General features: G+C 35.7%; 7 protein-coding genes and 1 non-coding gene across 14 annotated transcripts in view; 5 read left to right on the top strand and 3 right to left on the bottom strand.

Annotated features, from left to right (window-relative positions):
* The first annotated feature begins 4,379 nt into the window (after positions 1-4,379).
* On the top strand, positions 4,380-11,111 carry LOC113707440 (omega-amidase, chloroplastic-like). Its single transcript, XM_027229776.2, has 10 exons — positions 4,380-4,762; positions 4,882-4,998; positions 6,055-6,279; positions 6,903-6,996; positions 7,551-7,625; positions 8,260-8,338; positions 9,091-9,106; positions 10,344-10,424; positions 10,625-10,707; positions 10,924-11,111. The coding sequence occupies exons 1-10, from the start codon at positions 4,436-4,438 to the stop codon at positions 11,000-11,002; spliced, it is 1,176 nt and encodes a 391-aa protein (XP_027085577.1). The 5' UTR covers positions 4,380-4,435; the 3' UTR covers positions 11,003-11,111.
* Positions 11,112-22,246: 11,135 nt separating this feature from the next.
* LOC113706617 (protein BIG GRAIN 1-like A) lies at positions 22,247-23,922 on the top strand. Its single transcript, XM_027228543.2, has one exon. The coding sequence runs from the start codon at positions 22,555-22,557 to the stop codon at positions 23,818-23,820; it is 1,266 nt and encodes a 421-aa protein (XP_027084344.1). The 5' UTR covers positions 22,247-22,554; the 3' UTR covers positions 23,821-23,922.
* Positions 23,923-29,623: 5,701 nt separating this feature from the next.
* On the top strand, positions 29,624-33,027 carry LOC113707049 (serine/threonine-protein kinase STY17-like). The gene is made up of 5 exons (XM_027229204.2): positions 29,624-29,930; positions 31,257-31,571; positions 31,644-32,157; positions 32,323-32,465; positions 32,664-33,027. The coding sequence occupies exons 1-5, from the start codon at positions 29,772-29,774 to the stop codon at positions 32,847-32,849; spliced, it is 1,317 nt and encodes a 438-aa protein (XP_027085005.2). The 5' UTR covers positions 29,624-29,771; the 3' UTR covers positions 32,850-33,027.
* On the bottom strand, positions 30,913-31,032 carry LOC113707541 (U5 spliceosomal RNA). Its single transcript, XR_003452265.1, has one exon. It is a non-coding gene; the product is annotated as a U5 spliceosomal RNA (small nuclear RNA).
* A 2,979-nt stretch (positions 33,028-36,006) lies between the features above and the next one.
* On the top strand, positions 36,007-42,173 carry LOC113706786 (mechanosensitive ion channel protein 10). 5 transcript variants are annotated; one of them, XR_011820446.1, is made up of 8 exons: positions 36,007-36,391; positions 36,868-38,353; positions 38,466-38,586; positions 39,120-39,413; positions 39,492-39,694; positions 41,066-41,395; positions 41,483-41,562; positions 41,788-42,173. XR_011820446.1 is itself a non-coding variant. In XM_027228793.2 (6 exons), the coding sequence occupies exons 2-6, from the start codon at positions 36,876-36,878 to the stop codon at positions 41,328-41,330; spliced, it is 2,361 nt and encodes a 786-aa protein (XP_027084594.1). In that variant the 5' UTR covers positions 36,007-36,391; positions 36,868-36,875; the 3' UTR covers positions 41,331-42,173. The 5 variants fall into 5 exon arrangements, 2 of the variants coding, with proteins under 2 accessions (XP_027084594.1, XP_027084595.1); XR_011820444.1 differs by having other exon boundaries at positions 41,483-42,173; XR_011820445.1 differs by having other exon boundaries at positions 41,066-41,562.
* On the top strand, positions 41,929-43,219 carry LOC113706787 (uncharacterized). Its single transcript, XM_027228795.2, has 2 exons — positions 41,929-42,065; positions 42,230-43,219. Exon 2 carries the CDS (start codon positions 42,613-42,615, stop codon positions 42,979-42,981), a length of 369 nt encoding a protein of 122 aa, XP_027084596.1. The 5' UTR covers positions 41,929-42,065; positions 42,230-42,612; the 3' UTR covers positions 42,982-43,219.
* A 595-nt stretch (positions 43,220-43,814) lies between these two features.
* Positions 43,815-48,315, bottom strand: LOC113707047 (thermospermine synthase ACAULIS5). Its single transcript, XM_072063014.1, has 10 exons — positions 47,956-48,315; positions 47,234-47,300; positions 46,999-47,093; positions 46,327-46,429; positions 45,593-45,681; positions 44,876-45,032; positions 44,688-44,763; positions 44,527-44,585; positions 44,291-44,427; positions 43,815-44,174 (listed from the first exon to the last, which is right to left on the bottom strand). The coding sequence occupies exons 1-10, from the start codon at positions 48,126-48,128 to the stop codon at positions 44,096-44,098; spliced, it is 1,035 nt and encodes a 344-aa protein (XP_071919115.1). The 5' UTR covers positions 48,129-48,315; the 3' UTR covers positions 43,815-44,095.
* Positions 48,316-60,765: 12,450 nt separating this feature from the next.
* LOC113705526 (peroxisome biogenesis factor 10-like) overlaps positions 60,766-62,134 on the bottom strand; it is a 5,622-nt gene continuing 4,253 nt past the window's right edge. For all 3 annotated transcript variants that reach the window (XM_072063374.1, XM_072063375.1, XM_072063373.1), the window contains exons 10-12: positions 62,118-62,134; positions 61,334-61,422; positions 60,766-61,224 (exon numbers count right to left, since the gene is read on the bottom strand). The exon at positions 62,118-62,134 is cut by the window's right edge and continues 78 nt beyond it. In XM_072063374.1, the coding sequence (XP_071919475.1) occupies positions 61,122-61,224; positions 61,334-61,422; positions 62,118-62,134 (209 nt within the window). In that variant the 3' untranslated portion in view covers positions 60,766-61,121. The remainder of the gene's footprint in view (positions 61,225-61,333; positions 61,423-62,117) is intronic.

The following is a 62,134-nucleotide window of genomic DNA, read 5'->3' as shown; positions in this document are numbered from 1 at the left end:
CCTTCTTGATGTTCTTCATCCTTTCGGACGTCCGATAGCGTCCGACATGAGTGCCCTGTTTTTGCTTCTTCTTTTATGCCACAAGAATCTATTCTAACAAATTACTCACATAAAAACATTAGCCCAAATCTACATTTTGGTTTGTTAATCATCAAAACCAAGGATTGATCGACCAAGGTCAACAATCTCCCCCTTTTTGATGATGACAAACAAAATGAAGATTTCTTTTATCAAATAAGTTCAAATAAAGCTCCCCCTTAGAAAGTGCCAACATACAAAGAAATTTCAATAAATCCTACTCCCCCTTTTGGCATCAATCAAAAAGCAAACTCCCCCTTTATTTTTCAAGTCAAGACCATAATAGGGTCCTTGGGAGTTATTACAACATGATCTAACAATCCACATGGATTTCATACCTTTTCTCATATTTTTCTTTACATAGCAATCATTTTGCATGTGTCCAAATTGGCAACAAAAGTGACACATGATAGAAGTATTTTGCACATAAGTGGATTTAATGCAACTAATTTTCTTAGCAAACTTATTTGTGCCTTGAAAAGATTTGCTTTCTTTTGTTTGAGAAAACTTTTGTTTTTCATTTTGGAGAAACTCGTTCAAGTCATTAATTCTTTTCTTTAACAAATTTTGTTCCTCCAACATTTTTTCATAAAACTTTGTTTTCTCTTCCAACTTCCTTTTCAAATTATTTTTGCAATCAAAAACACCTTTTTGATTTTTTAAATCATCATTTTCCATTCTCAAACATTTGTTTTCTTGAAAAAGTTTGGAGTTTTCTTCCAACAAATCATTTATTTTTGTTTTCAAATCTTTATTTTTAACATAAGATTTTTTCAAACTTTTATGCATTTTAATCATAAGAGTTTTCACATCATCATCTTCATTATCTTCATCACAAGAAGAGTGATAAGAACTTACCTCATCTTCTCCAACAGCCATTAGTGCCATTTGGGCCAACTCTTCTTTTTCTCTTTTTGAATTGCATTCATCCCATGTAATTTTGCAATCTCCTCTTGAACATCTCTTGTTGAAGATCTTCTTGAAACTTTTGATGTGAGGAGTTATATCATTGTCCACTTCCATGATTTCATTACCCATGAAGGATGGGTTATCCCCCACTTGAGATGCTTTAAAAGCTATGCCTATCTTATACATTCTTGCATTTTCTTCCTCTTGCACTTTGAATTCCAGCTTTAATTCATAAGAGGTTAGGGTATCCACAAGAGATTCAATGGACATAGAATTTAAATCCTTTGCCTCTTCTATAGCATTTATTTTGTTTTCCCATTCTTTTGGCAAGGCATTCAAAATCTTTCTATTTTTCTCACCCAAAGAATATTCTTTTCCAAGCAATTTAAGATCTTCAATAATGTCACAAAATCTACTACACATCTTATCAACATTTTCAAGAGGATGCATTTTGAAAAATTCATATTGAGAAACAAGTAAAGATTTCTTTTGTTCTTTAATATCTTGATTACCTTCATGAAATACACACAATTTATCCCAAATATCTTTAGCTGATTTACAACCTTTAATCCTACTAAATTCATTTACATCTAATGCATTGTACAATATACACATGGCCTTGGCATTCAAAGAAAGGTATCTCTTGTCTTTTTCATTCAATTCTTGTCTAGTCTTTAATCTACTCAAATTGGTGGTGGAGTCAACTATTCTAGCTTCATAAGGACCATCTTCTACCACATACCATAATTCAATATAAACGGATTGTAAGAAAATCATCATTCTTTGTTTCCACATGCTAAAATGAGAACCATTAAACATATGTGGTCTATCAATAGATTGCCCTTCTAAAAAAGAAACTTTTATGGTTGCCATAATCTTTACTCTAAGCGGTTAAGCTTGATCAAAAGAGACCAAACTCTGATACCAATTGTAATTGCCCGGTGCAACCCAATGAGTACAAACAATTTCACAATGATGCACAAAGATATATCAAATATAAGCACAATAAAGAAAACTTAATTAAAGAGAAAAGATAAGAAATGCAAACCAAATATCAATCCAATAGCCTCTTCAATTGATGGCGATGCTAACCAAGATGTACAAGTGAAGGTTCACTCCTTCCTCACCCCAAACACACTTTGGTTGAGCCAAGGAGTTTTACAACTATTCTAGTTAACCCTCAACAACCTACACTTGAAAGATCACTCACCCAATTAAGAACTATTTTACACAAATGAGGCAACCTTCACCAAGGTTTTACCACTTCAAGTGATAGGTTCACCTTCACCAAGGTTTTACTCCTCTTAGAGAATAACCTTCACTTGAGCAACCTCACAACCCAACTTTCCCAACCCCTTATACAACCAACAAAGAATCTTTCTACTCAAAAATCTCACTTGTAAGCTTGCATTTTGTGTTGGCAAAAGTCTCTAGTCTTCTTGTGCTTTGGGGTTTTTATAGAAGGTGAGAAATGGCTCCAAAAGACTCTCCAACGGTCAAATATTAAATGCTGTCAAAACTAGCCGTTGGCCTGTCGGACGTCCGAACCACCTGTCGGACGTCCGAACCCTGCGTCCGAACGTAGGCAGAGAGTCATCAAATCTTTGCGAAATTTCTCGGACGTCCGATGCGATCGATGTGCGTCCGAGGCGTGCGTCCGATCCTTCCGGACATCCGATGCTTCCTCACGAGCGTCCGACAGAGTTTCCTTCTTGATGTTCTTCATCCTTTCGGACGTCCGATAGCGTCCGACATGAGTGCCCTGTTTTTGCTTCTTCTTTTATGCCACAAGAATCTATTCTAACAAATTACTCACATAAAAACATTAGCCCAAATCTACATTTTGGTTTGTTAATCATCAAAACCAAGGATTGATCGACCAAGGTCAACAACTCTGGTACTCATGGAATGAAGTACACAATAGTAATTCCTTAATATCAATAAAAATATTGTTAAATAACTTACTAATTTTTTACAAAATTTTGTACCATGATAAATGAACTACCAAAATATAGATGTTTGCTACTCAAAATCAAACCTCATTTCTGAAGAAAAGAAAGTTAAACAATTTAATAGAAACAGTTAACAATAAAGCAAATTATAGTTAGATGGACACTTCTTGCACCAATTCTCAAAGATTATAGTTCACATACCAAAAAGAAATAGTAGGTTTTTTTTAAGAGAGTCTTATTAAAATTTTATATCTAGTATTATCATTTTAAGTGGATAAGGAATGTATGCATACTTTTTAAAATCTTGAGAGATTTCAGTAAAATTATTAAAAATCTCAAGGGAGGTGTCTGAAATTATCCCATTATATAAAAGAGAAAAACTTGGATTTGCACTAAACACAAACACAAGTATAGTTGCACACTTAAAAATAGAGCAAACCACTAACTAATTTAGTCCCTAAACTATTTTACTAAAGTCAACATAGTCCCTAAACTTGATTACGACCTAATTTAGTCCCTTAACTATTTTTACAAAACCAAAATAGTCTTTAAACTTTATTATGAGCCAATTTAGTCCTTCAATTGTTTTGCTTAAGTCAAAATAGTCCTTCACCTATGTTTACATGGCTGATCCACCAATTTACTAACTTTTTACACTAACAATTAAGGGCAAAATAGAATATTCAATCATTGCCCTTATTAAAACAATAGAAAAACATATATATGTGAGAAAATGGACAATGAAATTCAATCATATAGAGAGCAAAAAGACAAATTAAAGCTTCTTAAGGTGAAAAAATTAGAGCAGATGCCTAAAAAAAATTTCATAGGGATCCAAATCAATCCATTAAATGGAAAATAGGGGAAAATAACATAACAAGATTATGCAAAAAAGAAAAAGAAAAAAATGTGCTAAGTTGGAAGAAATTTTTTTTTTTTTTTTTGCTTTCCATAAAATTCAATTTCATTATCAATTTCTCAACAAATATCAATTTGTTCCATGGTTTTAGAAAGGGTTATGGCTAGATTTCCTCTTTTGCCCTTAATTATTGGTGCAAAAAATTGATAAATTAGGTGGATCAGCCAAATAAGGATTGAATTGCCCACATAAATATAGGTGAGGTACTGTTTCAGCTTAAGTAAAATAGTTTAGGGACTAAATTGACTTATAATAAAGTTCAAGGACCATTTCAACCTTGTAAAAATAGTGGAGAGGCTAATAAATTGATTCACTCTAAAGTTTAGAGACTATTTTGGTTTTAGAAAATTGTTTAGGGACTAAATTGGTCTTTTGCTCCTTAAAAAAATATACCGCACTCTTCTCTATTTATTTATTTTTTGATATCTGTAAAACAACACAAACGACATCGTGTAGTTTGACATAGCCCTTTGACCGGTTGACTAGACTTTGAAGTCTGAAGTGGCATTAGCAAGGCCAGGCTGAAGCTGGTGGAATACTCAATACAGAGATGGGGAAGGAAAGAAGGAAATGAACAATGACTTTGAGTGGCTGCTTCTTTCTTCCCAAACAGTCTCCATTCTACCTCTTCTCCCTGTCTTATTGTTATTCTTCGGCTGCGCCGTCTTTGATTCTCCGGCCGTCTGTTCCGCGCTCTGTCCTACGCCTTACTACTCCCTTTCTCCACCGTCCTCCATCTCACCACCTAAATCCAAAACGTACAATTAAAAGCAGCAGCACCTGCCTCAAGTCAACGCCTACTACACTCTCAGCAGCAGCAGCAGCATCAGCAGCCATGGCGGCCTTCTCCGAACAAGCTAGGGTTCCCCCGGCTCTGCAGTTACCCACCCCTCCCATCACCAAGGCAACTTTAATTATGAAAAGCTTTCTCTCACATTTGCTATTATTATCTGTTGTGTTTTAATTTATGTATTGGTGAATGTATCTCTGATTGAAAATTATTGGTTTTATTGTTTAATGTAGTTTAAAATTGGTCTCTGTCAATTGGCTGTGACGCCGGACAAGGAGAGGAACATCCTTCATGCTCGGACTGCCATTGAGGAGGCTGCTGAGAAAGGCGCTAAACTCGTCGTTTTACCCGTAAACTCATGCCCTTTCACCATTTTCCTCTTTCATGCCCAACTTATTCTGAAGTGTGAAAATTGAGTTATATGCTTGCTATTAGCTTTTCACCTTTTTTTTTTTCTTTTTTCTTTTTCAAGTGTTTGAATTTGTTATTGATTAGTCTTTGCTAACGATAGCTAGAAAGAACTTGTTAGCATTCCAATTTCAATATTTAATTATACTTGTGAAATTTGCAATAAATTGGGCTTGGAAAAGATGAATTTCGATTGTTTTGGCTATAGTTGGATGGGAACTTGATAAACCTTGTTTACATTTGGAAGCATTGAATTTTTTATGGGGTTTAGATTTTATCTCTCTCTCTCTATTTGTTGCATGATATTGTTTGAATTCTTCAAGTTATCTAGACATTGAAGATAACCAAGGATTTGTCGTAACTCGGAAAAAAATTCGTGTATGAAAACAACTTTTGGATCTCCATGCTAGAAATTTGAGAAATTCCAGCGTGTTCCTTGAACAATAAAAATTTTTGGAATTTTACTATAGTTTAAAGTTATTTTCTTGGTTTGAGGATCAGTGCATGTAAATAATTTTGGAACAGAAACTTTTGGATCTCCATGCTAGAAATTTGAGAAATTCCAGAGTGTTCCTTGAACAATAAAATTTTTTGGAATTTTACTCTAGTTTAAAGGTATTTTCTTGGTTTGAGGATCAGTGCATGTAAATAATTTTGGAACAGGAACATGGCCAACATATTGGGACCAACAGTTTCTCTTCTTATAGCAAGATGAAATATATTCCAGTCATTTTGATCTAGTGGATTTATCTCTACTTGCTAAATGTTTGTACTGCATCTTGGCTTATGTTATAAACATAGGCTTTATTTATTAAATTGAGAAGAGAAGGACCACATTAACTCTGGTGTTAAAACATTTTTCCCAACACTGAACTAACTTTTCTATGTCTTGTCTTATTGCATAAAGAATTGATGTAGTATTCCTCCTAAGAAATTCAGTTTGATTGTTGAATTTTGCAAGTGGTATGAGATGAAAGTTATGTTTCCCTCTTTTTCAGGAAATATGGAATGGTCCATATTCAAATGATAGCTTTCCGGTTTATGCTGAGGACATCGGTGCTGGTTTTGATAAATCTCCTTCTACAGCCATGTTGTCTGAAGCTGCTCGTCTTCTGAAGGTCACTATAATAGGAGGATCAATTGCTGAAAGAGACGGGGATAAATTGTATAATACTTGTTGTGTCTTTGATACAGATGGAAATCTGATAGCTAAACACAGGAAGGTATTTATCTTGTCTCCATTTCTTGTATTTGCTTAAGGCTATCTAATATGTGAGTCCAAGGAAAGTAATTTCAGTCTGATCAGTCTCCTGGTGTTCTTATTCAAAAGTATCTGTTGTTATTGAGTTCAAGAATTGTCATTAAGGGGTCGTAAATCCTGTGTACATTTTGTTGATAAGGAGTTTGAAATATTCAGGATAATCTGCAGTTTGGTGATGGCGATGTTCTTTGACATGACAAAGTGCTTTAATAAATGACACATGCTCATTCTAGACTATTGTCATCTAGACCTTTTCTTTTTGTTAGATTTGTCTAGGCAGCATATCTATGTATATACAGACTGACAGGCACGAAGACACGTACACACACTCACTCATACACATGCACATGTTTATTGTCTGGCCAAATTAGATCCTTCTCCAAGTTGTCCTTCATGCCTACTTGTTCTACTTCAGAATTAACTCAAATAATTTGAAGAACTTCTGTTTGAGCATCTAGAACTTCTATTAACAGTCAATCATATTATGGTTATGAATCACAAAAGAAATAGCTAATTACAGTAAATCATGTTAAAATTGTTTAACATATTGAAGTAAGTTTCTAATGTGCATCATACTTGTCTCAGATACACCTTTTTGATATCGACATTCCTGGTAAAATTTCCTTCAAGGAATCAAAGACTCTTACTGCTGGGGAGTCTCCTACAGTTGTAGATACTGGTATGCAGAATAGATGTGCCGTTGTAGTCTAAACTTCTAACAACAGTCCTGCTTCCTTTACCTTATCCTTTATGAGTTTACTCCTTATCATCAATTACTGAAAACCCGCTATGGAGGCACTGGTTGCCTACTTATTTTATGAGTAAATTTGACAAGTTTCGCTTGCAAAAGCAATCAACATCTATAGAAAGTGTGATAGTGGAAAAAAATGAAGCACTAAATTGAAAACTAGGACAAAAGTGAATAGAACTTTAGTTATAGCATGCTAATTACACTATCGTACTGTTACCTTTTCTTTTGTTCAAGTTGAGGTCCCAAACCAACAAAATTCATTTTCTTTTAGGCAATTTAAGTCAAAGAAATACAGAAAACTTTGGGTAACCTCAAAGACGGAAAATATCATCTGATATTGGACTATATATATATATATATATATATATATATATATATATTATATATATCTGTGTTTTCATACTTTATGTATTCTCTGTTGAACTCTTTGATAATGTTTATAATATCTGCTGCATATCTGTTAATCTAATCACTTCGTGCAGAGGTTGGACGGATTGGCATTGGTATCTGCTATGACATTCGATTTCAAGAATTGGCAATATTGTATGCAGCAAGAGGTTTGTGCTGTCTATATGTCTTTTCTGATTCTTTTTCATCTGCATCTTAATAGGTAGCAAAATGATATCCATGATGTAAGTATTGGTGAACAGAGGAGAGAATAGGTTGCAAGACCCTAATGGATCTAAAAATTGCCAGATTAGGATATAAACCTCCATTTCAAGTGGTGAAGTATTTCAGTTTAGTCGTGTGTGAGCATGAATACTTTTACAGCAAGATTATTGCTTTAGACGGAAGTTTATAACTCTTCAGTTCTGTATTGCTTTCTTATTTCTAGGCTTGGTGCTTGATATCTGTTCAGGCTGTCTGCAGCATTGCTAGGCTTCGAGCTATTAGTTCCTTTGTGTTATTCTTAGTCTGTAAATGACATATATTGTCTAGTTAGTGACGACTGGATATATCTTGGGCTACTATCTTGTAATCTTGAGTTTTCTTGTGGGCTTCTCAACTATATCGTTTTCAATGCAACTGTTTGGTAAAAGGGATTAAATTAGATTGACAAGGGCTATAGATTCAGAAATTAGCACTTCTAATATAAGGCATGATATGATACTTAGTGGTTGCTTATGGAGTTCTTCCTTATGCCCACTTTTTTTTTTGTTAACTATTATATAATCCTTTGGCAATCATCAGGAGCACACTTGATTTGCTATCCTGGTGCATTCAATACAACTACTGGGCCATTGCATTGGGAGTTACTCCAAAGAGCAAGGTGATTATACATTTTGATAGTTGGCTATAAATTCCTCTATGGTAACAGTTTTGTTTTTGACAATTGATTTTTATTATCCTGAATTGAGTCCAGTTGGACAACAATACGTTAGGCTAGCTTGGATTATTTAGTTCTTTTTCTTGGGATCTTCATGGCCCAGATAGTAAACTATTCAGATAATGTTGTGTTTGTAAGAGAGAACTGAGCCTTCATGACTCATTTGTAACAAAATTATTTTCACATAGATGCAAAGTGAAAACACCTCACAAACAGATATTCTTGTTAGGTAATGCAACCTTTCCACTTAAATTAGAGTAGTTTTAACCTCCCGAGTCACCTTATTGCACCTTTGCTTACTATTTTTGCTATAGAATGTGCTCAACCTTTTGTCCCTTGCAATGTAGTTGTTCTATTTGACCAAGCATACTGCTTTAGTGTTGTACATAGTTTGCCCTTAGATACAATCCATGAACTTAAGTTGAATTTAGATCTTGCCATGATTGCTAAATACAGGCTGCTGACTCTTTTAGGTGAACAAAAATCCAATAATGGAACTTTTTCTCCCCATCCTCCTCCCAGAGAAAAGATAGCAAACAAAAAAAGAAAAACAGGGCCCAGTAGGACAAAGGATAAGTTTCTTGTGTTCTTCAATGTTCTTTAAGTAGTAATTTCACTGGTTTTTACTTCTTTTTATTGTGAAGTTCACCTGTTCTTCAACAATACTAAATAGTGTCTTCCACTTTTCTTTGCAGGGCCACAGATAATCAGGTATACTGATGCCATGGATCTTTCTCATACATATATATATGCTTCCCTCCAACTGGTTCTCTACATATTGTACTACCTTTTGCTTATGTCTCTGTGTTCCTTATTTTCTGCTCTCATCAAAATTCCTGTCATCATGATTAGTTGTTCTCAGTCACAAGTCTGCACCAAATGTCATCGCATGCTGTGCCCTATATTTTCTTATGCTTCCTTGCCTCATACATTCTCCTTTATTGGCAAATATTTAGTTCTACTAAATTAGTATTGTTAGGACATTCATTAGGGGGTCTTGGGTTCAAGACCTCACACTTACTCCAAAAAAAAAAAAAGAATGTTTTCAAGAAGGAACCATTCTCTGGTAGTATTCAAGCAATCCCTTTAAATTTCTAATTTATACATGACCACCCTCCACAATCTCCAGATCAGTTTTATTGTTCTTGGTGATCTGTTGACATTTAACTTGGAAATGGAAGAAGGTTAAAATGACATATTCCTTTCCTCAACCAAGGTAACAAGTATATGTACTCATTTTGTTTCTTTGATATTTCTATCTGCTTATTTTCCCTACTTCTCTTTTGCTATCAGGACTCATTTGCTCAAATTGTAGAGCAAGGCCTCAAAAACATTCTCCAAATTAGAATCATTAATTTTTGAAAGTGAATTTGATGAGCTGGTCAAATTCAGATACTCGTAATTCATTCCTTAGATTGGTTAAAATTCATTAGTGGGGATGATATAACTAGTGTCACACTCCAGATGCCATACAAGTTCACTAAAAATTCCAAATCAGGCTACATGAAAATTTGTTTAAAACTGGGAAGAAGTATGTTAAACGTTATGAAGAAAATAGAAACTGCAGTGGCAGGAGCACGAGCCTATTTTACTCTGTATAATTTACTAGGGATATGTGTGAAAACCCTATAAAATCATTAATATTCAAATTAGATGAAATGTGAATGATGATATTCTGACCCAGGAAAAGGGGAAGATGAACATCACTTACTCTTAAGTTGGGCCAAAAGAACTAATGGATTTAAAAAGTTGAAATGCCCATCAGAATGAGCTAGAGTGAGAAAGACGATATTGAATTAAGCACAGATTGATATGGTTGGATGTTATTTTCGTTCAGCCGATCTTACTGGTAATAGATGACTGTTGGCTCTGAAATTTGTTTGAATGTTCTACATAATGAAACCAATTTCATCTTTAAATTCTTATTTTTCTGTAAATATTATGACAGTTGTATGTAGCAACTTGTTCACCAGCTCGAGATCCTGGAGCTGGATATCAGGCTTGGGGCCATTCCACTCTCGTTGGACCAGTAAGTCAAGGCTTCGTTCTTTTATCTCATCCTTTTGGAATGTTGAGTGGCTTCTCAACAGGGAAACATTCTCTTCTAATCTGTAAATTTTGAACTGGGTTCCCTCACTCCAACCACGAATATAACTTTGATATGTCTATGTATATAGAAAAATTTGAAAGATTTAGTAATAGCAAACCATGAATTTGTCTATGTTGCAGTTTGGAGAAGTGCTAGCAACTACAGAACACGAAGAAGCTATAATTGTAGCAGAGATTGACTATTCGCAAACTGAACTCAGAAGGTGAGTGGTGTTGATTCTCAGGCCCCTTGCCCCATCCCAGCAAACGAAAAAAGGAGAAAGAAAACCACCCACACGCACATCACACAGTGTCTTCTCTTTTACGCATTATGATTTCTGTTTACGTGCTTATGCTTTTAACATTTCAAATTTTAATGTCATCTGCATCTGTTTCTAGTTAATGATTTTGTTCTCTTAAATCCAATTTGTTGCATGTAGGACTAATCTTCCACTGGAGAAGCAAAGGAGAGGTGACCTTTACCAGTTGGTAGATGTTCACAGGTTGAATTCAAAATGAATCTGTTGAAGAACATTATAAGTTGCTACTGATGTATAATTAATTGCATTAATCATCAGAAGTACCACCGTTGTGTGGAATAATATGAAACACTCAGTATTTGCAGCCACCAGAGGAAGCTTATTGGTTTACTTTATCTATTTACCTGTGATCACAAAAATTTTTTGGTGACCTCGACCCTTCAAATTTTGGAGGAATTTAAGTCACAAATTGGCTGAGAAGTGCCATATACATCATCCTATCACTAGGTTCGATTGTCCCGAGTAACCCTCATGTTGTTTTGCCATGGACTTGATAAAGAATCTCCCGTTTTTTAATTAGATTCTTCCTCATTCGAACATCTTTAATAGATAAGTAGCTCTCTGAAGTTCTCATTCCCGAAGTCTTTTAGCCACTGAATCGAGATGTTATGTTGACAATGACGCAGACATTGTGCTTAAGAGGAGGAGAAGATTGTGGGAGGTTAGCTGGTTTTGAGAGTGAGAAGATGCCTAATTTAGTCTAACTTGGCTTGATTTTCTGTGTAGCATATAAATTTGCATAATGTCTGGTGGATTGATATCAGGGTTGAATCTGGTCGGAAGCCAGTATGTATATGACTGCTGTCTTGAAAACCAAAGCAAGGATCAGAACTTGGCAGTGCACGTGGAGCTTCTTAGTGCTTTGGCTCCGGACAACAACACAAAGAATTCGCTGTCAGAAACGGAGGGGAAAAGACAACAGTATGCGATGGTTCGTTGGCGGCTTTTGTCGACAAAAGACTCGCTGTTTTCGTACCAAGATAATTTTGAAAGAAAGGAAAGGAAAGAAAAGAAAAGAAAAGAAGAGAAAAAGAAAGATCGAATTCGTTCATCCTCAAAAACAGTGACCTCTCCCTCACTCCTGAGCAGATTTTCCTCGGGATCCCCAAGCCACCACCATCTTCTTCCTTCACCATCCGCTTTGAATCTCTCGTCACTCACGCATGCACAGCCCTATTGGCATTGTTCTCTCTCTCTTTACAGCCTGTGTTTGTTTTGTTTGGTTTCGTTTCGATTTGATTTTTGGGTAAGGAACAAGTACATTGATCTTTTTGGCGAAGAAGTGTAAAAGAATCAGTGTAGCAAGTGGAGTTCAAGTGAGGAAAAAGTCTGGAAAAGATAAAAGGTTGTTATAATTAACTTTCAATATATACAGTTTGGTGAAATCCAAATTTTACTTAAATGTCATATATTTAGCCGTGATAATATATATACACTATCAGTATATATAAGATTAACTCTTACTATAATTATATAAGCTAACGCATTTTTTTTTTGAGTGAAAACCACAGGAATTAATCAATAGTTACCGTGATAGGAAGTATTATATGATATGAATATACCTTATGAAAGTGCGATACAATGCGGATGCAACTCATGATTGATAAAACTTAAATCGAGATCTGTTTGAATTCAATGTCCTCTTGCCTTAATATGTAAAACTTCGGGTTTCCAAATTGCTCAAGATCATGTAGTGTGCAAATCAAGTTTAGTGCAAACATAGGGTGTAAAAAAAAATCATCGCGAATGCTTTGTTTAGGTTTGATTTCTTGGTGGATTAGACAAAGTTTCAAATTCGAGATCAAAGTTACCCGACAATATATCATACATGAGCCTAACACTAGTAGATACTTGGTTCAAATCAAGCCAAACTAATGTAAAACTTGTCTAAGGCTCTATTTGATAACCAAAGTCAGTATTCAGATCTTAACATGTTCAAATGCATTTGATAAGCAAAATAGAACTTCTGAATTAATTAAATGGTACTGAATTTTTTAAACAAAACTTGAAAAAAAAATGATAAATTATTTACTTATCACTTAATATGATATACGTTCAAATGTATCACATTTATTATTTAACAATTTAGTAATTTAATGTATTCAATCTTTAGATTCATATTTCATTTTTCAATTTTATTAAACGCAACCTAAGTACTTGAGTCCATTGAGGTAACAAACTAATCAATAATAAACTCGTAAAGAGCGTTGTTGTCTCACAGTAACTTAGCTTTATGTCTTAACCATATTAAAAAATTTTTCTTTAAGTACTAGCATTTGGATCGACTTGACTACAAAAGAAAATAAACAAACATCTTGGTTCAAGTTTAGAAGTTTCATAGGTTTTTTTTCTTTTGTCAAAATGTCAACAATTTACGCCTATGCCTACTTTTACTTCTACACTATGAGAATTATTTTTGTTTATCAAATGTCAATAATCTACACGTACACCTACACGTACACCTACACCTACTTCTACTTCTACACTATGGAAAAGAGAACAAACCCAATTGGATAATTGGGAATTGGAGGGGTCTAAACTACTTCTGAATTAGATAGGTATACCAATTGAATTTGAAAAAGTCATATATTAATAGCAATTGATAAGAGGCATGATAAAATTCTTAGACCTCCCACCTCACAAAAACTTTAAGTACCTTTGTAGTGGTTAATAGTCCAAGGGGCGTTGATTTAAAATTTTGAGAGTTTTTTTTTCTGAACACGATAAATTTTAATCTATACCTACTCTTACTTTATACTAAGGAGAGGGAAAACCTAAGGATGGTCAAAGAAGAAACTCAAAGGGACTGAAACACCATCGATTCGTTCATACGCATGTCCATGCACTCCCTGGCGAAATTTGTTAAGAAAATTCTGGATTAGAATAAGGCTGGTCAAGGTGAAAATTTGAGAGGTTGATGACACGAATTCTTGCCGACAAGGGGTGGGACAGGGATAAACGTGTCAATAAATGATTGAAAGGCATGTTTTAGATTTGAGAAATTCTGGGGGCACAAAAGCAATAAATGGTAAGAGTGATGTAAGGAATGGTACACCTTAAAGCAGAGACATCAATTCCGGGGCTCTGACTTACACGTGTCAGAGCGACTGGTTCACGTGCTGATGGCCCTCAGTCGGAGTCCGAGCCCTTGTGCATGATGCAACCACACTGCTCCAATCATTGGTCCCACGTATCAGCTTACTTATTCAACACCAAACGCCCTGTCCATAGTCATTCTCCATGACCATGAGAAGTTGAAACAACTCCCGGCCGCGTACGCCTTGAACTGATTCTCATCCAGAGAAGAGTAGGCTCTAAATTAAGCAGAAACTGAGTCAAGAATGGAGCTCGATTTAGTTTTATCAAACTTAAATTTAATTTCGAACCTAACGAGGTTTTAATATAAAATTTGAACTCGAATCCGACCTCAAATTTAGATGATTTAGATTAAATTATACTCCATGCGTCCCACTTTGATAGTTCTGTTTTTTTTTTTTCACACAGTTTAAAAAAAAGTAGTTGACTTTGTTGGAAAAGTAAATTTAGATTGCTATTTTCCTAAAATACTCTCACATTAAATATGGTACAACTTTATGGGAACTTGAATTGATGGTAAAAAAAGAATCAACTCTCATTACATGGAATAGATTTACAGTAACAACTACTTACATTGAATAAGGGTATTTTAGGAAAATTAAAATACAACTACATTCTTCAATTAGAAAGTGGACTACAATTTGGGACAGATGACAAAAGGAATACATGACCATCAAAATGGGACGGATGGAGTATTAACTACTGCCTGACCCAAATTGGAAGTTGATGCATGGCGTTGTGCATGCAATTGCAGAATCTGCAGATGAAAGATTGTCTCCAAATCCGGCTAATACTTACATTTTATCAGAGCGCGATTTCAATTGCGAATTTATTTGTGATGTTATATCCATGCAATTGCAAAGCATGCGGACGAAAGATTGTGTCCGAATCCAGCTAGTAGCTTTACATTGTGGGAGAGAATCAGAATCAGTTTTATAAGACTTGACTCGATTTGAGCTTTATATCAACTTGTTCAGTTTTCTCTTCATCGTCCTCCTCATGGCCTTCAACAAAAGCCAAGCCTACTGTTCTCGCAAGCCTAAGCCATTTATTAGACAGAAGATGGACGAATTTGGTGTTGATGAAGGGGGGATAAAGTACAATTGAGATTGATCAAGGCGGCGGGGGAGCCATCCAACATTGTGGCCTCCATGAAGTAATGTACTTGGAGACAATATACAAATATAAGTTGGCAGGTTAGTGGACAATGTTACGTGTTAAGAGACAAATTTCCAGGTTGATTTATCAATGAATCCTAATCTTCAACAACGTTAAGTCTTGAGGGACAAGGTTCCTAGTTGATTATCAAGGAGTCCTATGATTCAACGATGTTAAGTGCAAAGCGACAAAGTTTCATGTTGATTTGTCAAACAGCCCTATCCTGCTAATAAAAATTTGTTGGCTCCTTTGAATTAGTGTTACGGTCTGACTAAGAGATATTTTAGGTGTCGTATTTTTAGAAATATAAAATTAATTAGCGAAAGTGAATAAATAGTATACAAGAGAGAGTAGACAAGATTAATTAAATAGAAAAAGGGTATAAATGCAAGAAACGATAATAATTGTTAGTATATATATATTCACGGTAGGTAGATTAGGTAAATGTTAAGTGTATCAATGGGTGCCTTTATTAGAAAAATCCTTACTGCTATTGGGATGGAAGTTGATGTTCATACTTCTTTTGCTTGATGAAAGTATTATTTTTCTTCCAAATATATACTCCCTCCCTTTTTTTATAACTGACGTTTAAGAAATTTGCTCTTAAGTACTTTTATCTGTCGTTTTATTATCCCCATGCAGCATTAATTATTTTTTCACAATTTTACCCTTTTATCTCTCTTTTCATAATTGGTGGGAGTTAGTTTGCATTGCTTTGGCCTAGTAAAACAGCACCATTTAATACTCTAGTGAGAGAAAATATGGGTGAATTGGACAATTAATGAGGTTACAAAAGGAAAGTAGTGTATAGATTTAAACAATGAAAAACTTTTCTTAATTGGTGTGCAAAACCTTAAACGTCAGTTATAAAAAAAGGGAGGGAGTATATGACACTAGAAGTTAATGGTTGGTTGTAAGTAACAGTTGATTATTACAACCACACTTTTATTTTGTCTCCAACTCCAAGCTTGCGGGTGGATGATAGGATGCAATCAATTGGGGAAAAAATTATGAAAACGAAGCCAAACTTGAGTAAATAACAACAATGGAGGGTGGTACCAAATGTTAAGGGGGTAAAGTGATAATAACCCTATTCGTTAACACGTCTGAATCAGACTCAACTTATCATGTAAAAAATATACACACTAATGATTATTACCCTCAATTTCGTGTATATACTTTTTCTAATTCACTGTACTTTTTGCAAAATTTTAATACTGTACGTGACCAAAGACACTAAAACTTGAGGAATATTTCCAACTGCTAAAGCTGAATGTGTACAATTAATACGAAATTGTCTCTACGCATTTATAGCCTACTTATGAACAATCTTTTCAAAGTAGAACTCTTGTCTATTATTAGAGTTATTAAGCTTGATTGTCAACCAAAATTGTGGGAATTAACGGCGAACGGGCAGAAATGGGCCAATTCCATTGATTTGAGCGAAAATAATTAGCGCGCTTCGTCGACATGGTACGTTTGTAGAGCCAAGCATTAATTGCAACTGGCCATGCAGAGAGCTTTGGTTGCTGTTTCAAGCAGCTAATCTGACGTTAAAGGATATTTTCCAAGGATGAATACCAATAACTTTTTCTTTTGAGGGTTCAATAGATATTCCAAATTTTATAATTAAAGAGGGATGCCAACCATAAAGGTTTGAAAGAATCGAGAATTTCACGACCACTTGACTAATATCTTTTTGGTCTTGAAAACAGTACTAGCATCTATCAATAATTTCATTCAGATGTTGGAATTTTGAAAAAATAATAAACTTAAATAAAAAAAATACATAAATACGAGGTAGGAAAATAATTATTTGTGTATGAATTTCAATGTAGGTTTTGTGTGACTTAAGTATACTACAAATGCCCAGTGAACATCTGTTAGACAAAATCTTAATTTTTAATTCAAGTTTGAGCATGATTGAACTTCGAAAGTTCATATATGTGATTAGAAAGATGTGATTGTCATTTTCTGCCGGAAAATAGCGTCGTTTTCCGTGATCACGTTTCCCTATTATCTTTTTTCCTTACATACATCAAATCGCTACAGTAATTTTTCCATTGAAAATCATGAAAAATGCAATCCAAACGGGTATTCGTATCAAGTTAGTCACTGTATAACTTGAAAACAAGTCATTCATGTTGAAATTGAAATCCAACAACAACTTAATTAACAATATGCATACACAAACTTCTTGAATTCCTAATTGTTGGTGATTGCTGGATCCCTAATCTTTGTTATACTCAAAGTCAAAGGCACCATCACTTAGGGGAAACTTCCAAGCCATATTCAAGCTAACAAAATCGATCTGAATTTATTTTAGTCTAGTTACGTACTATCAATCCATATTGGATAAATCTCTTTATCCATTAAAAAAACAGGTGCAGTCCCCGTGTCTCAAAACATTAGAGTAGTGAAGTACATTGCACGAACACCTTATCAGTCTCTGTCCATTTTTTCTTGTTTATGGCTGCTACCACCTTTGCTTTGCTTTGCTTTGCATGAATGGGAAGCCATTGGCGAGACCAAGCGGCCAAACCAGACTGCAACCGGTAGAGCTTTTTCCAAGACCCCTCTCTTTTTTAAGAGTTCAAAGGGTACAAGAAAGTGATGGATCTAACATTATTTTGCGTAGAATGTAGCGATAAGCATGGACATTAATAAACCAAAAGAGGAAAGCATGTGATCTTGGCCCCGACGCAAGAGGGCAGAATACCTGGCAAAACCAACCATGCCCTGGCTCCATATTCCATTCCATTTCCATCCATGGTGTGCTAGTGTTTTCGGGGCTGGTATTATTGTGAGTTCATAAACTCAATTCCAACAAATCGCTTTCGGCCTCTCTGATGATTTAGACTGCTTTATGGATGCTGTAGACAATGGAGACACGAAAATTCTTTCATTGGACTTGGTTTCATTGTATCATACCTGCAATATATGTCAAGATTAATGATTTATGGATGACCCGCAGGTCACACATGTACCTAGATATTCAACAATTTGTCACCCACGTGGTGCTGGGGAGTTTGATTATTCTTCTTTCCATTTGATTTAATGCGTTGCAGAATCCTTTGATTTTTGTGTGTTTTCAAATCCATTTCTCGAAGAAAAGACCAACTATTTTCCGTTAAGACTATTTTGCATTTGTGAATTAACATATGGGCTTTTTAATTTTTAATTTTTTTTCAGTATAAGAGGTCTTGAATATGGGGATCCTTCACTTACTCGAACGTGGGATCTCCCGCTTACACTCTTCCCCTGATCACCCAACCCGTTCTTGTCCCGAATTAACATGGTTCATTTACATTCAAGTTTCACAAAGCACTAAAAGCGTCATTTTTTGTCCTTTACGTTTATCAGAATATTCCTTTTCCAAAAATGTGTTTCTTTGGATTAGCCATTATTTAGAAAAAACAAAATTTTTTATTACATTATAAACACATTCACTAATCTCCTTTAAATATTTTTTCAATCTCATACATCACATCACAAAAAATACTACAGTGTTAAAGTGCTATTTCAAGAGATTTTTCCAAATAATCTTCTATCCAAACACACTTCTTAGTTTTTTTTAACCTAAACCTATAATCATTATTATTTTTTTTTGGTTTTTAGTTCTTCCAATCAAGATGCTTACAGCTATTCTATCCTGCATTGAACCCAACTGCCTTTTTTTTTTTGTGGAAACTAAAGGAATGATCATATGGTTTGGGACTCAAATATTCTAATTTTTTGTTTAAATTTGAATTCTAGTAGGATTTATGACGTATCACTGTTGGTTGTAAAATACTACAAATTGATGGTAACCAGAAGGAAAAACTTAACAAAAAAAAAAAAAAAAAAAGAAGAGGAGGAGGAAGAAAGTGATTCAGCTCCTTAAAATACCCTCTCACTTTATTCCGTTCCTTCAGTTCGAAGCCTAAATCATTTCGAGCATGAAATCAACTGTTCCAAGAAATTCTGCCATGATTGAAATCATTAAACCTTTATTATCTTCCCTTTTTCAACATATGTTCTTCCCTGTATGAACAAAAAGGAAAGCAAAATATCAGCAACTTGACTTTCGAAAATTAAAAATCAAATCGTTATGAAAGTTGCATTTATTTGAACAGAGCAAAAGAGTCATAATTCACCTTTTCATCTTTTAACTTTCTTTAATTCCAAGTCTCCAAAATTGATTTGTGGTTAGAGCTTAGAAGGCTCCTTCTCTCTGTTCCACCACGATTAATATGAACCTAATGATTTACTTGGTCGAACTGACATTAATTACTTTCCTTTTTTCATCTTTTGAATTTAAATTTTCTCGAAGAGAATGCAACTTACCTTTTTCTTAGGCTCCTTCACAGATCGAAGTTTCTTCAACTGTCAATTAGAGGAGGTCAACTTTCTAGGCTCCTTCCATGAGATATGTAACTCAGTTTTTATCTGAACGTCCAAAGGGGAAAAAAAAAAAATCACTGTTTCATCTTGTATTAGTTAACATTTAAAACCATTCCTCGAAGTTCATAATTTCTTTTGTGTTCATGGATATTCTCTTCATCATTATCAGGGCAATCAATCAACATATAGGCTCTCCTAACATCATTGCAAAATCTGACTTAAAGGGTTAAATCCGGCTATTAATTGTTCATAAAAAAAAATGGTGAATTATACTTTACCCCTCCTCCCGTGGTTTAGTGTTTTTTTATATAACTTCCTATAGTTTCAAAAGTTATACATAACTCCCTCATGGTTTGGATTAAAGTATCACAATGACGGAATTTGTATTCTATGACGGAGTCAACTAAAATGTCAAAATTACCTCTATGTAAAGTTGAAAATTATTTATTAGTGATAAGATGGGTTATATGCCAATGTGTTGTTACATACAAAAAATTTTATTTAGAATGGTTGTAGGTAGTTATATTGGCAAAATATGATTAAACGATTAGGGTAAAACTTAATTTTTATAGGAGTGAAATTGAAAGTTCAGAAGATGACAAAAAGTGTTTATACTAACTGCCATTACTCAGGAATTATATATTGTATACATATTTTGAAAATTGTAAGGAGCTTATGTGGTAAAACTCTAAACTATAAGGGAATTATGTGGTAAAACACAAGATCCTAAGGAGTTAAAATATCATGTATATTATATTTATATATTTTGGTCATTTTAATCATTTTAGATTTTCAACAAGGGCAATCTCGATAATTTTGTAGTTTTCACTACAAAGGATCAGTTTCGTTACTTTGACACTTTAGTCCAAACTATAATGGGGTTATGTATATTTTTTGAAACAGCAGAGGATTTTGTATAATTTTGTAGTAAAGTGTATATTACCCAAAAAAAAAAAAAAATAGAGGACAAACAATACAACTGCGCAAGTGACAGCAATTTGATGGTGGATACTCTATATTGGCATAAATAACATTAATTACCCACCAAAAAAGTAGACATCATTTTTCTCTTCACTAATTAAGTAGGTTAAGATGGCTACTCGTTTTTTCCTTCCACTATTTTGGTATGTATTCAAATGACCAAAATAAAATACTCGCCTAAAATAGGTTTTACATTAATTTATCTACTAATTGGACCACTGGAAAAAATTAAAGTAGGTGCGATCCATGTGCAATGCTTTGACATTCTTTTAATTCTGCGTTTGTTATTGGTGAATTAATTATTTTTAATGTCACCAGCCGATCGACTATCCAAAATTACAAACCGATTCGATGATAGTATCCATTTTTCAGATTTGTTCTTTGATACTGTGCGTGTTTGATGATATAACTTCTGTCATTAATACAGATTTTAATAAAATTACGATGTTTTATCGGGAAAAAATAAAAACCTACTGTGCCCCACGTCCCCATTCCAATCCTAGATGGAACCCTAATATTCTAAACTATTCAAGTTTAACTAACTTTGATCAATAATAGAAAATTCGATGTGGATTCATACTTGATTTGTTCATATTGATGTTACACATTCCTCGACTTTCAAAAGTTCCCTACTTTTCTTTTCCAAAAGAACGTTTGAATATGTATTATTAGTACAAACAAGCCTACAAAGTACTATCATTACCACAATTGCCACCCACTATGCTGCACTATCGATTTCATGAACAGAACATTTTGTCCCCAAAACCAGCATTTTGCCCCATCTGCCACTTAAAACACTTGTCCAGACTTCTACTTTGTTTAACTATTATTATTAATCTTTTTCTCCTTCTACGATTACATGGAAGAATCCCCCCATGCATTTTCCTCTTCATATCCATGCAACAGACTACTGTACTGTGTTACAGATTAGCTATATTCTTTTTCTTTTTTTTCTCTAACACGTACTTTTGTCCAGACTTCTGTATTGGTTTATTAATAGAGTAAATTTTATATACACTAACAGTGTATACACTATCAGTATAGGAAAGATTAATCTTTATTAATATTAATCTTCTTTCCTCCTTCTACGTACAATTACATGGAATAATCCCCCATGCAGATTTTTTTTTTTAAAAAAAGAATACCATATTACAGATTTTTTTTCCCTTTTCTATCTCTCTTTTTTTTTTTTTAAAGAATACAACAAATAAGCATACAAAAAAGGAAGGTTGGCCCACTATTAATTAAACCTTTAAAATTACCATCCACTCACTGAATTGCAACAATTTCTTCCAAAAAAAAAACTTTTTGTAAATAGACGAACTTCTTTTTTTTTTTTTTGCCTTTCTTGACAGTAGATTATGACCATGATATTTGCTGCTAGGGCAGTATTTTGGCTTTGACTTATTTTTAAAAGAACAAACTCAAAAACACAAGTTAGTTAAGGCAATATGCTTTGCGGTGTAAACTATGTATTGCTGCTTTATACTCTGTGTCTCTGTCTGTTGTTAATCATGATGGAAAAGTACAAGGGTGCAATAATAATCTTTTACCATATACGTAAACATTTGTTTTACTCTGTTATTATCATAATCAAGGCCTAATTAGATGGTGCTTATCATAATCACGGCCTAACTGGATGGTGCTTAATAATAATATGTAGATGATTTTTTCAATCCAAATTTACCATCATCAACATATTATGTCTAGAGAGTAGAGATTAACTAGCAGCAGCAGCAGCTAAAATTTTTTGTAAAAGTGATACATGGATCACGTTACCAAAAGCCAAGCTGCCATTTGGGTGACCATGCACGCCTATGATTCTCCTTCCTTCCTTCCTTCCTTCCCCTTTATATATATCTACTATAAGCCTCTCTCTCTCTCTCTCCTATTAGTCTATTGCCTTCTTCATTCATTCACATTCCATTCTTCCTCCAAACTCATAACCTTTCATCAGATCGGTTCAGTTTAATTCAAAGGCTGACAATTTCGTGTCATTGCTTGCTTTCTTTTTTGCCTATCCACATCTTCTACTTCTTCTTCTTGCTACCCTTTTTTTTTTTTCTTATACTCTTCTCATTTGCAACTTGGGAGTTGAGGTAGAGTTTTTTGTTTTTTAACAACATAGAAGTAATGTATAGTTGGGAGAAATCGTTGAGAGAAGAGAAATCAAGGAATAATCCCAAGAACCCTTCTTTTTCTTCCAGCCTTCTTGATGAAATCTACCGTTCAATAGATGGATATGATGAAAAAGGGGAGGAGTGGAAGTTAAACAAAGAAAGAAGTCATGCAACTTCCATCAAGAAGCACAATGGAGGCAGAGCAAAGTCTAGTAGTATTGTGGAAGATGAAGAAATGGCGAGCCTCAAAAGGGCTTGCTTGATTGAGAAGTGGATGGAGAAAAAAGTCCATGAGAAAGTCTCTTCTCAAAGAAAAGAGTTGGACAACGATCCTCTCTTCTTTAGTTCAGGTTCCAGTTCCTCTGATTCTAGTTCTGGTGGACTTTCATCATCAGACACTGAGTTTTTTGCCTCGATAAAGACTAGAAAATCTTGTTTTGCATCATCGAGGCCTAAACCTGTTAGGACAAGTGTTTCACCACGAAGGGGACAGCAAAAAAATGAGTTTTTGATGTTTAGCAGAGATCAGGAGTCAGTTGAAACAGAGGAAAATCTGATCAAGTCGAAATCCAGGGCCTTAAAGATCTATGCGAATTTGAAGAAGGTGAAACAGCCCATTTCCCCCGGTGGCCGACTTACCAGCTTCATCAACAATCTTTTCACTAATGGACATTCCAAGAAATCAAAGGCTTGCTGTGAAGATGCAAATGCTGAGAAGAAATCAAAAAAGAGCTCGTCCATTAGTCAAGTATCTTCATCAGTTTCAACTTGTTCATCAGCTTCTTCATTTTCGAGATCATGTTTGAGCAGGAGTTCACCAAATTCAAGGGCTAAACTCAATAACGGTGCTAAAAGGACGGTCAGGTTCTGTCCTGTTAGCGTAATTGTTGACGAAGACTGTCGGCCTTGTGGGCACAAAAGTACGTATGATCAAGATTCTGACAGATTTGGTAAGCCACCATTAATGTCACAAAATTCAACAGCTCAGAGGAAAACTGAAGGGGCTGCTGCAGCTGCTGAAAGAGACAGAGATAACTTGAAAGCCTATCATCAGAATCACAAGAAGGAGAACTTTGCCATTGATAGAATGATTCAAGATCATCATGAAGAAGATTATGACGACGATGATGAAGATGCAGCCAGTGATTCGAGTTCTGATTTGTTTGAAATTGATCATTTGGCATTGTTCGGAAACAATAGATTTTGTGAAGAACTTCCAGTCTATGAAACTACACACCTTGATACAAATCGGGCTATTGCTAGTGGCTTGATTCGTTAGTTATTTACCCCATCAAGAAAAATGATTGCTGATGATGTAAATGTTTGGCTTTTTTGTTATTTGCGATTCAAATAATGCTCAGTACTTCTATGCTTTTGATCAGATACACTTTTTTTGGAGTATTTTTTCAGCTGGTTCTATTTTTTTGTTTCTTTGGAATTTGATGATGTAAAAAATTATGGGATGTAAAAAAGCAGAGGTGGAAGACAGAGACAGCTACTGAAAAAGAGAAATGGGGTGGGTGATTGAGAGCAGATCCCCAAGTGGGCAGGAGAGTGACAGTTTTTGATAAAACAGAGGAAAAGAAAAAGAAAGAGAGGGCAAAAAATGAAGATTCGAGATCGAAATGAGAAGCAATACACAAGGTGGGATTGGTATTTTGGGGTAAAGGAAAGGGAGATCTTCGACCATGGGAACAGGGAAAGTTGAGAGCTTTTGCTTTTCTGTTGTTATTTTTTCTCTTTGGAATTGGAAATTTGGAAATTTTGTTCCACAGACTTTGCTTCATCAGGCTGTTTCAAGTTTTAAATCTCACAGTACAAATCCCCAGGATCAAGAAAAGTCTGTTCCATTCTAGTAGCATTTGGAGGATTGAGTGCCCACATGCTCCAAAAAATCTATCAGATTGGTTATTAAATTTATAAGAGATTGTTAGGAGACTTATCTTTACTTTCAGGTCAAAAAAAACCAGTCCTCCTCTCTTTCTTTCTTTGATCACACTCAAGCTTTTGGAGAATGTGTGACTAAAATAATCCATTGTCTCATTCGAGATTCGACATCTTCTGGGACCATTTTCTGCCAAAGCTTCCATTGGGAAGTGGCTGGTGGGGGTGGTATCGTAAAACCAACAACAACAAAGTGGTGGGGGGCTAAGGAAACATCATCAAGGATCATAGAAGGCTGAGCTGCATGTAATTTGTGTATTGAGCTCGTCTGATAATGCGAGATAGAAAATGAGAAACTAACATATGTGGTTTGTAGTACGGCTGTTGAGACTAAATGAAAACAATTGATTTGTTACTACTGTTACAATTGATGAATCACTGATTAAGGCCTTATCATCAAAAACTGGGAAAATTTCTCCAGGAGTTGTGAGAATCCCAAATGCCAAATTTGCAAAGAAGTTTTCCAAGTTCAAACTTTTTCTCATGCACATAACTCCCCTAATGGGATGGGCCTAATCGACTGCAAGAAGTAGTACCGTAGTAGTAGTGGTGCTAGTACTACAAATTAACAGCAGAGAGAGTCATTTGAAGTTCAAGTGCACCTATATTGACTATTGTACCATATGTATAGTTGGACAGTCCACCAGAAAATGTTCTTTAATCCTGCACTGGCAGTAGGCAATTTACAGCCAGAAACCAGCCTGCAACCTGTTTGGTACAAGTGAGAGACACAACTAATACATTGGTAAAGGCCCTAGCATCCTTCACAGAGTTTCATTAACCTAATTGGATAAACAACGAAAAAGTCCCCAGTGGTATAGCTATCTTACAGAAAAGCCTCTTATGATTTCAACTCATACACATCGGTACCTCATGGTTTGAAGTAAAGTGAAAAATCGACGAAAATTGTTAAATTTAACCCGTGTGATGTAAACGCGCCAGAAATGCGCCTGGTTCTTCCAAAAAATAGTTTTTTAATGCAAATTTTGACCTGAAATACCTATTTTGCCCCTCATACCTTAATAAAACAACCATGATTTTTCCTCAAATTTGCTCCAAACTTGTAGAAATCGACGCTTTTTACTTATATTATTAGTGAATGAAACTAATGAATTAAAAACCGTTTGTTTTAGGCTATTTTTGGCTTATATTATTTGGGCATTTCTGTCATTTTACTCAAAACCGTTTGTTTTAACGATTTCCATTAATGTTCAAATTATTTCAAATCATGAGGTACCAACACGTATGATTTGAAACTATAGGAAATTTTCTGTAAGATAGCTATACCACAGGGGGCTTTTTTGTTGTTTACCCAAGCTAATTAGATTGAAGTTAGTTTTGGAAATGCTCTTAACTTGAAGGATTTAAGGAAGTGAAACAGATGGAATTATCTTTGTGCAGATTAGTACTCAACTGTTCTATATTTCTTCGCCATACCTTCATTTAGTTTTATAGTTCTGTATTGACTTTTGAGGACTCAACTGGATTCGAGGGCATGTTGATGATCCGGGAATTGGTCATTCAAAAGTGAAGAGTCCAAGAATTCGGCCATTAGTTGCAATATAATCACTCTTTTTTTTCCGGCGTTCAAATAGTCCATTTTTTTCTGACTGCTGCAAGATAAACAAAGCTAGCCTTTGTAAGTTTGCCACCAAAATCATGGCCTATGAACATTTAACTACGTGATGGGCATGCAAATTGCAAAATAAGTTGTGTTTTTTTGGGGGGCGGGGAAGCATCTTTCTAGTCAAAATTGTAACAAGATCAAATAATTAGAGACAAACGAACAAGAACAACTTGAATTGTTTAATTAGATGGTGGACTTTTAACTAAGTTCATCGATTTATGTAGTTGCAGGAAGTGTGGAATAAGGATATTCTAGCAAGTGTTAGGACTACTTTTAATAGTTTAGTATGTTTTATATTGAGTTCGAAAAGGTTCTTTCCGCACCAATTTCAGTTTAATATCTAAGTTTGTATCAAAAGCTGCGTTTGCATCATTCCTTTGAGCTTCCTCTATAGGGTGGGTGAAGTGCAGAAGTGGGGAAGTTGGCTGCAATTATGATGAGAAGAAATTTGTGGCTTCATGAGATACAAAATTTATAGAGTTTCTGTACATATATATCCAAACCTGTATAGAGTTTGACCATCCATTGGACTTCAATTTTGCATGTTGAACCTATCCTTATCCCACAACCTCCTACACATTCATGATTATATTCCTCTGATCATTGCCCTATTTATTAATATTCTCAATCGTCAGGTTGAACTCATGCTTGCTTCAGTTGTTATCTTGCTAGCTAGCTGCTTCGTTGGTTGAATCGCAATTCTTGGAGAAAGCCCTGTTTGCACGCTTGATTGTTGATTTCGAGTAGAACATTCATGTGCAACTGAGGAAATTTGTTAGGTAAAAGGGCATATATAAGTTGCTTACAAAAAAAAGTGAATGTATAGGTTAGGGAGATTAATAATTTTATGATCAACCTGTGTGATGCATCTGATGCAAATATTTTGTTCGGATTGAGCTTTCTAAAGAAAAATTTTTACGTTTCATGATCACATTTTTCAATTATCTTTTTACCTCGTATATATCAAATCGTTACAATATATTTTCCTACAAAAACTCTGAAAAATAGCAATCCAAATGGTGTTAGATGTAACACTTTCTAGTTTTTAAAACTAATGCATCTGATTAGACAAGACACCATCATCAAGAGACCGTCTTTCTTAGAATTAGGATGACATCTCATTGCAAAATGGAAATCAGAGAAATGGAATGAAACAGGTTACTGGATTACAAAGGCATCACGCATACATACGATAATACAGTTTAATAAATGTTCACACAATAAGAATACTTATTATTATTACTATTATTATTATTATTATTTTGTTTCAAAAATGAATTCATAACTGTTTGGTACACCACATTCCAATCATAAAAATAACAGGAGGAGTAAAATAGGTTGGTGCACCAAACATGTTCTGGGCACATTCCTACGTGTTGCATATTACAATGATTTTAAGATTTTGTAGTTTGTAGCCATTTCTGTGACAACAAATCCAGTTCCTGTCGGGGAAACTAGGTAATTTCGCATTCAAAATACAACTAGTGAATTAAACCTATTAAGTAATTCTCAAGAAAGATCGTTAAAACAATCTCCTTAGACAGAATTACCATACTAAATAAATTCCCAAAAAAGGCTAGAGAGGTCACAAGTGGTCCCACTTAAAATCTAGTCTCCTATGACAGAATTTACGTATACGGTATATTATCACAATCAGACCCGGGTATACATAAGCACTACATACACACGAATAAGAAAATACATCCAAATGAACTGTATAAAACACTAAAAAAAGAATTATTTATAATTCTTTCTTCTCCCAAATTATTAAGAACGGGTCGCTTAGACAGTGTCCGGAGATTAAGCAAAATTAGCCGAACTCCGTTATCAATTTTCGGATGCGTTCTTTCTTTATCTCTTTTATTTATTACATATTTATTTGGTAGTTTCTTTTCAATTGTAGTATAGCATTCAATTGGTAGTTTCTTTCACAATTTTTTACTTTTGTGGCATAATATTCATCCCACATCGGTGAAATTAGAAGTTGAGGGGAAGTTTATAACTCTCAAGCCATCCTTGGAATCGGTGGAGTTTATAACTTCCCCTCAACTTCTAACTTCACCAATGCGGGATGAAAATTATGCTACAAAAGTAAAAAATTGTGGCTTTGGAAAAATCAACGGTTCCTACTTTTTGCTCCAATCTTGATGCATGAACCGAACCCCAAAACCTCCAGATGTCAATATCCTGTCAACAAATCTTGCTTAGTTACTTTCAATCAAAATTTGGTTTTTGTTTCCTACTGATTGATAATTTAGGCAGCATAGGGAAACTAGCTTATGGAGATCAACAATGAAGATATAAACGATTTACCTTGATTTGTAAGATGGAAAAAGAAACGTGGCAATCAAACTATTGCTTATATTTAAAAAAAAAAAACCACTTTTTTCAGTAGCTTCTTGCTATGCAAAACACTAATTATCGAATTAAAAGAAGATTAAATTCCACTTTTAAATTGAATTGCACACTTTCAATTAATTAAGGTATCAGCATGACTCGTTCATGAAAAACTTGAATCATTCGGAAATCAAATCGAACATTCTCAAAGTTAATACTTTGTTATGTTTTTTTTTTTAATTTCTTTTTCATCTCTTTGAAAGTGATTTGCGAGAAAATCAGAAATATTTCATTTTTGTCCTTGAAAAGTCCGATTGCAGACTTTATTTTATGCATAATTTCGGAGAAAAAAATAGACAGAGTTATAACTTATAAATACAGCGTTTTTGGCATATACATTGATACATACAATACAAGTATATATTGTTCATACTGTTGAAGTTTCCACCAACCTTTTTGTTCCCAAGTATATGCCCTTTCTGGAGACTTTAACGTAAAATCTTCGACAAATTCGCACACTTGTTTGTTTCAGGACAAAGAAACTTAAATCTCACTTTTTCTTCCTGTAAATATACTTTTGTCCAATGGATGGTCATTCTTTTTTTTTTTTTTTTTTTTTTGGCCTTCCTGCAAAAAGAAAAATTCCATTGTACTAGAACGTTATAATAATCGTTTTCTTTTCCCCACTGTAAATAGACTTTTAATTTGGTATTTGCAAAACTCCACTTGGATTGCATTTTTGTGGGAGAGTTTCAAGAAACAAATATTACTATAGCACTTTATTGGAAATAGTTGAGTGAGGTAAAAAATTGATTAAATATCAAAGAACATGTTAAAAGAATCATCTAGTTTCCATTATTTCATTTATATCTTAAAAAGTTAATCTTGAATTTATAAGTAGTAGTACTTTTTCCTCAGACACTAAAACCCCATTATGCAATACTATATGTATAATGCAATGAAGAATTTTTTTTTAAAAAAAAAAAATTCCCCCCTGCAAATGTTTTGAGAGGTTTTAAAGAATCTTTTCTTTTGTTGTAGCTTGGAAACAAAACTACAAAAGAGTAAAAGACTAAATGAATGCATCCAAAGGAATATAAGGGCATCGGCTATGGGATTGTTGATTGATAAGTAGACAAAAAGCTCATTACAAAGTCCGAAAACAGATGAGTACTGCTGTACATTATAAGCACAAAAGTGAAATCTGAAGATCTCCAAGAATCGATACAACCAAGGCTGCAGCTTCATCCTTTGCTCCCAACTGTTGTGGTTGTCATCCATCCATAAGAGAGGAAGCAAGATCTCGAAACCAGTTCACAGTAATGAACGAGAGTGTCCAACCACAACCACCCAAGCTGGTCAGAGAGCCCAAGTTCATTCGTTGCTTCAGCTGCTGTAGAAGCGCCGGGGATTGCATGGTTATGGGATCCGCCACTTCTTACCAACAACCTGCACCTGCAAGTATCCAGCTGGAGAAACAGGTATGTTGTTACTATTTTAATTCGAATTCATCATATAGTTTTCCTTGAACTTATCCAACCCTGTTCTCAAGTTCTAATTTGCAAAAGAAAAATTTCAACCGATCGAGAAAAACTGTAAATGGTTTAACAGCTTAGAGCTAGAAGTGATGATAAGTTGTTTTCTGATAAATTTGTTACGTTGCTCTACTAGGTGTTTTGGAACGATTTTTTGATTGTCAATACGACTTTTTATTTACAAAAAGAAAGCGTAATGGATCTTCTAGTCCATTTCTTGTATAATTTCCTATCCTAACAACATCTATTAAATCATTTTCCGTCCCAACAACATCTATTAAATTGCCGTATATCTGTGTACTATTAAATTTGTCATATATCTATACTATTTCTTGTTTCAATATCTATTAAATTGTTATATGGATCATTTCATGTTTCTAATATCTATTAAAACACCTCCATATATCTCTTATATCGTATTTTAAAAAGAAACTACTACAATGGTTTAGAGGCTATTTTTATACAATAAAAAATGGGTGTTCAATTGCCTGTTGGTTGTAGCCCTGCGTGAATAGTCCAGCGGCAGCGCCTCTCACCAGTGAACCTTAAGGTCACAAGTTCGAGTCTCCGCTCCGCTGAATTCCTCCACGCACTTAACATGTTAGGGCTGGATTAGAACGCCGGACCCAGACCCCAGAAAATTAATCGGATCCCATAAAAATTGACCTGAACACCCCTGTATCGACCAAAAAAAAAATAAAAAATTGCCTGTTGGTTGTGGTTTTGTATAGTGGTTATCTTGCGAGTCTCAAACGCTATAGCAAATTATAGCTCACGAATTGCTGTGCGTGAGCCCCCAAATGATAACCCCCAGCAAGAGAACCAAAGTCAAATAATGCCGCTGCCTTTTCTCCAAAGCAAGGCCCAACCAAAGGCATAAATACTGCCCTTTCTTTCATATAAATTCTTGTACTAAGCAGTGTAGAGGGCCACCCTAAAACGGGTGGCACCTCTCCAAAAATTGGCGTATGCCACTAATTGCGGCGAGGACACGGTATTCTTTAGTAAAAGGCGAAAGAATAGTTCGCTCTGTGCTCACCGCGTAGCTGCGTGGTCTTCTTGGGGTGGCGTTGGACTCCTTATATAACTTCTGTCTGCTCCATGACCACTATATTCTGTCGATGTGGGACAAAGAATTCTATCGTTCCTTAATTACAGTAGACTCCTCTTCCCCTCCCCCTGCTACTTCTTGAAACACGTGCACCAAAGCTTACTTCTTCTCCTGATTTCTGACTCTCTTTGATTTGCCAAAAAAAAAAAAAATTTCATAAGTTGGCAGCGATAGAAGCCGAACTCCAAAAGCAAAGAGAAGTAAGGAAATTGTACAAGATGCAGCTAGAGAGGACACGAGATTACCTAAGGAACTGCCTTCAAATAGCGCAAGACAATGGTTTCTTGGACATATTTACTGGCAATATCAGAGATAAACCCCAAGAATCCCAATCCCTTCTCCCACCTCATGCTATCAACAGCCTTGTTAGCAGTCCCAGAGGACCACAGTCCACAGCGCAGCCCCATCCACATACCAGTCTTGCTGCCCTCATTGCTCAAGCAAAATTGCTCGGATGGTACATTGAGCCCGATGAGGTTAGAGAACATGGAAATTTTTGCTTTTCTTTTCTTTGCCACGATAGTAATAGTAGTGTCCATTGAAAATAGCTTGAACTGCAAGAAGTAGTAGCTCAGGGAACGACAGCAGATGTATATAGGGGAACATGGAGAGGACTTGATGTTGCAGTGAAGTGTATCTTCCCCAATTTATTCGAAACAAATGAGCACATGCTTGGCTTCTTTGTTCAAGAGGTTGAGACATTGTCGAGGCAGCGCCACCCCTTTGTGCTTCAGCTGATGGGGGCTTGCCTTGAACCCCCAAGCCATGGTTGCATAGTCACTGAATTCTTGAGTACAACTCTCAAAATTTGGTTACACGGTCCGGGCAGCAGAAGGAAAGAAAGAATGGTTCCCCTTCCGCCCCTCGAAGACAGGCTACAAATGGCCCTAGAGATTGCTCAAGCAATGCAGTATCTTCATGAGCAGAAGCCTGCAAAGGTTATCCATCGTGATTTGAAACCTAGCAACATTTTTCTTGATGATGACATGCACGTAAGGATTGCAGACTTTGGCCATGCTCGGTTCTTGAATGATGGCGAAAAGGCACTCACTGGAGAAACAGGCAAGCATGCAGTAGCATTCTTTCAATACGTGTAGTAGGCATTGATTTCACTATACACTGAATCAGTTGATAACATTTAACCTTAGGGCAATGTGAAACGTGTATGAAAATCAGTAGTTTTGGTAGATATAACTATTATTATTGAATGAAGTTTTGATTTTTCAGGTACATATGTTTACATGGCTCCGGAGGTAGTCCGTTGTGGACCTTATGATGAAAAGAGTGATGTTTATAGTTATGGTGTGATACTCAATGAGCTGATTACGGGTGAACATCCATACATTGAAACAGATTATGGCCCTTCAAGGGTATGTTGAAAACTCTTAGCTTATGTGTACTGAAAATTTCTAATTCAATTCCCAAATTCAAATTGTATTAGCATCCAGACAGTTTCTTGTAGTTTCAAATATTTCCTATGCTAATCAATGAGTGTATCCTTTCAATTCTTGCATGTTCCTGAAAAATGCATTAGAATACTACTCATCCTGCTTCTTTTTGCTTGACAGATAGCCATGGAAGTGGCAAACAATGGACTTAGACCGGCGCTTCCAATGCATGATGCTGAGAAACTAAAAGAGCTTCTTGAACTTATTCGAAATTCTTGGGATGAAGATGCAGCAATAAGACCCTCCTTTGCAACCATAACCTGCATCCTCAGAAGTATTAGAAAGAGATTAGCGGATGCTCAATAACTAGTTTTTTTTATCAGACGACAAGAGTTAGCCTAGTCTACTTCTACTCCTACTTTTACTCCTACTCTAGTCTACCTAGGGGCTACTATTAAGATACCCTTTCTTGTTATGAATAACTAATATTAAGTTACTCTTTCTTGTTTTGTCAGAAAAAAAAAAAAAAAACTCTTTCTTGTTATACTATCAAGAGTTTGAACCAAATAATCATCTGCATGCAGTGCAACAGTGGTAATCATTTCCAAGTAAGAACATATATCTAAAAAGAGATCCATTCAAATTGAGAGGCCTGAGCAGCATTTTGGAGTAAAAGATTTAAACCATGCAGGATTGGCTCAGTTCAATCTCTTTTCAAGGCCCAAGATTTGATACCCTTGAATATCACTAACTGTATGGGCCCCCTGCGCTTACAAAATCCATTATTCCATTAGAGTTTAAGCTTGCGTCATGCAATGAAATATAAATATGTAAATCTTCAAATAGAATGAGATCATATTTTTTACTATTGAATCCTAGAGAGCAAGATGATTTAAGCTTACGTCATGCAATGAAATATAAATATGTAAATCTTTCAATAGAATTAGATTCACGTTATAAATGCCTTAAAATGTAATATGCTCGTCAAATTGCTCGTTTTTGCTTTGGTGTTATAAATCTTTTTTTACACCGATAGCTATAAAATATGAGATTCAAATTTAGATATTGCAACAAACATTCAACTTCATTAGTGTACAAGTTGACGGTGTAAAATAGACATCTTCATGGTATTTTTTCCTAACAAGAATGATCCTTGCATACTTTTGAAAGGCCGCCAGGTTCGACATCTGTTCTTAAACAAAGACAGTTCCAGCTAGCGTGGATGGCGGCAATTTAAACCTGAAAAACTGTTGTCTTAGTGTCGCAAAACTTCAACTAAACTTTTACTAAATTAGAGGTAGAAGTCAAGACGAGCAAGCAAATTTTGAACGTGAATATTTAATTCATACCCAACATTTCATGGAGTCTTTACACACACACTCGTGTGTAACCATGGGTCCACTGAATTTGGTCTACAGGTTACAGGACCACCGCACAATAGCTCCATGCTCTAAATAGGAAAACACTGTGGAGTAAGCAAATGAATTCATGTTGGATGTTGCACTATAAATAAGATGACTACGAAGGTGTTTAGTTTTCTATTCCGTATTTGATATAAATTGGTATCGGACTGATAAACCCTATTATGAGCATGAGCTTTAGTCGTTTTTCCATGTATGTTTAGTTTAAATGTAAAATGAATTTTATTTCATTAAACGGTTTGAAACTCAAATTATAAGTGAGGAACGAGAATAAACAAGATTTAGCGGTTGCATTTTCATTGAATGATATACATTATGGTTTATCAAAGGAAAAATCTGTCAAAACGTCCTCCACATTTCGTTAAATGAATTTTTTCATCCCTCACTTTTAAAATGATGATACTTTACATCGCTTATAAAATTGGGTAGGTAAAATTTGATCCCAATCTAAATTTTCGACTATATTTTTTTCATGAATCCATCACGTGATCCATATATACATGGTCATTGTTTTAAAGCTAAAAATTTAAATTTTATTTATAGTTAATAAGTGACTTGATTCATATTCACTTTTATCTCAAAAAAAGGAAGATTTGAATTGAACTATATTCATTTTTTTTTTTGCAAAAAAGTAAAGATTTGACTCGATCTATATTTATTTTTGCCAGTAAAATTTTAGATCAGAATCAAATTTTGCTAACTTAAATTTATGAGGGGCATAAAGTTATTATTTTAAAGGGATAATTTCAGAGGTTTCTGATTATTTGACTGGCCTCCCTCCAGGTTTCAAAATTTATGCTAATCTCCCCTGAGATTAATTATCTTGTAACACTAAGACCAACCAATAATTAAAAAGTAATATTAAAAGAGAGACAATAATATGATTTCATCATTACCCTTCATATACTGTACTATTTAATTAATATAATACCAACCCACACATTAAAGAAGAATACTAAAATTTGCTGTTTATCATTAGGGATAAAATCATATATAGAATAAAAAAAATATACCATTTTATATTTTTTTACTTAATATAATATCCAAATTACTCTTTTTAATTATATACCCATAATCAAACATGATCAACAACAAATAATCAAAAGATTGGCAACCAAAATACTACAGAAAACAAATTTTAACATCATAAATATTCTTGTCAACATATTGAAGTTAGTTGCTGAGTTTTTTATGGTATTAATATTCGCTCTTTGTAATATTTTGGTTACATAATTTTTTAATTATCTGTTGTTGATCATGTTTAATAATGAGTTTGTAATTGAAAAGAGTAATTTGAATCTTATGTTAAGTAAAATATATAGAATGATATACTATTTTTGATACTACATGTGATTTAATCTCTGATGATAAACAGTAAATTCTAGTGTTTTCTTTAATGTTTGGCCGGGTATCTGTTTAATTAAACAATTTAATAGATGAGCGTGGAATTATATTATTTTCTCTTTTCTAATATTACTTTTTAATTATTGATTAGACATAAATATTATAAAATAATAAATCTCAAGGAAGGTAAGTATAATTTTTAAAAGTTAGAGGGAGGTCAGTAAAATAATCAGAAATCTAAGGAAAGATTGAAATCAAAGTAAAGCACCGAAGAATACATTTAATGAAACGTAAGGAATGTTTCGAATCTTTTCTGAACATTGGGGACTTATTATTTTTCTTTCAATTATTAACTCCGATGATAATCATCCATGCCTTGTACACCCATTTACCAGACACGTGGGGACTTTATATGTTTTTCTTTCTTTCCCTCTTTTTGGTTTCAAATTAGCACCTCCGCTTTTGTTTAACCTTGTGGATTTTCATTTCCTTTCCTTTCCTTTCCTTTCCCTTCTAATCCCTTCTAAGCATATTGGCGCAGCCTTCTTGTGGGTGAACATGCCGATGCGGTCAAAGAAATTTACTGCTCCTACTACAAATTCGTCATCAACCTACTGTCGCCTTTTGTAGTTAATTACTATTTTACTACCAGTCCAGTGTCATGATCAACGGTAATATGTTCGACCACGTTGTCGTACCTTGTTCACCAACCTCCCCAGATTCAAATGTTCTTCCTGCTGTCACTATAGAAGTCAGCTTTTCCAGTTTCCCTCGAAAAAAGAAACCGGATTCTCTCTCTCTCTCTCTCTCTTCTGTGTCCCAGAGGTAGAATGCGGCGCGGCTCAAAACCCCAACCTTTCAGAAAACCTCAGCAAGAAACCCATTACCCTCTACTCTCTACCCCTAAACCGTGTTTAAACTAGAAGAATATTAAAGCAAGCACTGCATTAATCACTCGTTAGCTCACAAGTCTTCTTTTTCTGCCGAACCCCTCTTTCTTTTCCCTTCTTTTTTGTTGTTCAGTTAGCCTCAGTCTCCTTATGCCCTTCATACTAAGCCCTTTCAACAACAACCTGCATCTCTGTTTCTGGCAATGAGCTCCTGCTAAATCTCCATTGGTAAAGCATATATTGGCGCCTGCAGGTATGTTACGTCAACTATCCATGAAAGGGGGGGGGGGAACCAGTAAGAACAAAAGGAAAGAGAGAATCACTCAAGACATTAGTGATTATGTTTCGTTTTCCTTAGCTGTACTGTGCCTTTTGAAGTGCCCAAGCTGAAATGGTTTTTTCTCTGTATTTTATGATGTGGGACGGTTTAGTTGGTAAACAAGTTTTAATTTTTATACGTTCTAATGCTGTCTGCTAGTAGTACTTTATTGTTTTTCAGGGCTTCGTTTGATTAATTCCTTTTGGCATTAAGTGCGAAGTGGGCTCTTCCATTTTCTTTTGGGGGAGTAATAATCTGCTCTTTTAAGATAAAAGTAAAGACTCGATTTTGAATAAAAACAGTTGCTTTTCAGCAAACATTCTAGTGAGATTTACATGCTGCTGATGAAGGAGGGCAAACATATGATTAATGTCTCAGCTATTTGGTAATTTCCGTGTTTGATCTGGTAGGGGAATAAATGGATGCCAATACTAAAGCTTCTAAGCAGAGTGGGGAAATCAGCATGGCAGAAAACAAGAAAACATCAGGTGAAGTGGTTGTGCCTATCTCTGGCGATGAAAAAGATCCTAAGAAACCACCTCCAGCTGCTTCACCGGTGAGGGCATCAGTTGATTCTCCTTCAGGTGCTCAAAGGGCCGTGCCTGTAAGTTTTTCTTCCCCTGAAGCTGCTAGCTATAGTCCAAGCGCCAATAAGCCTCCAAAAATTCCCACAACTGATACCCTCACTAGGAGAAAATCAATTGCAAGGTCTGTCTACTCGAAACCCAAATCAAGATTTGGTGAACAATCTGTCCCTGTTGATACTAACATGTTTGATGAGGATATTTCTATAATTCAAGAGCATGCTGAACCAAGTTGCAGTTCACCTTACAGAAATTTATCTAATCAGCCTTCACCTAATGATAAAATGGGTTCCAGTAATGCCAACACATTAAAAGAGACTATTAGGAATGTACCAATTACCCCCAAGACACCGTTGATGGCATCACCTGGTGGTTTTGGAGGAGCAGATGAGGATGAGGAGATATATAAGAAAGTGAGTCTCCGGAACAAATTAAGATATCACAGAGTGAAAGTCAAGGTTTTGATTGAATGGTTTGTGTTTGCCTGCATTTTGGGATGTTTCGTAGCTAGCTTGACTGTTCATAAGCTGCGACAGTGGACAATTTGGGGGCTGGAGATTTGGAAATGGTGTGCTCTTGTAATGGTGACTGTTAGTGGCATGTTATTTACAAAGTGGCTTGTTCTTTTTGCTGTGCTGTTGATTGAGCTGGCCTTTTTGTTGAGAAAGAAGGTATTGTATTTTGTGTATGCTTTGCGGAAGAGTGTGCAGTTCTGTATGTGGTTGAGTTTGGTTCTTCTCACTTGGGTTCTGCTATTCAGGAGAGGCGTCGAGCGATCCCGCCTTGCCACAAAGATTTTGGATTACATTACTTGGACAATGGTAACTTTCCTCATAGGGGCATTCTTGTGGCTCTTGAAGACTCTGCTGCTAAAGATTTTGGCATCTTCTTTTCATGTTAATGCTTTCTTTGATAGGATTCAAGAATCAGTCTTCCATCAATACATTTTACTAACACTATCTGGGCCTCCAGTTATGGAGTCGGCTCAAATGCTTGGCAGAGCAAATAGTACCGTCAGTCAATTTAGCTTCAGGAGAACAAAGGCAGGGAAAGATGGAAAGGAAAAGAAGGAAAAAGCAGTTATTGATATAAATAAGCTTCATCAGATGAAACGTGAAAAGGTCACAGCTTGGACCATGAAAATGTTAGTGGATGTCATATCTAATACAGGTCTAACAACCTTCTCTGGTACCCTTGGCGAAAGTGTTTATGATGGAGGAAATGAGCAATCCGACAAGGAAATTACTAATGAAGAGGAAGCAATTGCAGCAGCCTATCACATTTTCAGAAATGTAGCTCAGCCTGGTTGCAGGTGAGAAATGCTCTTTTCTAGCTATTACTTTCTATTCCTCTTTATCTATTGATTTTCACTTTGAAAATTTTTTGTCTTGGCAACTAATTGTTAGGAATGTTAATCCATGAAGGTACATTGATGAGATGGATCTAAGGAGATTCATGATTAAAGAAGAGGTGGATATTGTCTTACCAATGATCGACGTGGCTGAGACTGGACAGATTGACAGGAAAGCTCTGACACACTGGGTGGTACGTAGGACCTTTCTTAAACATTGCAGGAATAAATGCATTTTTTTTCCTGATTTATGATGAATCTTGGATTGGTTGGTACACTTGTTGATTAGAGAAAAATACTTTTTAAGTGTTGAATAGATAGTTCTACATATGGAGATTAAACTCTGGATGCAATCTGAATGCAATTTCAAATGCTCCACTCTTTTCCTACTATCTTTCCGGCAACTATATGAAGCACAAATGCCTCTTTTCCTTGTTGTCCACTGATGTTCGCATTTGTCCTATTTAGCACACTGGAATTTATGCTCTGAGTTAATAAACAGTATCATAACATATCTCATTTGATAGTCTAAACAGAAAAAGGTCGAAAGAAGGCAATGGAAAGCAACTTAATTCATCCAACTACTTGAACCTGTCATACTAGTTGTGTAGTAAAACTTTTTCCTATTGTAATGATTGTTGAGGAAATCCCTTCTTCCCCCGCCCTCACTCGTGCTCACACATACAAAGACATGTTCTGACTTCTCTTTTTTCTGCATGCTGTACAGGTAAAAGTTTATAACGGTCGTAAAGCCTTGGCACATGCTTTAAATGACACTAAAACTGCTGTGAAGCAGTTGGGCAAGCTTTTTACGGCAATCTTAATTATCATAATAATAATCATATGGCTTCTTTTAATGGAAATAGCAACGACCAAAGTGCTTGTCTTTCTGTCATCACAGCTTGTGTTGGCAGCTTTTATGTTTGGGAATACTTGCAAGACTATCTTTGAAGCTATTATATTTGTGTTTGTGATGCATCCTTTTGATGTTGGTGATCGTTGCGTAGTCGATGGTGTCCAGGTAACTTTGATGATCTGTTTAGCTTTCTCTGCTAATGAGCTCTTTATGAATGTTTTTTCTTACCTTAAACTCTTACAGATGGTAGTAGAGGAGATGAATATCTTAACAACTGTCTTTCTCCGCTACGACAATGAGAAGATATACTATCCAAATTCTGTTTTGGCTTCCAAGCCAATCAGCAATTTTTATAGAAGCCCTGACATGGGTGATTCCCTTGAGTTCTCTATTGATTTCAAGACACCACTGGAATTGATAGGAACTCTAAAAGACAAAATAAAGAAGTGAGTTTGATATTGCCTTTTTCTTCACTTGCAGTACTTGTCAATTCATTATTTATTTAACATTATGCTCCTTCATTTTGAAAAGTTCAGAATATTGTATTGCTTCTGGCTCTGCTTAGCAACTAGGCAGCCACAACTAGCTCTTCTTAAACTTTAGATTCTACTGAACTGTTCCCTTCATTTCATTATCGTGTTGAACTTGTATGATGCTTTATGTCAAAGCTGCAGTCAAATGCACAGTTAGATTGAGAAGAAGAGAACAATTTCATGTTGTTGCCTGGTGCCAAATCTTGATATCTATAATAGATGTTGGGCAGGACGCATTGCAGTGTAAGATACTAAGTGAATTTCTGCAACAAAAGGAGAATAATGCTTAGCTTACTAAAAATGTTGGCCCTCCCATGGCATGAAAATCACATGACTGGATGCGCTTGGATGCTTTTTGGCCTGTGATGTTTGAATTCACAATCCTTTGTGTCCCACAGAAGCCTTAGTGCAGTTCTTTGATTTTCTTTTCATTAAGTGGCTGACAGTGCAGTTTTGCATTGTGCAATTCTAGACATATCCTTTACAGCAATGACACCAGTCACCATAAATGGTCATATAGTATTTAGACATTTACAGTTAACAGTGCATAAAATCCTTCATCTGCTGTTAATTGTGGGAAGATATCGACTTAGCTCCTCCTAGAACACATCCAGCAGGCAATCATCAGGTTTTCAATTATGTTGCCTGAAAGTGCATGAAATGAATTCAGTTACATGCATACACCTCTACATGCTACTTGTATAATGCCCTTCTGCTGTTAAAGGAGGTATAGGATGCAATGAGGGGTTTCCCTGCTATTCCACCCTCTCATGTACCTAAATAATTCACCACAAAAAATATAAATGCCTTTTCCAGCGTGTTTTATTAAAAGAATGCAAGTTGGTCCCCTGAAACTTATGGTTTTCCTCATCAATAAAAATGTTTTCTTATGGCACCCTTTAGGGCTTTTACATGTTTACTCCAACATGGTTATGTCTGTATCTGACCACCTTCTAAGCTTATATTTCTTCTATTTCTGGCATATGAGTTGTATTGGTGGAATGCATGAATAAGGGCCTCAAAGGTGTTTATGAACCACCTGTAATGAGCTGATTGTATGTTTTAAGCTAAATGCTGTTTTGAGCTGTTCAAGTTTGTACTGCTTAAGCTTAAAGATGCTGATCAAAAGCAGCAATTTAAGTATTTGTAGAAGCTGCCAAAGTTTCTGGAGATTATTACTAAGCGGCATTATATTGGACGTTTGGAAATTAGAGCGCATGCATCTAGGGTAGTCTGCTGCTGTTATTTGTGCACTAATCCTATTATTATTTCTTGTGTGCTTAGGTATTTGGAGAAAAATCCGTCGTATTGGCATCCTAATCACAGTGTGGTGGTAAAGGAGATTGAGAATGTGAACAAGATAAAGATGGCTATTTTTTTCAACCATACAATGAACTTTCAGGACTATGGGGAGAAGAACAGGCGGAGATCTGAATTGGTTCTAGAGATTAAGAGAATTTTTGAGGAGCTAAAAATCAAATATGACCTCCTTCCGCAAGAAGTTCACCTTGTTGAATCAAAATCAGTAACAACTGGGAGCAGCAGATGACCTTATCTTCTTTCTCAAAAATCAGTTTGTCTCTGACATGTTGGAAGGGAGCAGTTCACTTATAGGTGACATTTCCAGGGTAAACAGCAGTTCACTTTCATGTATTTCTGCTAGGGGCTGATTATACTTTCACGTTCTTCATTATGTTGCAGATACCTGTGGTTGAAGAAATGAGAAGCTTACTTTCTTGCTGTTAGTGGTCTTTAGTTGAGCTAAAAGCAATGGCGGAAGAGTATCCATCTTTACTAAATTTTGAGGGATTAATGGCTTACCTGAAACACAAGACATTTCTACTGGCACATTTATGTGACTAAATGGGAGGAGTAGAATTGTATTTCGAAACTAATCTATTGTTAGTAGCCTGCTATTGCAGTAGAATGATCTCATATAAAGCTTCTTGTGGAACCACGATTGGAAACTCCATGTTATACATGTTCCTAACTCAGAATGCTTCCAGTTTTAAGTCCCTGGAGTCTTGCTACGAGGTGGCAGCTGCTGCAGGCTAAGGCGTTCAACGATCTGGTTCGCTGCTTCTAAAGTGCCTAGCTAGTACCATCATCAGAGATTCAAATAAATCATGAGAGATTGGCAAATGAGTCGAATCATATACTCAAGAAGTTTATTACTAGTTTATTAGAGCAAATCTAAAGGGTCGACAATTATCAAGTGGATCGGTAACTGAGATCAGCAATGGTTTCCACACCTTGCATTGGTATTTTGAAATGAAATTCTTAGGTTTGTGGGGTAAATTCAGCTAATCTTGCTAAATGAGGTTCTAATGTTTCCTAATTAAGTCAGCTTAATTATGAATTCATTCATTTCAGTCCTTTGATTTTTGTTATATATCTAAGTTTCCAACCGAAAATTCTACTCTTATCTTTCCTCTACGTATGGTATAGGTACATCACTAAACTCATTTGCACCATTCGTCATGAGTTTCTAATTTGTATACGAGCTCAAAGAAGAGGAAAACCAATTGTGGCCGTCGTGGTGGTGGATGTAATGTTGTTTAAGAAATTCTTGTAGACCAAAATAACTTTAGAAATTCCTCATGGATAACCCTATCCTAAAGAGCTGAGTTGCCAAGTTACTACGTAGCCACTGCTATGACAGGTAAGCAGAAAATCTCAAATTTCCACCTCTCATTCCACTGACTCCAAGTCTTTATCGAGCTAGCCAGCCAGCCACTCAATACTCTTCTAAACAATATGACTTCTTCAAAATTTACACCACTCCCTTCAATTCTTGCAAAAGAGAAAGAAGAAAGAACAGAACAAGAAAAATGGCCTCAGTTTCAATGGCTATGCCTATGACCAATGCAAGCCAGAAGAGGCTGCAGCCGCCAACCTCTGATGCCTTCGTCAAGCCATTGCCAGTGAGGCCATCAAAGGCTGTATTCGTTCAGCCATCAAAGTCCAGAGCCAAGCTTCAAATTGAAGCTTCTTTGAAGGAAAAGGCCATCACTGGGCTAACTGCAGCTGCACTCACAGCTTCCATGGTGGTTCCTGATGTTGCTCAGGCAGCTGGTTCTGACCTCTCCCCATCTCTCAAGAACTTCTTGCTCAGCATTGCAGCTGGAGGGGTTGTCCTTGCTGCCATATTTGGGGCTGTTATTGGTGTTGCCAACTTCGATCCAGTCAAGCGAAGTTAGATAAAAGTATGTTATGGGATACTTGTCATGGTTCTTGATTTATCTATCTTCTTCTTCTTCCTGTCCTAATTACCTTTTTTCGATTGATGTTATATGCTTCTTGATTTTACTTCTTCCACATGAACTCGTCTGATGATCATGCACCACCTGTGTGCAATATTCAAGTAATCTGATGTTGATAACACAGTCAAAACGCAAAGCATCAATTATTCCAACTTCTGGGTTCGAATTTTGGGAATATCTTTGTATTATATGGTTGTTGGCTCATTATTCATACATTTTTCTTGAAGTAGATTGATTGAAACAGAGTTTTTGGTACTACGTGGGACTTAAAATTTTGGTAGCAAATATTTTGCTTGACATGCAGAATTATGATACAAACACGCCTGTTATGCACCTTTAAAGCCACGATCCTTCAATCCAAAATCACGCCTCATTCAGGCAGCCCTATAAAAGGCTCGAACACAGAGAGAGAGACATAATCACGCTTCAATGCGCTTCAACGTAACCCCAACCTGAAAGGCGTAAACCATGACTCTACCTTAACATCACGCCTTCGTTCAAACATTTTGTAAGTCGTGAACTAGCCGAATTGAATCATTGTACAGTTTTCGAGAATCGAAGAGATAACCCACCCGCTCATTGTTATGAAAAGATTTTTTTTTTTTTTTTTTTTTTTTGGAAAAACAATCAAAAATCGATTGGCCCAGTGACAAAAAGCAATGCATTTCCTTTTACATAGATTGGCCTTCTAATATAAATCTTCTTAGGACAAAAGGGTCGCACAGAATTTTGCTTGGAAAATAGGCCTGTGATCTAAGGAAGCAAGAAACTGAAAAGCTTAATGGAGAAATGCCCCTTGATATTTCAGCATTACATGAGATAATATTAAAGAAACAAATGTAGATCAGAGCCCTAGAACAACCACAAGTAGCCTAAGCATATATACTATCTAATACCAAGAGCTTCTAACAATTGTTTAAGATTTCTCTTCTTTTTTTTTTTTCCTCTTTCCCTCCTTTGTTCACTGGAGAACCTTCAACTACTATTCCATCTTCTTGATCCTGCCTTTTGACTGTACAGAAGTTTTCCCCCCACCAAAAGGCCTGCCGCATCAATTTCGGTATGCTACCCCATGACCATGAATGAACCTTGCATCTTCTTCAGTATACACATGAGTCTCATTCTTCAATCTGAAACAACCCCCGAGAAAAAAAAGAAAAAGATTTCATGTACTAAATGACAAGAAATGTTTGGGAAAAAGAACTCCGGAAATTCATTTGTTCTTTGATTAGTTGGTCGGACTTACGTTTTGGCAACAGTTTTGTTCAAGATGGTGGAGGAGAAAAAGGAGGCGCCACTCAAGTAGAGCAATTCTCCGTCAATTCTTTCTGCCATCTTCTTGTCTATCTTCCCAGCATCAAGACAAAATGGTTGGTCTGAGGCCTGCAGAATCAATATAATTATGTTTTACCACGAGCAAGTCTGCAACTAATAATGTTGTAATCAGACTAATATATAGACAATCAAAGTTTAGATACTGACAATGACCCATCCCCAAGTATCAGCAAAAGATGGTACATGAGCTGTGTAGGCAAGAACATCTGCACAAATTATTATTATTATTGAGCTTAGTTGTCACCATAATTAAGAAAATCAAGTGGTAATTAAACCCAAATCTTGAATTATTAAGGAGGCAGGCTTACACTTGAACACTTGTTTGATGGTGTTGTAAATTGATGAGAAGACCTCCTTGTGAGTGAACACACCAGCTGGACCAGCCTGGGGAGGGAGCAAAGGGTTTAATTGAATGATTAACGGTGATTACAAGGGCTTAATAAATATTTAAGCTTGCCCAAAAATAAATATTTAAGCTAAATTCAAGACTGATTACCTGAGTAACAAAGATGCCATTGTCACTGAGCTTAGGCTTGAGGATGTTTTCATAGAAAGATTTGGTATAGAGTTGATAGCAGGGGCCACCTTCAACTGGATCAGCCAAATCCCCCACTATGATATCAAACTTTTCCTTCCTCTCCTCCAATTCAGCTCTTTCAAGACATCAAAAATTATCATAATTTAGTTAGCCTCATTTGACAAATTCCATGCATGCATGGGTTTTTTTTTTTTTTTTTGCTTGTGCAAGAATATGGGGGGCTAAAATTATTTATCCTTGAGAAGAAAGACAGCAGGCTGGACCCACCAACTGCAAACCATGATGTTTACCACACTTTTATTACATCAAATAGTACTTATTAAGGTTGAAGGAAAACTGCTTAATTTTGTATTTATACAAGTAAAGTTTACCATGACAGTGGAGTGACAGGTTGATGATTAAGTGAAAAGGGTCCCATCAAGGCAAGAATAGTTAATTCTTAAAATTACAAAATTGTATTTTTTTTAAAAAATTTTTTTCCCTTAATTTGTTTTTAGGCCTCAACTATATGTTCATATAATTACATGAGATAATTCTATTATTTATGCATTTGACAAACTTGATGATTTTCGTCTGATTGCATTTTAATATCACTCATCCGTGCAATATTATATAACTCGGTTCAGAATATATATATACACACACACACACACATATATTCATAAGAAGCCTTACTTGGCATCATTGATGACTAAATGAAGCTTGTTGTTATGAAATGCATCATGATTTGCAGTCAGATACCTTCTGCAGAAATCAACAACCTCCTGCAAAAGACCCCCTCAAAATTAGTAGTGGTATTCTCTGCTACCAAAGAGGAGCAAGTTACATATAATTATTTAGAGAGAGAGAGAGAGATGGATGCTTCTCTTGTTTGCTAGTTTCTTTTTGTTCCCTTTCAGTTTCTATTTCTTCCCTCACCTACGCATTAAACCTAGTATGTGACTGTGTGTGTATGGTGTATGCTTGGATTTGCTAATTTCTTCTTGACGACAACAGAGGATGCTTCTATGAATTTTCAACTGGCAGAGGAGATGGACAAAACCAAAATAGTGGTCTTAGTGGTCTTGGTGGATGGATGGACCCCATCCACATAAAATGACACAGATGATGATTTGTCCAGGTTCTGATTAGGGATTAGCCAACTCGTTTCTTCTTGGTGCTATTATTACTTACTAAAATCTACCAAAAAAAAAAAAAAAAAAAAGAGAGAGACATGCCATGTTTTGTGGTTTTTGTTGTATTCCAGCTAATTATGACAAGATGGTGGTCATAACTATTTACAATAATACATGCTAATTTCCTACTTAAAAACATGTAAAATCCAGAGTCAAACATAAACAGCCAATCAAATGCTAAGAGATTATCATCAATAGCAGTAAACTTTGAACATAGACACGTACGTATTTTACCTGATCAATGTCACACATCACCACTTTATCAATGGATTTGTGCCTCAGTGCTTCCCTTGCTGCGGACCCTTCGCCACCCCCCATTATGAACACAGTCTTTGGGCTGCGTATGAACCACCAACTCAATTTCATTACCAACTTCTTATCATATGGATAAAATCTTATGTGATCCTTCTTTATGTGCATGTCTAATCTAATTGTCTATACCCACAACTACGTTTTCTTTTCTGAGTTGATAATTCTTTTTGCTACTTCAATTGTCAGTAGAATTTTATGACTTTGAATCATCTAATTACCTATTTTTGATAATTAAAGTTAACTCGAGTCTTCGCTGTATCTTTTGAAAGCAATATAGTCAAATATCGTTTCGAGAAAAAAAAATTATCTATCTTTGACATGCAAAACGCCTCTACAACTCGAATGGATACCCTTTGGTAATTACTTTTATTAGGTTTTCTTCATCGTGTATATCTCAAGGGAAAGTTGTTTTTTTTTTTTTTTTGTGTGGGGATTGGTTGGGGGGGGGGGGGCAGTTGCAAGAATTTTAATGAAAAGAGAGTCAAAGTCAGAGGGGTTAGATAGCAATAGGGGTTACAGGGGACGTGGAAAAGATTTGGCATGCATGCGTGATGTGATTAAGAAAAGAAATTATGGGGTTTAATAGTAGATTACTTTGGGTGACATAAGAGAGCTGGATGAATCAAACATTCATGATATATGAATTCATCCACTTCTGCACTCTGCATCTTCCCATCAATCACCAATACCTGTATACATAACATAGTCAGCACAAAAGATGAGTGAAACTATGAATTTTATAGACATATATATATATATATATATATATATATATATATATATATATATATATATATCTGTTGAAAGCATTAAGAGAAATCTCAAGTACTTTGCCAAATTTCTTGGTGTCCAGAAGAGCAATGTCCTGGTATTCGCTAGTTCCCTTGTGCAGAACACTGCAGAAAGAGAGTGAAAGGTTCTAATAACATCAGACATTTTCAATTTGATATTGAAAAAAAAAAAGGATCAAGAAACATATGGGATTAGTTAAGACTTTGGTGTTTGGTCCACTTTTGTGTGTGTGTGTGGGGTGGGGTGGGTGGGGGGGGGAATGACTTGTAAGCCTCTTTTAGAAGATCTATCCAGGCAAATAAAGAAACATTTTTTCAGGTGATGAACAACTTTTTTTTTTTTGTTTGGGTTAATGCATGCGATTTATCCAAGCACCAAAATAACATGAAGTTTAATGCATGAGATCTATTGATGCAGACTATAAGAAGCAGTAAAGAGTGCAGAAAGTATCGTAATTAAAAGGATCGACAATTTACATCACCAAAACACCACTGTGTTTGATAAGAAACTTTTGTAAACGACCTAGTCCCTGTGGCCATTGAAGCTACCCTCACTATCTGCAACTAGAAGTCCATTTTTTTTTTCTTTGTGAATCAAATGAACTCCGACGAAAATAAAGCAAATAAACTTCTTAGGAATTTTCCGTTCTTCACAAAGAAAGAAATGAAAGACGAAGGAGAAAAGCTTAAAGAAAAAAAAAAAGCATAGACATTGATGACAGAGAATTTGTGCATGGTTCGAGTTCAAATTAAACTGAACCTGTTCAAAGCAAAAGACCATCTCAAGTCATCATCAATTTCTTCTTCAAACCAGGTGCCATCATTCTGGTGATGATTGCCCTCCATTGTCATCACAAGGCGTTGATCGGGTTGAGCTTCACAATGAACTTTGGAGAAACAATTGCAATCGAAAAACTCAACGGCTTCACCCATGATCACTTCTGTTGTTTTCTGGGATGAGTTTTTGTTCACTGGTAAGAAGTCAAGAAGTGAAGAAGAACAGAGGAAAAACTGTGAGAGAACTTTAACTAACAGACAAAAAAAAGAGAGATCACAAAATTTGGTAAGCCTCTCTGCCTTGCCCTTAATTAGCCAGTGGAAATGAGTTGTGAGGATATTGAATGTGCCAAATGCTACACCTTTTTATAGCATCCAAGTAAGAAAGATTTTAGGCTCCCATGCCCATGCCAACCATAATTATTTGTATATACACTCACGGATTTTCCGCAGCCAAAAAAAAAAAAAAATCCCTTACACAATGTATAATTATTTGTTTATTGCCTGAAAAAACGAATACACAATTATGAAGCGCTGGCACGGGCCAATTTGACGACAGACCTAACCAGGTGGCGCAGACACTTAAAATTCGTGAATGCATGAGACCCAATAATGTATTGGTACGATTTACACCATCATGGTTGAAACTTTTGTGTATTGCATTATTAGCATGGCCAAAAGTACCATCAACATCAATCTTGAATTCTGTATTTCTTGTTTTTGTGTGTGTGTGTGTGTGTATTTTTTTTTTGGATCATGTCTCGAGTTCATTATTTGAACTGTCACACCCAAATGAAAATCGATTTTACGTTCGTCTTCACTTCTTACAGATATAAATTTCTTGAGTTGTATGTAGAGATACACGTAATTAAACTGAATCGAACCGTGTGATATTATATAAATGCTCAGAACTCGTGAGACTTGATCCGAGACAACTCGTGAGACTTGAACCCAAGACACCTTAGATCGTCTGAAAACGGAAAAATATTATATGAATAGAGCTTAATGAGTCTTGTAGTCCCTTCTATATTAAGATAAAAATATTTAAAAAAAAAACTATTCAAAAAAAAATAAAAAAAGAGGAGGGTTGACCCCGAACGCACAAGTGTTGGCATGTGAGTTAATTGAGTTTGATTTTGTGGGGTGATGATAATCGGATGGAAGGGGGAGTACTAAGAAGTGGGTGCGTGACGAAGCATATTGGGATAGCATGCGCATTATTTTATGTCCAAATTATTTAGGGGAAGAAGGAAGTACTCTTCTGCTATAATTTTTCCATTCTTCTTGTGTGTGTGTGTGTGTGTGTTTTTTTTTTTTTTTGGGTGGAGCGCATGGCTTTATAGGGCCCCGCTTTTGTACACGCGGACTAAAAGAGCCGCACGTCCATGACATAACGTACCATGGAGTATGGACATGGACGCAAGATCATACTAAGATCGACAATCCTAAACAGATAGGGCTTTTCTAATTGTTTCATGTTCGGAAGGAAAAGGGATATCTAGGATTGGTGCATACATTTGGATTGATACAAAGCAAATGCTGAAATTGCACTTGACTCGCTACTCTTCTTTATGATGGTTAGTCAAACTTATGAAGTATTCACATCTAATTAAAGAGTGTCTCAGCATGAATATTCTTTTTTTTTTTTTTTTTTTTACATTAGAGTAAGATATCCCACGGACATGATATAAATAATATTTGGCTTCACTTTAGATTTTGATCATTGACAACCAATATAAGTGTAGATGATAATGCTTTTATACAATGTTGATTTACATGAATCGGTCTAAGATGTGTTGATTCGTTGTAGTATGTGTTGCAATTACAATATGTCCTTTTGGGGTCAGTATTTTGGAAAGAAACTGGACACAGTCACCTGGTTCGACAGGTTGAACTGCAAATCGGTCACCACATCGATTCGATTCTCTATTAGATATCGAAAGTTAATTTAATCAATCAAACTTGATTAAGAATCGGTTGAACCGATCAAAACCACTAAAAACCTAATTAGTGAATTGGTTCACTCATCATCCCCAGATGGATAAACCGTGAATCAGAAATTCATTCGGTTCACTCATTAGTCCGAATTTAAAAACGTTACTCTGGATCTCTCAACGACTGTTCTACGAAAAAGGAAATATATAAACACTCACAGCAAAAGAAATTAGATGTCAATTTGGCTGCCCTTATGGAATAATAGTAAGTTAATTGAAAGTTGAAATAGAGATAGGGACATCAACATATATGCCACACAAAGCAATAAACATTTGTAAGGTATTCCATCAAGGCCTTGATTAAGTCTTCCCTCAGCCCATCCTTAATTTGTTCCTCAAATTTGGGTCTCAAACTTGTGAAGGTAGCGATGATAACAACAATCTACACAATGTCACCTTATCTACACCACCACATTTATGGAATTAAACTAGTAGCACCAAAGCCTTGGATATATGCAAGCATTACAAAGCCCCGTTGCCTAATAACTTTAGCAGGTAGTAAAAGATATGCATACGTGGAATGAAAGGGGATTCTTTTAGTAGAATTGAAGAAATAGGCGTGCTAATGCATTTCAAGGCCACAGACGGCAGCCGGCAAGGAGGCAATTTTTTGAGGTGGGGGGATCTGCGGGGTCCGCCCAACCTCAAGGGGGAGGAGGCTGGCCAAATTAGGACAAAGGAGAGAAGGAGAGAAATATTGGTAGCAGTAGTGTTGGTGTAGATATTGGTGTGTTTGTCTCGAGCGTGCGGTGATTCCACTAAGTAAAAATTGTGGAGTGCCCACTCTCTCAAGTCTCACCCTCACTCCTAACCCCCCCCAATACGTTCTCCTCATCCATCATAGCTTCCCCCATTGTCCCCATCTATTTTTGGCTGCCTTCTTATGGTGCTAAAATCTTGCAAAATTGCCTATACTGCCATCCAATTCTTGTTTGAGCAAGAAGATATATTGGGTTTGGAAAGTGGGATTTGGGACCCCGTCCGAATTGTGCTTGTGGTGAGTTTGGGACCTCATCCAACGGGATATTTTGGCACATTTGATTGTCAACGAGGTTGGATTGATTCCATCTAAGTTCAAAGAAAGAAATTAGGACTGAGTTCGTATGTTCTTAGAATCGACAGATTATGAACCAAAATATAGAGTTTAGCTAACTATGAGTTTGGACTCGATTCGAAATAAGTCAGAAATCCCAATATTTTTATGAGATAAATATATGCCTAACATCGTGAATCTGATCGACCGTCCTAAGAAAAAGAGAGTGACAATTTTGGTGTAATGGTTGTGGTTGCAATACTTTCTTGAAAGGAAAATAAAGGAGAAAAGTTTAAATTCTGTAAGTTCGAGTCAGCCGTTGATTGGATCAATGAGGTTAAATATTCGACCATTTTTCTTACTTTTTCTTACGAAAATAAGAAGTTCGGTAAATATTCGACCATTGAAAGTTGAAAATTTGCAAGGAATATACGACAAAGTCAAGTTGATTCAACGATCGAATTTGTTGCTTCTAACCAAGTTTGAACACTTGGTCAAGCATTCAGTTCTGACAATAAAGCATTCAGTTCTGACAATAACCCAATTAGACCCTGGACAAGTTCTGGATTGGTGATGGAATCCAAGTTTGCCAACATTAATTCAGTTAAAAGGGTGATACTGAATCTAGGTCAAGAATTACTTTTGCCCGCTTGAACTATCCCACCTCCCATTGTAACTTGATGGCTGCTGTTAAATTTGCAGATTAAAACATATTATTGTCATCAAAATCAAAATTCCAATTAGTATATCTTTATTCTTTTCTTGTCCATGAGGGCATTGTGGTCACACGAGGTTGTGTGCAAAAAGGTGCGTTCATTGGGTTGTTAGTTGTTTCAAGTAATGGGTCGGGGAGACAAGGGTACAAGAAAATTTTTTATAATCAATCAAGAAGGTGTTAGGGTAATTATTCATTTGTGAGGGCGGCTCACAATCATTTTCAAGGCCTTTTTGGCCAAGTGTATTTGTACAAAAAGGCTCTTCCCACCTTTGCTTATAAGGTCTCCATCTCCACTAAGTCAATGGGTTCAAAATGCCCATGAATATGACCCCCCCTTTTAAGGAGTCAAAGATTTTTCAATACAACTTTTTTGTGGCGGATTCTCTATTTCAAAAAAAATTCATTGGTCAAGCATACGTCTTAATTCAAGTTTTGAATGGCCCAGAATTTATTTTCCAATTCATTGACTTTATCATTCAAATAATACAACATTTGTATGCATGTATCTTTGTCATAGTACAAGATTTTTTGTTATTAGAAGACTATAACATTGTAATGCTCCAATAATTTGAATCAGCATCCCCAAACGCATGCGGATTGATTGTCAATGATATATATATATATATACATGTATATATAGGTGCTGGATTCGCATTAACGCACACCTTAAATTATTTCTTGTGTTTGTAGACTAGAATTAGCTCTTAGCCTTTGGAGGATAATCACATAATTACTAGTAGCAGAGCAAAGTAGAGAATGGTCACTAGGAAGTCCCTCTTCTTCGGGTACTGCTGGTTAGAAGATCAAATCCCCTTGCCAGCATCAAAATTCAACGAGTGCCCTAATGCATTCGTCTGGTCCAATCCGACTTAGAAGGAAAAAGAAAAGAAAAGAGAATGGGGTGGAGAAAACTCATATGTCCTTATCCTGGAGCTTTATTCACCAGTGACCAGTGAGTTTTGTGGCTGCTTGCTTGGTGTTTTGGTGCTCCAAAATCTCTCTCTGATCAAATGTGCCTTAAAAGTGCTTCTTGTGGGGGCAGTGAGGATTATGAGGTTTCATGGCTGCCTTGCACACGTGATGATATGTTGGAGGATGACCAAGGTATGATGTCAACTTGATAATTTTCTTCTTTTCTCATTTTATTGCGGGATTTATGGAATATGTCCAAGAACAGGAGCAATGATAATACTAATAATTTTTTTCTCACAGTACAAGTAATGATCACAAAATTTCATTGGAGTGGAAACTGGACCTAAATTATTGGTTTAAGATAGATGACAAGATAAGAAGCTCTTTTACTTTGATCAAGCTCTTTTCCTTTGGAAAAGCATGGATGGGGTCTAATAATTTGATTTTACAACCACTTTTAGTTGTAGCATGAGTAATTAGGGTCTTGGTCACATCATCATATCGTGCGTGCACCACCATAGTAATTATGTTAATTACTGTTAGGGCAATAACCATCTTTAATTAGGCCTAAAGCAAAATCTGGAACCCTATTCACTTGATTTATAATGAGATTAGAAAGAATATCACAAAGGGCTAGATATTATAACATCAGGTTCTTGCCTTTTTTTTTCCTTCCTCTTAGAAGTTTTGAAGTCCCCCTCTTTGACTAAAATGAAAATGAAAAAGAAAATGGTCCGGCTGGCTCCTTAATCAACACAAGTCAATGTGGGTACAAATAAATGGAAATTAGTTTGACGTGAAATAATTTTACTAACTTTGTGTGTTTTTCTTTTCTTTAGTTATGACTTAGTTGATTGTTTTCAGTTGGTTAGGCGTAGGAAGCTAAAAGTCTTGAAAGGAGAAGTTTTTTTGGGTAGTTCCTTGAGTGCTATAGTGCTTGGGAAATAGGAGTAAGATTAGTAAAACATTAAGTGACACTTTTTCTTTACACCGCCAAAAGCTGGTTAAGGCTTTATATACAGTAGAGATGTTAGTTTATCTAAACTCATGAAAATAGAAGCAAATTTATTTTTTTTAATATACTCAAAACTCTCGTGTGTACCTCTCTGAGTATCTGTAGTTTGTTCCCATTCGATGTACCAGTTACCAAAAGGATTAATCTTTTCTACTGACACTGATAGTGTGTATGCTATCAGCGTTAAATAAATAACAATTATGTAACATTTGAATTTAAAATTGAACTTTTATACACATATCATTAATCTAAGGGTGATAGTGTATATAAGATCTACTCTTCCCAAAAGGGGGCAAATCCCAAATCAATATAGACCTAAAAATGCAACAATGAGAGAGGTGAGGTTCTAATCTGAAGACCATGCCTCATCAAACTGGTTAAAGTCTTGATTGAGTTTGGAGCCATGCTTGACTCAAAACCAATTTTTTGAAGGCTCTAGGGTTAAGGAAATCAAATTGGGCCTCAGAATGTCTGTTAATCCCTTTTGTGCTCAAATATACTTGGGTCTCTTTGTAAACTTTTTTTTTTAGTTATTCAATAAAAATTCGATGCAGGTGGAATTATATTTTAATTCCAAAGCCCATCGTTTATTTAGTTTTGTATAGTCATAATGTCCTTTTCTGATTAATAAACATGTCTCTAATAGACGTAATGTACAAGATTTCAACTCAAGAAAATTATTTTCCACCTAAGCTTCAAATGATGTATACACACACATCATACATCAACATCATTTCTCGGTTGATAAAATAAATAAAAAATGATAAATCAGAGAAGCATAATGATTTCATTTGTAAGTGAAAGATTAAAAGATGAACCTCATCACAATCAACTCACATCATACAAAAAAGCAAAGGGTTAAATGCACTAAATCCATCTCTAACTTTACATTTAGTTGCATTTTTCCCCCTTGAATTCATTAAATAAGCACCCCTTATTTGATATTTCAAAACAAAAGCGTCCTTACTATTTTATTTTATTTATATTTATTTATTCCCTTATTATGTCTTTTCCACATGAGAGAATGGAGAAAAATTTAAAAATATAAAAAATAGGGACAAATAGAAAAAGGGCAAAAAACAAAAAAGAGAAAAAAGAAATAAAATAATAACTAATATAAAAAGAACATTTTTTGTCCTAAAATATAAAGTAGGGGAGCAAAATATCTATTTATTGAATTAAGGACAGTAAAGTACAACTGAGGATAAAATTCAGGGGCTCAATGCTTTTAAAAGCAAAATATGGGCCTGTTTGGAAGCCAGGTTTTTAAGCAAGTTTTTTACCTACTAGTTTTTTAATAACTTTTGTTACAGGGACTCCAAAAAACTTCTCTAAATTTATTACCTACACACTTCAAAATACACAAAACACACAAAAAAATACCCTTCCCTTTTTTTCTTCTTCCTCCCCCATCCCAACCCACCACCACCTCCGTCGCCGACCACCACCTTTGGCGCCGTTTCCTTTTTTTTTTTTTTTTTTTTGCCTTTCTCCCTCTCCCCACCATCTTCCCTTGCCATTCTCTCCCTTTACCCAGTTTGTATGACCTCTTTTTAAAAAAAAAAAAAAAAATTCCCTTCCCCACTCCTCCCCCATCACCCTTCCCCTTCCCCTCTGGCCGATCTGGTAGCGAGGCTAGATCATTGGCTAGATCATTGATCCTGATTGATTTGTAAAAGCCCAACTTACATCTTTTCGAGCGTCAACTCGAAAATGTCTAATTTGTGGATGATATCTAAATGAAGTGCATTTGCTAATCCTGTCCTCAATCGTACCATACCTAGTGATGGTGTGATAGGAAACATAAGTCTGTTTGGAACTTGAATTTTTTGGGAGTTTATCTAAAATTTTACTGTAGTGCACTGTAAAAGTTTTTAAAAAAATTTTGAAAGAATTTTACTCAATGATCTTTCAATTTTAAAAAAATTCTTTCAATTACATAGCACGGGTTCAATGCATAGCCAATTGAAAGAATTTAAGGATCAATTTCTTAATGTACCTAACTATTCCGCATTCAAGCAACGATCATAAATAATCTCTCCCTTCTAACAACTTTCATCTCATCATTTGAGTTATTTTTTCTTTCTTTTTTTTTTAAACAATTAAAAACAACTTAGGGCCTGTTTGGAACCTTGGTTTTTTACCAAATTTGTATAAAACTAGTTTTTTAATAACTTTTGTTATAAGAACCCTAAAAATCTTGACAAAATTTTTTTACCTACACACTTCAAAATACTCAAAAAAAAAAAAAATTCCCTTCCCTTTTTTTTCTTCTTCCTCCCCCACCCCAACCCACCACCACCTCTATCGTCGGCCACCACCGCCACTGCCGGTTCCGGCGTCGATCACCTCTTCCAGTGTCAGTCTTCTTGTTTTTTTCTCCCTCTCCCCCTCTTCCTCCCCCATTACCCGATCTAACACCCCATTTTTTTCTTCCCCTCTCTCTCCCTCACTCCTCCCCCACCACTCTTCCCCCACCACTCTTCCCCTCTGGCCGATCTGGTTGTGAGACCAGATTGCACCGAGGGAGGATGAGGGTGGCGGGGAACGGAGAGGAGGAGGGAGAGGGAAAATTGAAAAAAAAAAAAATCTATTACTGCTTTGTCCGGCAAGAGAGGGAGAGAAAAAATGCAAATCGAATGTGGGAATTTCTGTTGCTGCTTTGTCCTTGCATTCTAATCCTCTCAACGACCGGAGCTCCAGCGAAGGTAGGAATTCAAGCAATTAGGTGCTGCACCTAAGAGGGACTGAAATTGGGTACTGCACCTAAGAGGGAAAATTCAAGCTTCTATAAAGGGATTTGGCTAGACCCCGGGTGAAGGAAGGGGAGAGGGAGAAGATGGGTGGCGGGGGAGGGAGAGATAAATAGCTGGAGATGAGGAGAGAAAAAATGCAAAAAAAAAAAAGAAAAAAAAAAGTTCTCTGTTTGCTGCTTCATTGGCAATTTCAGGAGAGGGAACATGGGAGGGAAGGGGAAGAGGAAGGGGAAAGGTGGAGGGAGAAGAACCGGGAAGTGGGGGGCAGGAAAACAAAAAAGAAAGAAAGGAAAAAAAGGAAAAGTAAGAAAAAATAAAAGAAAATCTGTTAAAAATGAAAAGGAAAAAAGTTTTTTGACAACTTCTACAGTGATTTACAGTAAAGTTTTAGACAAATTTCTAAAAAATTTAGGTTCCAAACGGGCCATTAGTTTGATAGATATGCGTAAAACAATTGCATATTGATATATTTTAGAGTTTTTGCATGACGATAGATAATTGATATTCAAGAATCTTTTTTTTTTGTCAGATACGATAGATCTACACTACTCTATATTGAAAGAAGAAGAATCTGAAGGAAAATTTGAAAAGACCCAAAAACAACTTGGAAGAAATTGAACTATCACCACTCCAAACGAATACCTATACACTCGCTGACAACATTTCCAAGAAAGTCCAGATTTTCTAGAATATAAGCAAAGGGATTTGATCCCTTAACCTACATCCAAATAGGGCTTTAAAACTCTTTTAGTGGCCAACGACTTATAGGAATAATTGGGTATGTTCAAGAACTTTTTCGTTTAACTAATTTTTTATAGGGTTAAATGCAGAAAACACCCACGAACTTTTATGAAAGTTGCACAAAATACCCAGAAATATGTTTATAGGCATTTTGCACCCTAAAAAAAAAGACCGTTCACACATTTCACGGTGAGATAAAACACGTGAAAACCACTTTCTGTCCGTTGAATTTGCTGACAGAATTGCCCTCTTTCCATTGAATATAAATGAAAACAACCTACCATCACTTCTCATTCTCCCCCCTTGTATTTCCTCTTCTTCATAGATACACAATTTCTACTCATATAGAACACAATCCAAATAGTTGCAGCTCAAGCAATGCACACCATGCAACAAACTTCAACTCAAGATGCAGATGTGAAAAAAAAGCACACGTATGCACTTCATGGACCATTCAAAATCCAGGAAGAAAATTCGTAGGATGTTCCAATTATTCGATAAATCCAAATCTCACATACAATTTCAGTGAACCAAAGGCAATAATGGCAACTTATTTTGGAATTTTGTTTTAAACAGAATAGTAATGCATGCGGGTATTTTAAATGGATGGAACCTGAAACATGCAAAAAAAGAATGGAAATTGGGACATATTTTCATGGCCGAATGGAAGAAATGCAAGCAAGGATTAACCATCTGCAGCAACAGAATAAGCAACTACAAAGAGCATCTGAAAGAGTGAATGATGCAAGAGTTGCTACTATGCTTCAAAATGACCAGCTAGTGACCAAATGTGAAGAATTCAAAACTATAATCCGGTCATTGCAAGAAAAAATGGCCAAGTATAAAGGGACTCTTAAAGAAAGGAGGAGGATTGACTCCAAAGGGAGGAAGCTGATATATGTAATTGTAGTGGTGCTTGTTGTAGTAGTAATTGCTGTAATGAAAGAAAAGAAAAAAGTACAAATGTATTTCTGCCATGAACACCATGTAACATGAATCATTCAAGTTAGTATAAAATTATGGTTTGTCATATAAGCAGGTTATATGAGAGAGAAAAAAAAAAACAATGTGAAAAACATAATCAGCATAACAATGGAAACAATAAAGGCAGTAACTTCATAAACCAGTCCATAGTTCATTGCATAAACTACCAGGAAGATCATCTTCCACTTTACTAATACAAAGTATGAAAATAGCATATCCTAGTGTTCAACCAAACAAAAAAAGACCATATCTGTTTTCTGAACCCTTCAAAAGCATGTTTACACTTCAACACCATCTTGCTGATTCCCATTATTATTTTCTACATCCCTATTATCATTTACCTCTCCAACATAGACATGAATGTATGGTTCATCCCTAAACATATGCATGACTGCTACTTCACTATTAAGTAAGGCAAATTCATCATCCGGCATTTTAAAGCAAATTTGAGTGTTTATGGGCAAGTTCAGTCCTTTTAACAGCCCCCAGATCTCAAATCTTGACACATAATCTGGGTCAATATAATTGAAATGTTTTATATTACCATCCACATATGTTAGTTCTGGGTTTTTTACAAAATGGCCCCCATAATGGACTTCCAATGAGAACATACTTTCCAACGGTGATGACCACACTAGTTCGTGACAAAAAAACAATAAATCTGAGTGAGAGACCACAAAACCACCTTTATTGAACTTAGTTAACATACTGTAATTAGCAATAATAAACTTAAAACACACTACCAACACCAACCCCTGCTTAACAGACTAGAATCTTGTAAAGAAACCTATAAACAACACAATTATTGCATGAAAAGAACAGATAAGAAAATTTGGTCGCAATCAGCCCGACATGAAACCAACATAACGACCACATGCAATATATATATTCCATCACAACCATACAAATACCTATTCTAAAACTAAAGCCCACTGCTTTGGGCATCCAGATCCACACAAAAAAGGGTAAAAAATTGATTAAATAAAGAAAAAATTAAGGCTTTGCATATTACCTGATTTGCTGAGATACTCTAAATATTCTACTTGTTTTTGGATTCTTCAGACTGTCATTTGCTTTTGCCCACTTCTAATTACCCTCTGCAGTCATTCAGTTTTGGTTCTTTCTTGATTGCAAGAAAAAGGCAAAAAATTTTGGCAAACTCAAGATTCAGCTTTGCCTTGTACTTTTCGCTCGACATAATAGATTTGGAGGAGAAGAAGGGTGATTTTGTCCGTTCAATTATTATTTGAGGATAAAGTTGTCATTTGAGTCCTAAAATAAACGGTGTGTAAATATCCATTACTTTTCAGTGGACCTTGGGCGCGTTCTGCCTATAAACATATTTAGGGGTGTATTGTGCAACTCATATGAAAGTTCAGGTGGTTTTCTGCATTTAACCCTTTTTTATAAGAAAATTCTCCGACAACTTGATAATATTAGAATTTGACTTAGCAATTTATTACCTCTGATTCAATAAATTCTTAAAATTGCATAAACATTCCTAAATACAATTAATATAAAAACTATTCATTAAATGAATATGTTATTCCGTACATTAAATGCACGAGTTGAAAGCCAGTTTTCAAGTGAAGGAAACACTTGGAAGCTGGGAAAACAGGAGAAATCGCCTTAAAACAGACCTTTCAGAAATCCATTTCCTTATTTTGCCTAAACGAATATAAGTAACAACAATTCTTTAATTTCAAGAAAAATATGTCAATAAACAATTGCGAAAAACCAGGTAACTGCTAAGCTTCTTACTGGTTACGGCTGCAAACGAATCGAGCCGCTCGCGAGCGGCTCGAGTCAAGCTCGAGTCGAGCTCGAGATTAATCGAGCTCGAGTCGAGCTCGAGCCAGCTCGAGTCAAACTCGAGCTCGAACTCGAGCTCAGAATATTAAGCTCGTTAGGCTCGCGAGCTTGAGTATATATATATATATTTTTTATTTTTATTTTTATTTAATAATAAAATTACGTATATTATATATATATTTTTTTATTTTTTATTTTCATAGTGAAATTACGGATATATCCTTAATATTTTATTATTTATTCAGAAAAAAATATTATTTTATTTATTTTTTTTTAATAAAAATATTTTTTTTTTATTTTTTTCGAGCTCGAGCTCGAGCTCGAGCTCGGCTCGACTTGATTCGAGTCGAGCTCGAGCTCGAAAATTGCCAGCTCGTCGAGCTCGAGCTCGAGCTCGAGCTTGGTAAAATTTAGTCGAGGCTCGGCTCGATTAGCTCAAAGCTCGACTCGGCTCGACTCGTTTGCAGCCCTATTACTGGTGAACTCACCTGAAGACATAAAAAATACTTAGCAGATTTACCCACATGAGAAAAAGCTGCTGAATCAGCACAAATTTGACATACATGCCAAATGGAAAATAATATACATCTCAAGACTTTCATAGCAAACTCTTAACCAACTATACAGAAAAATTTCCCAGTCCATCACTGGAGGGAGAACCAGAATCATTTTCTGGACTCCGTGTTGGATGGAAATGGAAGATCTGGTCACCTTCAGACACGAGACAGGTACTTCGTCCTGACCAGATCGCTGTAATAGTGACCTTTCAAATTCAATCTATAATTCATCGTGTATGTGTGTGTGTGTATATATATATATACACAGAACTTGACAAAGGCATTGCTGCCATGCATTTACATAGGGAATTTCAGGTTTCAACATTCACTTTTATACAGTTTGTGCTGTTCTTTTGTATGCTTGAGCACCGATAGGCTCATACAAGGAAAACAACTCTTATTGAATCCTTCTATGCTGTTACACAAGACTACGAATGACTAATCATGGCATCCTCAGACGTAATATTTTAACAAGGATATAAATCTTTTAATTGGTCAATTTCTCATGAGCTAATCATAAAGAAAATCAAGCTCTGATGTAGGTCAAAAAAATGCCCGCTAAGCTTACCCTTCTACGTAGTTAGGTCACTATTTCTTGTATTTTGCACTTGAATTCAATATGACAAGCTAAAAATCTGAATGATAGAGACAGACTAGGCTCGAATGAGTTACAGGAGAGCGACAGAGAGGACACTCAGGCTTTTCGTTACACCACTCCATAATGCAGTTCCTACAATTAAAGCAACATCAAATTTAATTTAAAAAAAAAAGGTGAGCAAGAAAGTAAGCTATACTCTGCCGGCATAAAAGATAACACAGCAGGTTCCAGAAGACATTACCAGCAAAACACATGACCGCAAGGAGTGGCTGTCGGGTGTTGGCGGCTGCTTAAGCAAAGTGTGCATTTGCTAACTCCAGTCGCACTAGACTAAAACAATTATGATTTTTGAGAATTAATTTGCAATCAAACACAACAAAACATGCCAAGAACTGTGACCCTTAAGGGAAAAAAAAAGGGAAAGGAGATATTTATTAGCAGCACTTCAAAATTTAGGCAAAAAAGAAAAGGAGGTTCACTATTAACATCGGACTTCAGAGTTCAAATTTTGCAGGTGTTTATTTAATCAAGTGGACTCAAATCTTTATCAGAAAATTTAGACTAACACAATTTGTAAAAGAAAAGGCAAAAAAGAAAAAGGAGAAAGAATGATAAGAATGAAACACTTGTAGCTGACAAATTGACAGCCAAGAATTGTGCTTAAAACTGGATTCTCAAAGAAACACAAGTCTTAACTGATAGCAAATATACTATAGAAACCTGCTTGCTTTCCTGTATTTGGGGAAGCTCAAGATTTAAAGAAGTTCAGTAATTAGTTCTACAAATTTGTAGTCACAACTGAATGGTGCAAAAGCAACATTACATATACTTGTACATAACCTGACATGTAGCAACTCAGCCTATATTTAGACATCAATTAAATCATCTTCAACAAACTGAGAAAGGCAAACCATCATTATAGCATCACATGCATTAATACGCAGTAGAACATAACATAAAGGTTAGTGGGCATTTGTCCTCAGAAAATGATGCATATCCTGAACTGAATAAAACACTAAACCTACCTCAGAAGTTGATGCCA

Source organism: Coffea arabica, chromosome 8c (genome assembly GCF_036785885.1).
Source record: "Coffea arabica cultivar ET-39 chromosome 8c, Coffea Arabica ET-39 HiFi, whole genome shotgun sequence".
Lineage (NCBI taxonomy): Eukaryota > Viridiplantae > Streptophyta > Magnoliopsida > Gentianales > Rubiaceae > Coffea > Coffea arabica.
The sequence above is the reverse complement of the archived record's forward strand: the minus strand, read 5'-3'. Positions and strand labels throughout refer to the sequence as shown.

Excerpts from the sequence above, each read along its gene's own strand:
- LOC113707440 (XM_027229776.2), top strand. The coding sequence starts at position 4,436 with ATGACTTTGAGTGGCTGCTTCTTTCTTCCCAAACAGTCTCCATTCTAC. Across the intron at positions 4,763-4,881 it reads CCACCCCTCCCATCACCAAG|TTTAAAATTGGTCTCTGTCA; the intron begins GCAACTTTAATT and ends TGTTTAATGTAG. Across the intron at positions 6,280-6,902 it reads TGATAGCTAAACACAGGAAG|ATACACCTTTTTGATATCGA; the intron begins GTATTTATCTTG and ends TACTTGTCTCAG.
- LOC113706617 (XM_027228543.2), top strand. The coding sequence starts at position 22,555 with ATGTATAGTTGGGAGAAATCGTTGAGAGAAGAGAAATCAAGGAATAAT.
- LOC113707049 (XM_027229204.2), top strand. The coding sequence starts at position 29,772 with ATGAACGAGAGTGTCCAACCACAACCACCCAAGCTGGTCAGAGAGCCC. Across the intron at positions 29,931-31,256 it reads GTATCCAGCTGGAGAAACAG|TTGGCAGCGATAGAAGCCGA; the intron begins GTATGTTGTTAC and ends AAATTTCATAAG. Across the intron at positions 32,466-32,663 it reads CAGATTATGGCCCTTCAAGG|ATAGCCATGGAAGTGGCAAA; the intron begins GTATGTTGAAAA and ends TTTGCTTGACAG.
- LOC113706786 (XM_027228793.2), top strand. The coding sequence starts at position 36,876 with ATGGATGCCAATACTAAAGCTTCTAAGCAGAGTGGGGAAATCAGCATG. Across the intron at positions 39,414-39,491 it reads GCGTAGTCGATGGTGTCCAG|ATGGTAGTAGAGGAGATGAA; the intron begins GTAACTTTGATG and ends AAACTCTTACAG. Across the intron at positions 39,695-41,065 it reads CTAAAAGACAAAATAAAGAA|GTATTTGGAGAAAAATCCGT; the intron begins GTGAGTTTGATA and ends TTGTGTGCTTAG.
- LOC113706787 (XM_027228795.2), top strand. The coding sequence starts at position 42,613 with ATGGCCTCAGTTTCAATGGCTATGCCTATGACCAATGCAAGCCAGAAG.
- LOC113707047 (XM_072063014.1), bottom strand. The coding sequence starts at position 48,128 with ATGGGTGAAGCCGTTGAGTTTTTCGATTGCAATTGTTTCTCCAAAGTT. Across the intron at positions 44,764-44,875 it reads ATGGCATCTTTGTTACTCAG|GCTGGTCCAGCTGGTGTGTT; the intron begins GTAATCAGTCTT and ends CTCCCTCCCCAG. Across the intron at positions 44,428-44,526 it reads ATACTTGGGGATGGGTCATT|GCCTCAGACCAACCATTTTG; the intron begins GTCAGTATCTAA and ends TTGATTCTGCAG.